At 33.7% G+C, this 72,089-nt stretch overlaps 2 protein-coding genes across 4 annotated transcripts; both read left to right on the forward strand.

Annotated features, from left to right (window-relative positions):
• The first annotated feature begins 29,544 nt into the window (after positions 1-29,544).
• On the forward strand, positions 29,545-36,648 carry LOC139872590 (aladin-like). 3 transcript variants are annotated; one of them, XM_071860501.1, is made up of 15 exons: positions 29,545-29,650; positions 29,780-29,835; positions 29,935-30,081; positions 30,975-31,089; positions 31,203-31,305; positions 31,409-31,582; positions 31,969-32,027; positions 32,122-32,209; positions 32,286-32,361; positions 33,149-33,248; positions 34,566-34,617; positions 34,953-35,090; positions 35,257-35,344; positions 35,731-35,798; positions 36,248-36,648. In XM_071860501.1, the coding sequence occupies exons 1-14, from the start codon at positions 29,593-29,595 to the stop codon at positions 35,791-35,793; spliced, it is 1,317 nt and encodes a 438-aa protein (XP_071716602.1). In that variant the 5' UTR covers positions 29,545-29,592; the 3' UTR covers positions 35,794-35,798; positions 36,248-36,648. The 3 variants fall into 3 exon arrangements, with proteins under 3 accessions (XP_071716602.1, XP_071716604.1, XP_071716603.1); XM_071860503.1 differs by having other exon boundaries at positions 29,555-29,614; XM_071860502.1 differs by having other exon boundaries at positions 29,577-29,679.
• Positions 36,649-41,537: 4,889 nt separating this feature from the next.
• Positions 41,538-51,262, forward strand: LOC139873206 (SCY1-like protein 2 A). The gene is made up of 14 exons (XM_071861137.1): positions 41,538-42,169; positions 43,172-43,276; positions 44,091-44,195; positions 44,496-44,684; positions 44,783-44,909; positions 46,105-46,166; positions 46,295-46,381; positions 46,621-46,707; positions 47,286-47,399; positions 48,749-48,877; positions 49,083-49,145; positions 49,274-49,435; positions 50,085-50,203; positions 50,302-51,262. Exons 1-14 carry the CDS (start codon positions 41,684-41,686, stop codon positions 51,116-51,118), a joined length of 2,652 nt encoding a protein of 883 aa, XP_071717238.1. The 5' UTR covers positions 41,538-41,683; the 3' UTR covers positions 51,119-51,262.
• The last annotated feature ends 20,827 nt before the right edge of the window (positions 51,263-72,089 follow it).

Below are 72,089 nucleotides of genomic sequence, written 5' to 3' on the forward strand. Positions count from 1 at the left end.
CTTTGGCTACTGTTACTTGTTATGGATGTGGGAAACAGGGTCATTATAAGAGCCAGTGCCCGAATCCAGAGAAGAATATCGGACCTGCACGAGGGAGAGCATTTGTTATTAATGCTAGAGAGGCGTGTGAAGACCCGGAGCTTGTTACGGGTACGTTTACCATTAATAACTTATCCGCATCTATTATATTTGATACTGGTGCTGATAGAAGTTACGTGTGTAGAGACTTTCACGTTAAATTGAATTGTTCATCATTACCTCTAGATGCTAAGTACATGATTGAGTTAGCTAATGGTAAACTAATTAAAGCCGATAAAATTTGTCGTGATTGTATAATAAATTTAGCCGGAGAAACGTTTAAAATTGACTTGATACCCGTAGAATTAGGAAGTTTTGATGTAATAGTCGGCATGGACTGGATGTCCAAAGTAGGAGCTGAAGTTGTGTGTGCCAAGAAGGCAATTCGCATTCCTTGTAAGGATAAAATGCCGGTGATGATTTATGGAGAGAAGGGTAACTCAAAGTTAAAACTCATTAGCGGTTTGAAAGCCAAGAAGTGTTTAGAAAAGGGATGTTATGCTATTCTAGCACATGTTAATAAAGTCGAAAAGAAAGAAAAAGAGAAGTGCATCAACGACGTGCCTGTGGCAAGAGATTATCCTGAAGTTTTTCCGGAAGAGTTGCCAGGATTACCTCCATTTAGATCTGTAGAATTTCAAATAGATCTTGTACCAGGAGCTGCACCGGTTGCCCGTGCTCCATATAGACTTGCACCGTCCGAGTTAAAAGAACTTCAGAGTCAGTTAAAAGAATTACTGGATCGTGGATTCATACGACCAAGTACTTCACCGTGGGGAGCTCCAATTTTATTCGTCAAGAAGAAAAACGGATCTTTCTGAATGTGTATAGATTATCGTGAATTAAATAAGTTAACTATCAAAAATCGGTATCCACTACCGAGAATTGACGACTTATTTGATCAACTCCAAAGATCATGTGTGTACTCGAAAATTGACCTAAGATCGGGCTATCATCAATTACGCGTCAAAGAAGAAGATATACCGAAAACTGCTTTTCGGACACGTTACGGTCATTACGAATTTTTGGTCATGCTGTTTGGATTGACGAATGCGCCAGCTGTATTCATGGACCTCATGAATCGAGTTTGTAGTCCATATTTAGATAAGTTTGTTATTGTTTTCATTGATGACATTCTTATCTATTCCAAGAGTGAGCAAGAGCATGAGCAGCATTTAATTTTAATATTAGAGTTGTTGAGAAAAGAACAGCTATACACTAAATTTTCTAAGTGTGCTTTCTGGTTGAAAGAAGTGCAATTTCTTGGCCACGTTGTTAGTAGCAAAGGAATTCAGGTTGATCCAGCAAAAATTGAAGCCATTGAAAAATGGGAGACTCCTAAGACACCAATGCAGATACGCCAATTTTTGGGTTTAGCCGGTTATTATAGAAGGTTTATTCAAGATTTTTCCCGAATAGCTAAGCCGTTGACAGCGTTAACGCAAAAAGGGAAGAAATATGAATGGACTTCTGAGCAGGAGAGTGCATTTCAATTACTGAAAAAGAAGTTGACTACGGCGCCTATTTTATCGTTACCAGAAGGGAACGATGATTTTGAAATATATTGTGACGCTTCGCGACAAGGTTTTGGTTGCGTTCTTATGCAACGGAAGAAAGTTATTGCATACGCATCCCGACAATTAAAGATTCACGAGCGGAATTATACGACGCATGATCTAGAACTGGGAGCAGTCGTGTTTGCATTGAAGATATGGAGACACTACTTGTATGGGGTTAAATGCACTGTGTTTACTGATCATAAAAGCCTTCAACATATTTTTGATCAGAAACAGCTGAACATGAGGCAACGTAGGTGGGTCGAGTTAATAAACGACTATGATTGTGAAATTCGTTATCATCCCGGGAAAGCGAATGTGGTGGCTGACGCTTTAAGCAGAAAGGAACGAGAACCAATTCGAGTACGAGCAATGAACATAAAAATTCGCATGAATCTCAACTCACAAATCAAAGAGGCTCAACGAGAAGCTCTTACTAAAGAAAACATAGGAAATGAAATAATGAAGAAGTATGGGAAACAACTTATTATGCGGGAAGATGGAATTCGATATTTTGCAAACCGTATTTGGGTACCAAAGTTGGGTGGATTAAGGAAATTAATATTGAATGAGGCACATAAGACAAGATACTCGATACATCCTGGAGTTGGAAAGATGTATCAAGATCTTAAGACGCATTATTGGTGGCCTAATTTGAAGACAGACGTTGCAACATATGTTGGGGAATGTTTAACTTGTTCCAAAGTCAAAGCAGAACACCAGAAGCCGTCAGGATTACTTCAACAACCAGAAATCCCAGAATGGAAATGGGACGGTATTACCATGGATTTCATCACGAAGTTACCAAAGACTGCCTGGGGATACGACACCATTTGGGTGATTGTTGATCGTCTCACCAAGTCTGCACATTTCTTGCCTATAAAGGAAACGGATAGAATGGAGAAACTATTACGATTGTATATAAAGGAAGTTGTTTCAAGGCATGGAATACCTATTTCCATTATATCCGATCGTGATAGTAGATTTACATCAAAGTTCTGGCAATCACTACAGGAGGCCCTAGGAACTCGTTTGGATATGAGTACCGCGTATCATCCGCAAATCGATGGACAGAGTGAAAGAACAATTTAGACTCTTGAAGACATGCTCAGGGCATGTGTGATCGATTTTGGAAACGGATGGGATAAGTATTTACCGTTAGCAGAATTCTCGTATAATAATAGTTATCATGCGAGCATTAAAGCTGCACCATTCGAAGCACTGTATGGAAGGAAGTGTAGATCTCCTATCTGTTGGAATGAAGTAGGAGATCGACAATTAACTGGTCCCGAGATCATACATGAAACTACTGAAAAGATAGTACAAATCAAGGAGAGATTGAAAACAGCCCGTAGTCGCCAAAAGAGCTACGCCGATGTTCGAAGGAAACCATTAGAGTTTCAGATCGGGGACATGGTTATGTTAAAGGTGTCACCGTGGAAAGGTGTAATACGCTTTGGAAAAAGGGGTAAACTGAACCCAAGATATGTAGGCCCGTTCAAGATTATCGAACGCATCGGACCGGTAGCTTATCGACTCGAGTTACCGCAACAACTCGCCGGAGTACATAATACATTTCACGTCTCGAACCTTAAAAAGTGTCTTGCAAAGGAAGACCTCACCATTCCTCTAGAAGAAATTCAAGTTGACGAGAAACTACAATTCATAGAAGAACCAATCGAGATCATGGACCGTGAAGTTAAACGGCTCAAGCAGAGCAACATACCGATCGTTAAAGTTCGTTGGAATGCACGAAGAGGTCCCGAGTTTACTTGGGAGCGAAAGGATCAAATGAAACAAAAATACCCGCACTTGTTTCTCGATGACGCAAAATAGGTACAATTTTAAAATTTCGGGACGAAATTTATTTAACGGGTAGGCACTGTAATGACCCGCACTTTTTCGATCAATTTATACTTATAAGATTAATATTTACATAAATTAAACCTTACCAACATGATAAGCAATCCAAATTGTTGAGACTTATGTTTTTGAAATGAGTTTTACACAACGTTTGACCGTCTAGTTTGACCGATGATATCACGAACTATACAATATATGATAATTATATGTTTGTGTATATATATGTATATATACATATTTAACATGATCTAAGGATGTTTTAATACCTCATTTTGTATTAATAACAATAAGTTATAAGTATATTTTGAAACTACTAACTTAAGTTTTCAAAACGATAACCATACGTAACGTTATTTGACATAAATACTTATGACCTATAATGTTTATACATATATCGTATAAGTAATGTATTTAATCACTTTTTAAGGACTTAAATACATAAAACAATATAAGTGTATTCACAAAAGATAGCTATATTTGAATTCTCATTCCATTTTTCACAAAATTTCTATACGTATATCTAGAGTACATGTACTCGTATCATACCTAGCTTCTATACGTATTTACTATTGGTATATACACATCAAATCACCACCAACCAGCCCTTGTTCAATGCCTTATGTATAAGGTAACTACTTTTGTTATCTAGTATGACAATTTCACATGATTAAAAGATTTTTTCACAAAATTACAAACTTATACACCTTTTACATCACCATTTATACTCCATCCATTTTCAATTTTTGATTCATTTTTACCTCAAATCTCTAGCTAAAAACACACACACTTTTAAGAGTCTTAAACTCCATAACCATTCAGCTAATATCCATGAAGATCTAGCCATAAAAACATCACTTAATCACCATAAGAAAACTCTTACAAAAACACTTCAAGAATCCTTCCAAGAACACAAACTTACTTCCAATCTTTCATCCAATTCCATCACCCTTTTTGTTCTAGGTTCTTACTCCTCTTTTACAGCAATCTTGTCCAAGTAACTTGAGGTAGTAACTTTGTTCATAACCTTATTCGATTCATATATATATAGCTATCTTATTTTGTGGTATAAAATTTTAACAACAAGAACATAGTTTGAATGTTTTCAAACTTGTTTGCAAACTAAATAGATCCTTCTAACTTAACTTTTAAAATACTTCAAGACCTGTAATATAACTTAAATATATGCTAATTTAACAAGGTATAATTTGGTTTTTCAAAAAACACCTTAAAAACTGTTTTTACGACGTCGGAGTGTAACCGGGGGCTGTTTTGGGTTGGATAATTAAAAACCATCTTGAACTTTGAATTGGAGGTTTATATTCTGGAAAAATGATATTTCTTATGAATATGATGACACATAAAAATTTTATGATTTAATTCAAAGTATAAGTATTTTTAGAAAAATGGTCATTAAATGATATTTTTGTAACAAAAATGATTAACTTCATAAGTTTCACTAAAGTTTGACCTATGACCTGTGATTTCGAATACAAACTAAGGTATTTACAGTTCATAGTCTTAAAGAGGGACTCGATCCAAGGAAGTGGCAAGTTGAATCAACGAAAACAGAGTTGTAACGAAGAAACTATGACCAAAACGAGATCGGATATCTAAGACTAGTTTAGCTACGAAAATAATTGGAGAAAATTAAATAAATCACATCTTTTTAAAATAACATGATATTTTATATATATGTACTCATAATATAATTTTATATGGTTCAGGATCACCCGTAAACAATACGAGAAGATTAATCATAAGATCCCATGATTGTACGCAACACGTCATTTGACAACACCGGTACTTTATGTACGCAACACGTCATTTGACAACACCGGTACCGTGGGTCAAGATTAATCTCGACCAATACATATACGATGGGGGTTTTTATTTATTTCATTGGGGGTTTATTAAACACCTAAAAATGAACCATTTAAAATTGAATTACTAACATCGGACTGCTAACTACGGACTAAGGAATTATTAAAAGTATTAAAAGTATTATAAGTATATATATGTGACGTTTGTTTAAAAAGAAAAGGTATTGATATATTATATATGGATAGGTTCGTGATATCAATCGGAGACCAAGTCAAAATTACATATCTTCAAGACGAAAGTGAGTATATAGTCCCACTTTTAAACTCTAAATATTTCGGGATGAGAATACATGTATTTTATGTTTTACGATATGGACACAAGTAACTGAAAAATATATTCTACGTTGAGTTGTACCACTGGCATACTTCCCTGTAGCTTGGTAACTGTTATTTACAGCGGTATTGTAAACGCGAATCCTGTTGATAGATCTATCGGGCCTGACAACCCCAACCGGACTGGACGACCAGTATTCAACGGTTGCACAGTACTTCGTTTCGTGACTACACTTGGTACGGTGTAGTAAGATTTCATAATAAAGGGAATATGCGACGTGATTAAATGTTAAGTATGGTTACCAAGTGCTCAACCACTTAGAATATTTTTATTAAAACATTTATATATGAAATCTTGTGGTCTATATATATATTGCTGCCGGCATTAAACCTATATCTCACCAACTTTATGTTGACGTTTTAAACATGTCTATTCTCAGGTGATAATTAGAAGCTTCCGCTGCAACATGTTGAATTTAAACAAGATCTTGAGTATGCATATTTGTGTCAAAAATAAAACTGCATATCGGAGGATTTGTAATGTAAAATATGCTAGAAATCGTATTGTTATCATCACATGTAAAGTTTGTAAGTCTAAGATTATCGCTAAACGATAATCATCTTTTTATTGTCTAAAGCTTGTATTAAAATAAGAGTTATGGTTTGTAATGTAAAATAAATGCAGTTGTTCTTTTAAAAATGTCGCATATAGAGGTCAATACCTCGCAATGAAATCATACGTTATCTAACTCGTTCTTATGGTTAAGGACGGGTTATGACATGTGGTATCAGAGCGGTGGTCTTAGCGAACCAGGTTTGCATTAGTGTGTCTAACTGATAAGTCGTTAGGATACATTAGTAAGTCTGGACTTTGACCGGATCTGATTTAACAACCATTGCTTATCATTGTTGATTAAAATTTATATGTAAATATTATGTAGTACTAATGGGTTAGTTGTTGTGTGATAGATGTCGGGCTCAAAACTTATTATCACATTCAGCGACTCCGAATCAGAATCTTCAGATGGTGTTTCAGTCATTAACCTATCCGATGACGAAAATAATATCTTTGGGGAAGACTCACAAATTTCGGATGAACCAACAATAAAGAACCCGGAAAGTGAACCCGAGGAGGAAAGTGAACCCGAGGAGGAAAGTGAACCAGAGGAGGAAAGTGAACCCGAGGAAGAAATACAAGAAATTACGAAAGACAAGTTCGAACTAGGAAAGAAACGAAAGGCTAATGAATTAGAAAATTCAAATCCTGAGTTTAGTAAGGATTATGTGGCACCAACTCCACTAGACACTACCACCCCTATTCCCGCTATTCCTATTCGTTCTATCCCGGCATCAAGTTCTTCAGCCCCACCGCCAAAATATAGGCAGACAGCTAGGATAAGCGTTAGGCCATTCCTTGAACCTAAACGTCCTAGAAAATAGACCAAACGATGCACTGCCGTATTAAACCATGGGATCATATAATGTTTTGTATAATATTATTAGTGTGGTGTGCTTAATATTCGATGTAAGATAAGCATATGTAAAATAGTGAAGTATGAAATGCAATAATTTTCCATGGTTAAGTATTATTTAGATTGTAGTAATCGGAATCACTAGAGGATTCTGATTTAATGGTTCGTTCCTCAAGAATCTCTGTTTGAATGATTGGTGGTTCCGGAGGAAAATTTAATGGTTCAGGATCTACGAATCGTTCCTGAATATTCTCCGGATTCTCAATTGTGAGGTCGGGTTCAAAAAATGGATTATCGGAAATTTGAACTGGAGTACTTGGTCGACTGGATGACGATTCTAAAGAAAAATCAACGGCGGTAATATTTGCTAAATGTCTTGATCTAGTTACAGGTGGTGAACGTACAAAAGGTGGTGAACTTCTTGCTCGGTGCATTCACTGAATATCCTATTAGTTTTTAAAAGGAAAGAAAAATTATAATAAGTTATCCAATCAATAGACTTTTCTGATTTTGCCCACGTTTCGAATAGCCAAAAGATGCAGCAGAGGGGCAGGATTCGTTTGGTCTCAATATAATTGAGGACTGTTTGGCTCCAATAACCCGGTCCACGTACAAATCCAACTATTACTACGAACCAGAAAATTTTGATGTCTATTAATTTAACCACTTAAAATAAATTTTCGTAATTTTAAGAAATTTAGATAAGAAGTAGAATAAAAATCTATGTCCTAAAACTAGAATAGCGAGAAATAAGAAAGAAAAAGAGTTCGTCGAAAAAGAAAAATGGTTGAAAAATAAAAGGTGACGGAAAAATAAAAGAAACTTATAAAACTTAAAAACACTTGACTAACCTAACCTTATTACTACAACTAACTTAAAATTATAATCGCAAATTGAGATTACTAATTGGATTGATAATTGATACATAGGTAAAAGTCGTCTAAAAATATTAAAGCTTACAGGAAAAACTAAATCCCAAATGGAAATAACTTAAAAAGAAACTAAAACTTAAAAAGGCGTCGCAAAATTCTAAAGTACCTAAATCTTAGTCTAAAGAAAAAGCACTTAAGGAATTCTACGGCAAAGTCTAAAAATCTAGAAATAAAAATAATTATGGCAAAAACTATGACTTAAAATTATAATTACGAACGATACGATTAAAAACAAGAACTAAATAACAAAAAGATAAAAATTATAAAAAGATATAAACTAAAATGATAAAAGTAAATTTTTTTTTTTTAGGCCAACAAATATTTCTTTGCTTTTCTTCTTTTGGTGTTTTCGTGACTTACAGCAACAACACCAACAATTTATTAGCTTTTCACTCGTGGGTCCCACCTGCAACAATTTAGTTCTTGTCCTTTTTGTTCTCTCACGTGATCACACCAAACTAAGTACCAACTTCAATTCAATTTGTTTCTTTCTTTCTTCTTTATGTCAATCGAGCAAAACCACCGAGGGTCCCACGATTTTTTTTTAACTTAAATAAAAAATAGAAAAGCAAACGAACACTCAAGTGTTTAGCTATATTATTAAGAGTAGCTAAAAACGAATTGGTTGTATTTACACTTCGGCACTATTGAGTAATTGTTGATGAATGTGAAGATCGTGTTCTCTAATATATTCAATGATATATTGGTCATGAACTATTTTATTATTAATAATAAAGACAAGGCAAGAAAAAGATTGAAATATAGTTAAACGCAAGTGTTTAAATTTTTTTTAACTTAAAAAAAAATATAGAAAAGCAAACTTTTTAATTATTTTTTTTAATTCAATTACTATTCATTGAATAGTAAATGAAACGAAATTAATTAATTTACTATTCACATGAAAGCGACATGATAGAAATTATTAATTATAAGTTACATAATATACCCCTAAAGTATTTTATAAATACGACTTTTTAAATCAAATTTGATTCGAAATTATATTATTATATTTTACTTGAATTCTTTTTATAAATGAAAAAATGGCTACGATAAATATGGTTGGAGTTTAGTCTCATTTTTATATCCAAAAGGCCAAAACAACACCGCTTCATCTTTTAAAGCTCACCATCGCCGTCACATACTATTATCGATTAATCAACCAAGTAATTATACAATAGCTACTACAAGATATTCCTAAATCATTCAACCTTTTCATCAATTATGTAACTGAAATTGGTTTAAAAATCCTTGATCTTGAAATCCATATATATGTTTACCTTAGCTATTTTTTTTTTTTCAAACTATACTTATCTAAAATTTATATATTTTACAAAATCTAACTAAAAAAACTTAAATATCCCGTGAAGACACAAAAAGTGTCCCAGGAATTACTTTTTTTTATAATTATATTTTTACAAATATAAATTAAAAATACAGCGTTTTAGCGCTTCCCCGGCAGCGGTGCCAAAAATACTTGACGTCAAAGCTAAGGGGTATAAAATACTATTAAATTTTAGCAGGAAATACTATTAAATACAATACAATTTTACACAAGATATTTATTTATTTATAGAATGGATATACTTAAACCTTGCTACAACACTTATAGGCAGTGTACCTAATCGTACAGTAGTGTAGTTTTTAGTAAGTCCGGTTCGTTCCACAGGGAAAGCTAGTGAAGCTTAACGCTATATTTTTAAAACTATATTTGTATAAATATATATATATATATATATATATATATATATATATATATATATATATATATATATATATATATATATATATATAGGTAGTAGTAGTATTATTATTATTATAAAAGGGGGTTTTTACCGTTTAATGACCGGTTTGTCGATTTTAAAACTTAGTCGCAGTTAAAACCTAATGTAAAATATTAAATAAATAAAAGACTTAATTTAAAGCGTAAAGTAAATAACGATAAATAAAAGTGCGATAAAATAAAATTGCGATAATTAAAAAGTACGATAATTAAAAGTGCAATTAAATACAATAACAATAAATAAAAGTGCGATAATTAAAAGTGCAATTAAATATAAAATAAAGGAAATTAAATATGAAATAAAAGAATTATGCTTATTTAAACTTCCGTAATCATGATGTTTGACGTGTTGATTTTAGTTTTATGCCCATGGGTTAATTGTCCTTTGTCCTGGATTATTTAATATGTCCATCTGGTTTTTGTCCATAACAGTCCATCAGTCATAAATATAAAGTGCGAGTGTCCTCGTCAAATTATCCTTATACCCGAAGTCAAATATTCCAACTAATTGGGGACTTAAACTGTAACAAGATTTTAATACTTTGTTTAATAATTACACCAGGATGTCGACTGAGTGTAACCCAAGGTTTTAATACTTTGTTATCAATTATGGCAAGTGTCCTTGTACATAATTTCACCCCTGTTTTAATTATTCTAGTGGCTATTAATCCATTCCCGTGTCCGGTTAAATGAACGATTATTCGTACATATAAATACCCTGCCCATCGTGTCCGATCGAGTGTAAATGGTTATTTATATGGACGCCCAATTGTAAATCTTTATATTAAAATTAACAAACTATCATTTAGTTAAACAAATATAAAGCCCATTAATAGCCCATAGTCTAATTTCCACAAGTGTCGTTCTTTTGTCCAAACCCCAATTATGGTACAAAGCCCAATTACCCAATTTTAGTAATTAGCCCAACATCATGATTACTTCGTTTTAAATAAGCATAATAATAACTTAGCTACGAGACATTAGATTAAAAAGGTTGAACATAACTTACAATGATTAAAAATAGCGTAGCGTTACACGGACAGAATTTCGACTTATACAATCAAAATATTCTCTATCATAATCTTATTATTATTATAATTTAAAATTAAAATTAAAATTATTATTATAATATTTATATTTATATTACGATAGAGAGTATAGATAGATTTTAGGATTGAAAAGAAAAGGTGTACTTATTTCATCGAATTACATGGCCTTTTATAGGCAAATTATAATTTGAAATTTTCACTTATGACCCCTTAACTATGCTCAATTAACAACTTTTTATTATTATTCATATTATGAATTATTTAAATATTATATTATATTCTTGAGCATAGTTGACTTGTACTTTCAGCTCCGTTGCGTCGAGCGTTGAAAGTTGTTTCATGTCTCGATTCCGGATTTTCGAACGTCCTTGCGTACTATTTTATATCGTGTACTTTGCGTTTTATAACTTGTACTCTTGTCATTTTTAGACGTTTCTCATCAATAAATTTGAACCTATTTGATTGTATCTCGTACTTTTGAGCTTTTTGGACCTTTGTGTCTTCAATTCGTCGAATCTGCCTTTTGTCTTCACCTTTTAATATTTAAACGAATATCACTTGTAAATAGAACAATTGCAACTAAAATCTTGTCTTTCTTGAGGAATAATGCTATGAAATATGTGTTCATTTTTAGCATTATCATTTGCAATCTCATGCAAAGTGACCTGTTTTATCACAGTTGAAAAACACATTATCGGAGTCCTTATTGTCAGGGACTCAGTACTGGATTGTTGAGGTTTCAGGCCTTTTGTAGTACGAGGAGCTGGATTAAGTTCTGTTATTGTTGTTTTTGCTGAAGCTGCCAGATGTTCTCCTGAGACTTAGCTATTTGCTAAACATTACGGCAACTTTGACAAGATCTCGATGTTCTTCATCAACATCAGAGTATGTATCTCCATTGGATGACATGGTCTGCTTTGCTTTGAACTGATTGGGGCGACTGGAAGCATCTTTGCTAGAGCTTTTGTTCACATACAGAGCCATTGGGTCATTGGTTCCAGCAGGGTTGGTTTTGAAGTCATGGACAACTTGAACATAAGCTTGGTGGCTCATTAGTTTACCAACAACTTCATGAATGTTTTATTTCTTGGTGTTCTTAGCAGCACGGAAGTTATTTCCATATGGTGTCTAGGTAGCATTCAGCTTTTTCAGGAATTTCATGTTCAGCTCCTGGTTTTCTTTGTTCACTCCCACTTTCTTCAACTCATTGATTACTTCACAGAAGTGTTTGTAGCAATCTTTTAGCGATTCATCAGGTTTCTGGTGATAATCCTCATACAGAGCGAGCGCAATGTCAAGTTTTGTTTGGTCGGATTAGCTGTATCCTTCCTGTTGACGAGTGATTTCATCTAGAAGTTCTTTTCCAGATTTTAAGGAGCTGACGGATTTGTACATGTCATGGGGAAGAGCTTGCGTGATGAATGTCCTTGAGTCAACGTTGGCTTGAGCTCTCTTGGCATCTTCACCCTGTAGTTCATAGTGTTTCAGAGGAACACCAATTTCAGGATGAGGAAAGACCTTTGGGCCATTAAGATAGGAGTCCCAAGGATTCTTGGTTTGATCTCTCTTTCCATAAATGAAGTTGTCGAATCTTCCTTTCCATTCGTCGAACAGTCCCTTGAACAGCATGGGTGGACGAGTATCCGAGCCCACGGCCAAAGTTTCATGACCCGTCCTAATCCATCTGGACGAATATATTACATTTGGTTACATCGCGAGGTATTTGACCTCTATATGATACATTTTACAAACATTGCATTCGTTTTTAAAAGACAAACTTTCATTACATCGAAAGTTGACAGGCATGCATACCATTTCATAATATATCAAACTATTAACGACTTAATAATATTCTTGATGAACTCAATGATTCGAATGCAATGTCTTTTGAAATATGTCATGAATGACTCCAAGTAATATCTCTAAAATGAGCAAATGCACAGCGAAAGATTTCTTTCATACCTGAGAATAAACATGCTTTCAAGTGTCAACCAAATGGTTAGTGAGTTCATTAGTTTATCATAAACAATCATTTCCATAATTTTAATAGACCACAATATTTTCATTTCCATTTCTCATAAATATATGTCCCATGCATAGAGACAAAAATCATTCATATGGATTGAACACCTGGTAACCGACCTTAACAAGATGCATATAGAATATCCCCATCATTCCTGGACTCCCTTCGGACATGATAAAATCGAAGTACTAAAGCAGTTCAAATTCTCTGACTGGGGCTTGTTAGTGCCCATAGATCTATCTTTAGGATTCGCGTCAATTAGGGTGTCTGTTCCCTAATTCTTAGATTACCAGACTAAAAGGGGCATATTCGATTTCGATCATTCAACCATAGAATGTAGTTTCGATTACTTGTGTCTATTTCGTAAAACAATTATAAAAGCGCAAGTATTCTCAGTCCCAAAAATATATATTGCAAAAGCATTTAAAAAGGGAGTAATGAAACTCACGATACAATATTTTGTAGTAAAAATATTCATACGACGATACTGAACAATGCAGGGTTGGCCTCGGATTCACGAACCTATATCATTTATATATATATATATATATATATATATATATATATATATATATATATATATATATATATATATATATATATATATATATATATATATATATATATATATATATATATATATATATATATATATATATATATATATATATATATATATATATATATATATATATATATATATATTAACACATATAATGGTAATCGAACAACTTTATATATTTTTAGTTATGTATTAAGAGTAATATTTATATATAATTTTATTAATACTTATAATCTATTAAAATGCTTATTTGATATATGATTTAATTAACGTTATATCGAGATAAATAATATTATATTAGTTAAAACATAATATTATGTAACATTAGTATATATAAATATATTTTTATATAAATATCTTCTGTTTGCAAAATTAATAATTGTAATAATATTAAGTTAAGGATAATAATAATAATGATAGTAATAATAGTAATAATAATATTAAAAAAGTTACTTTCAATAATGAAAGTTTTAATAAAGAAAACGATAGTTTTTAATGATAATAATTTTAGTAGGAATGATACTTTTAATAATATTAGTAGTTTTTAATAAAAAGATAAGTTTAAATATAATGATAGTTTTAGAAATAATGATGTTTATAATAATAATGATAATAATAATAATAATATTGGTTTTAATCATAATGATAATAATACTTATGATAATAATAATAAAAATTATATTTATGTTAATAATAGTCATAATATTAATGTTAATAATAACAATACTTAGCATAACAATAATAACAGTAATAATACTAATAATATTAATAATGAAAATGATAATAATAACAAATAAACTACCTTTAAAGCTTTTTCTAAAAAAAATGTCCCAGACCGGGCTTGAACCCGAGACCTCTCGCTACACACAAACACCCTCCACCATAGCTCTACCCATTCATTTCTGTTATATTATCTGATTAAAATTTATATAGCGCGTATTTCGGTTTTTCCTTCATCTTCTATCAAAGCAAAACCCACTTACAAGCAGCCCAACATTTAAACCCATTCATATGTTGCAGCCCACAATTAATTCGACCCAGGAGTTTAAAACCCAAAACAGAAATACAGATAGTGGAATATAACAGCTATTAACGATTCTCAGGAAACATAAATCATATATTCATAACACAAACTCGTCATTAATATGGATCATCATCTTCTTTGTCATCCTCTCCCGTTAATCACTGTATCATCTCGATCCTTAACATGATCATCATTCGTTATCTTACAATCATCACCGTCTCACATCATGAAAGGGTTTTCGAGCTTAATTGAATCAGCATACATCATCATCATTTTCGTTACAGTCAACAAGAAAGGAGAGAAAAAAATTAATTTAATTGTTTCATCATCTTCTTTTTGGTTGGACACGAGTGTATACAGCAGTAACAGTAGAGAAAGAAAAAAAATAAGAAATGAATAGCTGTAGCGATGGTCTTTGTTGTTGGGTTTCGAACAGATTTAAATAGGAGTGGCAGATGTGGTTGTTCATAGTAAAATCAGAAATACGTATGCAGTAGCATAAAAACGTAATAAGGGATGGTGTTGGTGTTCATGATCCAAAACAGAAAACAAGCGACCAACAACAGGAATGGTGCATGTTGGGTGTCATTAATAGAAGCAACTCGTTCGTGCAGCTGTAGCAGTTAAAGATGTTCGATAGATATTGGTTTTTTATTCACGAATAAAGAAAACAAAATTTGTAGAGAGAGAGGTGATCGTGGTGGATGATGACAAGTTGGTGTTGCAAAAACATGATCACAAAGGAAAATAAAATAACAGTGATGGTGATTAGGTTAAAGTAGAAGGGAGAGAGAGAGAAAGAAATTGGGGTGGCATGGTGGTGTGTTTAAAAAGTGATGAAGGTGGGTTACGTTTGCAGAGATAGAGAGATGGTGAGGGTTCTTGGTCATAAATAGAACGATACGGTAAGTGGTTCTTGGGTTTGTTTCGGTGATGGTTGTTTGAGTCATGATTAACAATGGTGATGGTTTGATCATGATGGTAATGACGATGGTCTAGCTTGATGAAAGTGGCGGTCTTGAAATGGTGTTCGAAAGAAATAGAGAGATAAATGGTTTTGTGGTGTCCTAAGGAGGTAATTGGTGGTGGGTTTAGGTGGCGGGTTCAAGGGTGGTGTTGGGTGTCGATGGGTTACATGAGTGTTTGGTTCTCGGTCAAAACAGAAACTATTTGTAGCAACATGGTGACCGAAATGGTGAAAGGTTGTGATGGGCAATGATGGTTAGAAAGGGTGGTGATAGGCGATGGAAACAAGAAACACAAAAGAAGTGGGTTATACATGTATGCCTATGTGAATGTCTATATGTGGATATATATATATATATATATATATATATATATATATATATATATATATATATATATATATATATATATATATACACTATATTCTGTAAGAAAGAAAGGAAGGACAAAAAGGAAATAGTAATCTAATTCCTCAATTAGTGCGTGATACTTTATAATAATAAAAACATAAAAAACGTGAATTCAATTTAAAACAGTAAAGCCATCGTTTAATTTGTATTATTTTACCGACAGTTTACACGGACTGGTATATCGTACTCCATTGTGTAACTCAGTGGCGAATAAAAGTGTTCAGAAAAATCTCATATTTTTAAATTAACTGTATTTATTTATTTTGGTCATTATGGTATAAAATTCGATCATTAATTTATTAAATAAAAATTACATCAACTGTCCCTCTCATTTATGGGTGAAATATAAAAAGTGTTAAAACTTAACAAATAGTTCCTAAATACATTTTTAATAAGCCTAAAATTTATAGAACTCATTTTCCTATCACCATTTATTTTAAAATTACATAAGTTTGAATTTAACTTGCTTAATATCAATCGACATATCAAACGAGTATTACAATCATTTAATATTTATTTTTAATATACTTTATTTATATATAGAGATATATTTTAAATAATAATTATTATAATATCCTATTTTTATTTTTATTTACATAAATAAATTTTAGTAACAACAACATACAATATTTAAAATTATGTTTCCAATTATTATTTATATATGTATATATATATATATATATATATATATATATATATATATATATATATATATATATACACCTATCAAGTTACAATTAATTGTTCGTGAATCGTCGGAACTGGTCGAAGGTCAAATGATTTCACAAAATAGTTCAAAAATTTTGAAATTCAATTTAGTAGACTTTGCTTATCATGTCGAAACCATATAAAGAGTAAGTTTAAATTTGGTCGAAAATTTACGGCACGGTTTGCAGTTGCCATCTTAACTAAGAATGGAAACAGAGTGGTGCTAGAGAGTAGAGGTTTAGATGAGATTGTCAAGTTAAGATTTCGAGCAATAAGGGTTAAGGATTTCGAGCAGTGAATTTAGGGTTTTGGTTTAAAACCACCTTTATGGAACAAAGTGGTTTTCGAGCAAAGCCATATTTCAAAAACAAACAAGATTTTTGAGCAGGGATTGATTTTTGAACATGGAAACTGTTGTGTTATGAAAAGGGAAGTTTTTGAGCAGGACAGGTATTCGAGCAAAACCTAGATTTCGAGCAGGCAAGATATTCGAGCATTATTCTAGTTTTCGAGCACGCAAAGTATTCGAGCAGTACCTAGGTTTTCGAGTAAGTAAAGTATTCCAGCACAATCCAACTTCTAGAGCAGTGACTTAGTTTTAGAGCAGTTAAGTATTCGAGTAATAACTTATTTTTCGAGCAGACAAACTAGGGTTTCAAACAAAACCAAGCCTTCAAAACAAGGTGCTTTTCGAGCAAAACCAGGTTTTCTGAACAACCAAGATTTCGAGCACTAAATGATAAAAGTCAAGGTTTTCGAGCAAGTTTTCGAGCAGCCTGGGGTTTTCTTGCAAGGTAAATGACAGTTTTTCAGACACCTTTAAATTTTAGACACTGTTTTCGAGCAAATGTCCAAGATTTCACACTTTTTTCGAGCAAAAGTATCAGATTTTAAACTGTTTTCGAGCAAATGTCTCAAATTTCACACTATTTTCGAGCACTGTTCAGATTATTTACAAAGTATTCGAGCCCTTTTAACTGAGAAGTTGAAGTCTTAATAATTGAATTTTGACTTCTTGATTAAAGACAACCTAGCACGTGAGTTCTTACAAGCAAGTACAAAGCTTTTGCACAAAAGGACAAGTCCTTTATCCTTTATGACATAAATTAAGGGATTATGTCAAGGACATGTCCTTTTCAAGCTTAAAAACTAACGGTTAAATAGGAATTTGGTGGGTATTATCCACTAGCTAAAAGTTTGGAGCCAAAATCTCAGTCAACAAATCAACAAAGTGGGTCACAATTTTAAGATTTTTGAGCAAATCACTTAGGGTTTCATTGTTATCAGTGAAACCTAAGTGGTTTTCGAGCGAGTTTGAACCCAGATGGGGGTTTTCGAGCAGGCTATCTATGACAGAAACACAAGTTTTTCTATTTTGAAGGCTGAATTAAACAAGAATTGATGGCAAACTCTTTATGAATCAAATAGATTTAACATATTTTAAGCATCCTTAACACATATAGAGCAATTTTGTACAAGCAAACTTTTATTAAACCATGTTTTAAGCATCAAACAGTTAAGAAACCAAGCATAGCAGAAGAAACATGTTCTTAATACATGAATATGAACTAAATACAAATTTTAACAGACATCATCATGTATCCCAGCCATTATTAACATATACATCGATTTTAAGAGATAATAACATGTTAATTTACTCCAATAACACTTCTCAAAGTCAACAGATTATAGATAGAGTCAAGTTTTTCACACATAAACCATTTCAAGCATTAACAAACTGCAATTTTCTAGCTTAGATTCAATTTTATTCAAGCAAGATTAACAGATTATATGCATGTAGGTTCGTTGTAGTTGATAAAACATGCAGAAAAATGATAAAAAAGTCGAGTTATCGTGATACCTAAAACGAAGAACACACAACACTTCAAAACACGAATCAATAGGCTTCAATCCTTGGATCTACAAGCAAGATAGCAAATCCCGCTCTGATACCAATTATTTGTCCCTTTAGATGCCTAGCTGATTGGTTTGTTAGTGTTAACGTGGGTTAGAGGTATTAGTTATGATGAACACTAGAGAGAAAGTAAGATAGATGTGAAGGTGTAAATGAGATAACTAGATTCATAAGTTGTGGGGAGGTTGTTTATATATGACAACCTCCCTAGTTACAAAAGTTACACTACTTAACCATGGTAATAAAGTTAAATACAATACATTACAATAATAAAACCCTACCCACTAAACTATTGCATAAATTAATGTCAACAGAATGTACAACCGACCATCTGAATCACATATGCACTCAGAAAAAACAGTTAGATTTTCGGCGATAGTTATGACAGTGAAACACGTTGGTGGACAACAGCGTCAATGGAAAACTCGTTAGAATATGCTTATCATGCCACAAAATCAAACGGTATGATTTCCTGAACCTCTAATTTATATATGAAAGTCACTAATCGATCTAAAAAACTATAAAATGACGTATTTGTTGAATTTTGTGCGGAAACCTTCAAACATTCATTATATTTAAAGAAGATTGCCAAAGATGAAAATCTAAATAAGTTGTAAGTTTTTGCGATAAAACCAACAATGAAGTATGTTGACATAAATGCCAACTAAAAACCATGACAAGATATTATTTATAAGAATCCGAATGCAAATTATAGTTTTGTAAATCTGCTACACCATATTCAGACCTCTAAACACCAGCGGAAGCAAACAATCAATTATCACCTGAGAATAAAATATGCGAGAAAAATGTCAACAATAATGTTGGTGGGTTATATGTTTAGTATAACGAATTGTATAAAATTAGACCACAAGATATTATTTTTAGAAACATATAAAAGATATTATTCCATTTTCCTTGAGAACTTGGTAACTTAACTTAACTCATATGTATTTACCCCTAGCTATATAAATATACACGGAAACATGTGTATATTCGTCGAAGTACTATGCATCCGTTGAAAACTAGCACGACAAGCACGGGTGGGGCGGTCAGGCCAGAAAGATCTATCAATAGGATTCGCGCCTACAACATTGAGTTGTAGCTCAACTGGTAGTGGTCTGCCTCTCTTAGCGAGAGGTTAGGAGTTCGCCTCCGATGGGCTGCAACATTGCACTCAATGTTATCCCTCGACCTGAAGTATCTACCCAGGTCACCTTTTGCTTAATGTGGGGGCAACGGGGAGGGGGTTTTAACGGCTATGCCCTCGAATTGGTCTGGGTTTTCTCCAGGACAGTAGTTGGGGCGGGTTATGCAACTACGGGAGATGAACGGGTGGGTGATCCCAAACTGATTTAAAAAAAAAGGATTTGCGCCTACCCCGATGTCAGAAACTAGTAGTTAGAAGTTACCAAATTAGTAAATATTTCTGTTTCAGCTCATAATGAATAATTTAAGCACGTGTGTCACATGTAAGTAAAAGTATATATTCTCATCCCAAAAGATTGAAAGATTTAAATTAAAGGTGAGACTATAACTCACCTTAGATTACACAGAAGATATATCACGCGTACACGAATAATTAATAGATCCAAGATGATCTTGACTCCAAACTAATTACGAAAGTAAGTAAATAAAAGTCTAACTTATATCAGGTCAATGCATGATAATCCTAGTGCTTGATGTGGATTTAGAATTAGGTAACAAAAGATTTGATTAAGTTAAAGTATTAAGTATACTTTCTATTTTTAGTAAGACTCTATTTTAGGAAAGTTTATATTTATAGTAAGTTTCCATTTTTAGAAAGTTTCTATTTTTGTAAAGTTTTCATGTCGGGAAAGTTTTCTTATTTAGAAAGTCAACTTAAGTCAATCGAAAGTGAAACGAGAAAGTCAACCGAAAAGTGAACCAAAAGTCAACTCCAGTCAACTTTGATTTTGAATGTAAGTTAATTTTAATATGATACATAATAAAATTTAATTTTTTACATTATAATTTTAATTAAATTAAATTAATTTAATTAATTTATCATAAATTAAATGATATAATAAATATAACATAAGTATTTAATTAATAATTAAATACTAATTATATTATAAGCATTTTTTAATTAGCATTGAAATCTTAATTATATTATATGTTTTTTAAATAAATCATTATATCATAAGTATTTAAATGAATTTTTAAATTCTATAAGTATTTAATAATTAAATTTTTTCATAAGTATTTATTAATTAAATAATAATTATTTTATATCATAAGTATTTTATTAATTATTATTAGCATAAGTATTTATTAATAATAATTATATGATTTATGTCATAAGTATTAATTATAGTAAAAAATTAAATTATAACATAAGTATTAATTAAAGATATAATAAATAAATATCATAAGTATTATTTAATAATAATTATTTTTTATAACTTAAGTATTTTTTTATAACACAAGTTTTTATGTAACGATTTCATTAATTCATATCTTGTTATCCGTACGCCAGATTTTAACGAGCCTTATATAATTTTTCGTCTAAACGAAAATCCCGACATGTTGATCAAGTCAAGAACAGCACAAATCAGACACAAATCCCGAGGTGACCTGTTGTAGTTATATTAATTTTTGATTTTTAATTCTTACTTAAATTGACCATATCTTTTTAACCGTTCAACGGTTTTTAACGAATCTTATATACTTTTGAGTCCATAAAATGATACCGACACCATGTTCTCATCAAATCAGCCCATAAGGGGCACGATTTTCAAGGCCATAGCAGATGTATTTTTAATAATATAATTAAGTTTTGGTAATATAATTAATTTTATCAAAACTTAAATCGTTCACATTTTTTTGATCAGTTCATCCGTTTAACATGAATCTTACATGAAAATTGTACTACTCAATGAAAGAAATTCAATGAGCTACAAATATATGTCAAGAAAATGTGGCACGGTTCCCGAAATCCCTGTTTTAACAGCTGATCGAAATATGTAAAGCCGAAAAATTCGATTTTTAACATGTTTAATTCATCCAACTTTCACCACAACAATAATCAAACATTATAACTAAACATACAAGATATATAACATATAAATAATTAATAATTGAAAAGTTAGGGTTTATGAAAAATTACCTAACAAGAAAAGTAGAAAGATATAAATGATGATTGGATCGAGAGGAACATGAATCTATAAACCAACTTGAATGGTGATCAACAATTATGTAGATGAGATCCAAAATTGATGATGATGGTGAAGGTTGAAAGTGGCGGCCAAAATCCCCAAGAAGAGAGGAGAGAAACTTTATCTTGTGTGTTTTTGTTAAATAAGAGATTATCCCAAATCAAGTTAGATAATATCAAATAATAGGAAGGAAAAGCTTTTTGGTGGGATACGCCCGTAAGGGTCGGCCGAAATACTCATTAAGAGTATTATATATATTTTTTTAAATTATCTTTAATAGTATTTGATTTTATCTCAAACTCCTAATTTGAACACGAGCTAGATTTAATTAAAAGGAAAATAGACAAACCTTGGGCCCTTGAGCCATGGTTTAGCCGAACTGGGCTTAGATGAGCCCACTCATCAAATTTTGGTTTTATAATTTTGCCCGAACGATTAAACGAACGCGATCTGATAAATATAACGTTACGCGATTTAAACACGCGAGAAGGATAAAGATCCACGAAATAAAATATGGGAATATTTTATTGATGCATACGACATTGGAATATCGTATTAAAATAATTCGGATTTGGAAATCACGAAAATATAATCGTTGGTTTAGAAACCGAGACGATTTATCGAATTTTAATTGTTATACGCTAGAACGTAATAACACTTAAATAAACATTTTCATTTAACAAATAATATTGCAATATATTTATATTATTAGATTATATTTAATCATATAGAAATGACATGGCAAAGATACCAATTTAACGAAAGTGAAATCTTTAACGGGAAAAGATACCGAATAAAATAGGGTCGTTACAAATTTAAATATATTCTGTATATAATATATACCTAGTACCTATATATACATAGTGTTGACTATTATCTCAAATATATTTAAAAATTAAGTTATATGATTTATAAATATTTTTTTCTATTTACAAATATGTTGTTGATAAAGAAAAGTATTTTTCATTATACATGTAAGTTAGTTTCAAAGGTTATGAGTATATATTTTACGGATATATATCGACAAGCTCCCCATGCAATACTTACTCTCTTTTAAGTCAATCTTATTCAGATTTCCAACGTTAAAGTGGATACAATATCGAACAAGTGGAAATTACGAAAAATATATATACTAATTGGGAGAACTTTACTTGAAAAATACAAGAACTTTGAGGTGTGTATTGCCAAGTGAAGCTAACCCTATTTAAACTATTCTTACTTCAAAATGGATGGCTAAGATTAATCTAAATCAATGGTAATGATCAAAGTGCTAGAAAGTTCAAGTATATACATGGTTCTGGATATACATTTAAAGTTTTCACACCTTTCCAAGGAGGAACCAAGGAGAGTGTTCTGAGAACTTCCATAGGGCTCTTGAACTTTCCAGGATTTTGATTGAAATCTCAATATTGGGTTACAAACTTAGTTAACTTAGTGGCTAGTGAAACTCTCCCTAACCAAAGTTCACCTCGTGGTGCCATTTATGTGTGAAATACAACTTTTAAATTTATAAACAAAACAAACCACTAATTATTATCACACATTACATACAACTAGTACCGATTAATGTAGGAATAGGGAGTAGGTTAGTCAAGTTCATTTCACAAAGTAAAGGTAATTTAATAGATTAGTTAGTAATGATTAAGCTATGTATTTGGGGGGTTTTTAATAATAAGGATTTTAAATTAATAAAGTAAAGACATATAATGAAAGTAATATTCATGTGGATCGTCAACCCGTAGCTTCGGACTAATCTTTGAAAACAGGTTTAAATGACTTCTATTTTAGCTCACTATTTTACTCACTAAGTCAGACCAACTAGTAAGAGAAATAATGAAAACAAGATCTAGTTAATAAATATGACCTAAAAGGGTTACTTGACTAGGTTAATCAAATCGTTATATTATTTACCGGTAAGTATACAAAAATGCATAGTTCATTATAGGCTTCAAGACTTAGTTTTACACTAGAAAATCTATTATTGTCGGTTGGTTCACGTTTAATAATATTCACACTATATAGGTTTACATAATAACAATACAAGTAGAGGTAAGTTTTTGAATTAATTGGGTTCCTCAACCCTACCTTTGACCTAGATATACCTTTCTATCACAACCCTCTAGATAGTATGTGGTTCCTTAATTAGGCATAAGAATGCTAAACTATACAAGTGTCAAACTCTTTTAAGTTGTTTTAATCCTAACTAGGGTTCATATTATCCCAAGTGAACAGTATCAAGATTAGCCCTTAATCGAGTTAAGGAAGGCATATAAATAAAAGAAAGCAGAAAAAGAAATTAAAGACATAAAGTAAACAAAAGACATTAATTTAAAAAAAGCTATAAATGAAAGCAATAAAAGAAATCAGAAAAAAATTAAATAAAATACTCAAATTAACCAAAAAAAGAAAGAAAAGAAGGTGTTAGGGTGTTAATCCTAACTGGAAAAGAAATGAAAAACTTAAACTAAAAATTTTAAACTAAAAACTCAAAATCAAAAACTTTGAAGGGTTTGAAAAACAGATTGAAAAGTTGAACATTCGTGTGTCAAATAATGAAAACAAGCCCTCTATTTATAGTGAAAAAACCCTAAAAATTTTCTCAAATCGCAAAATAGCCAACAATTTTGGTGTTAAACCTACATTACCTGTGACCACATAATCTTCTGGTACCTTCAAAATGAAATTTTTATATCTGTTTAATACAGACGTTTAGATTTTGACTCACCTCTCTCGGAGTCTGTATGAAGGAGTTATGTCCCAAACGGTGAAAACACGCAAATTTCTTAACCTTCAAGTAATAAACGGGTGATGACCAGGATAGCTAGCCGGTGATTCTTCCTTGCTTCTCGAATATCCCTATGACGTGTCAAATCCTTCAATTGGTGGTATCCGACAACTTCTTCATCTTTGGATTTCTTCCCGCTGGTGGCTATTGACATAGCCTGCGGTAAATTGGATAGTCAGTGGCTCCTTCATGCATCTTCACATCTCTTGAATCTTCAACTCGGTCGGCGACTAAATGGATAGTCGGCGGCTATTTGGTCGGATCAACAACTTTTGTTTTTTCTTGCACTTTCATCCTTTAACTTCCAACTTTTGATCATTTTAGCACCAATTTCCACCTTTTCACCTACAAACTCTTATAAACCACTTCAAACACATAATATTTTAAAAGTTCACGCAAATAAAATTAGCTTAAATGGGGAAGATACCACCTTAAAAAGGTTTGTAAAACAAGTATAAATGAGGCGGTATCAACCATCTTCATGATTCTTCGTGATCTAGTCCACGAACAACCCCAACAATTCTTCAGCCTACCAGATTGCTTCATTATCGAGTAAGTTATGCCACTTAACTAGGTATTCTTTATAGCTTAGCATACCTCATCTTTGCTTTGATCGATGTAATAAGATATTTTCAAACTAACGATCGAACGAATTCGCAATTACCATTGGTGCTCGTGTGGACACTCCCCATTCTAAATCTTTCTAGTCTCCAAAATAAGGATTTAAAAAATTTAGTGAAAGACTGGATGGATCTTTAACTTGGGTAGTAACTGATCTCGTTAAGGTACATTTTCAATACGTAAAGGTACATTCTCATTGGGTAGTAACTGATTTCGTTAAGGTACATCTTCCTAAATGTTTTAAATTGTTGGGGGTAAAGAATTCATCGTTACTTGATCCCCCAAACTTTAACTTAACTACTCATCTTTTTTTTTTTCGCCCGCTTCTTGATCGCCTTAACTAATTAATGATGCTCGTGCTAAGTGAGCTTGTTCGTGCCATTCCTTCATTGTCTCATAAGCTATTGGTTGTTTCCATCATATGAAGCGACTAGGGCATTATAACTTAGAATTCAAGGTTGGCGCCATGTCATCAACTCAATGGGCACTATCATATTAATTCGTAAATAAATTAATAAAATAATAACAAATTGGCTTAACTAATGAGAGTTTGACAAGTAAGCTAATTACCGTTAGTTTTAGATTTATATATTGATGTACTGATCCATATATGATGTAATTTTGAATTGATAAATTAATTTATTAACTTTTAGTTTTATTTTAACATTCTTATATTAATCGTATAGAGTAAACGAGTTGGGGTGCCCTCGCTTTGTGGTGGAGAAACGTTAGGTAATTCGATTGAGAAACATGAGAGAAAAATAGAAGCAAATGACATAAATTGAAATTGATAAAAAAAAAACTCAAAGTTTAAAAAAAGGAAAAAGACAAAATAATAACATAACAATAACAATTATATTAATAATAGCAACAATAACAATGATTATAGTTTATTGTTTTTTGGGGATAAAACAACAACAATAACTATAGTTAATTTCCAATAATTAAAAAATAATGTGGTTAATTTGTAATAAGTGAAAAAATTAAACAATAATATTTATGGTTGATTTGTAATATATGAGAAGTTTTGTGATTGATTTGTAATAAGTGATAAAGTAAGTATTCACCATTTTTGTCTTTTAGTTCCTTTGTCTGAGAGAAAGAACCCAAATGCCCCATAAAAAAGTGAGACGTACATCAACGATTCTTATAAGTCATTTACAAAACTTGAAAATTTTATATATATATATATATTGAAAGGATCCCTAGAGAACTAGAGTATGTAGAGAACTCATAGATTGAACTTCAATCTATGTGGAGATTGAGCTTCAATCTATGAAAAAAAATACAATCTGCAAAAAAAAAACAGCGAATCTGCACAGAAAAAAAAGTGAATCTGCAAAAAAAAAAAAAAAAAAAACTGCAAAAAAAGGTCAATCTGCACGCAGATTTACTCAATCTGCACAAAAAAAAGTCAAATCTGCACAGAAAAAAGTCGATCTGCAAAAAAAAAAAAAACGCAGATTGACTCAATCTGCATAAAAAAACTGGAAAAAATCGTCAATCTTGACTGAATCTGCAAAAAAAAAAAATCTGAACAGAAAAAAAAAATCTGCAAAAAAATAAAAAAAAATATGTGAATCTGCACGCAGATTTAGTGAATCTGCACGAGTTCCATGTGTTCTCTACTACCATGAGTTCTCCATGGATCCTCACCATATATATATATATATATATATATATATATATATATATATATATATATATATATATATATATATATAGTGGTAGGATCAAGAGGGAAGTAACCAATCGGGGGAAGCAATTTTTTTTTTTTGGTTTTTTGAAAAAACTTTGTTCACGAATATTATAGATTGGATGAAAATAAGAACATTTAGAAAAGACACTTCGTGATAAATGTTATTATTTTGGAGGAAAAACGCTCGAAGAAGTAATATATAACAATTATCGTGTTTTTCGAGCGTATGTTGAGGTTTTAGACATTAGGGTTTAGATATTAGGGTTTATAGGGTTTAGATATTAGGGTTTAGAAATTTAGGGTTTAGGGTTTAGATTTAGGATTTAGATCGAGTTTTTAACACGAACGGTTTAGAGTTCAGGGTTTAGGGTTTAGGGTTTGGTGTTTTGGGTTTATGGAATAAACCCAAAACACCAAACCCTAAACCCTAAACTCTAAATCGGGCTAAATTTTACTTCACAAAACATGAAGAAAAAAAATGTTAACATTCTTCACGAACAATATTATCTTGAATGTTATTTTTGTCGATCGTTTTACCGCCAAAATAATAACATTCATCACGAAGTGTCTTTTCTAAATGTTCTTATTTTCATCCAATCTATAATGTTCGTGAAAAAAGTTTTTTCAAAAATCGAAAAAAAAAATTTGCTTCCCCCGATTGGTTACTTCCCCATTAATCCTGCCCCTATATATATATATATATATATATATATATATATATTAATAATCACAATTAAATGATTGGTTATAAAAAGTATAAAGTTACGTGAATGATTTGTACTAAGTGAAAAAGTTAAACACTTAATAATGTGAAAAAAATATGTGATTGATTTGTAATAACTAGACATAATAGTGATAATAATAATAATGATGATGATGATGATGATGATGACGACGACGACGATGATGATGATGATGATGATAATAATAATAATAATAATTAATAATAATAAAGTAATTATTAAAATTTAAAAAGTTATGTAGTTAATTTGTAATAAGTGATAATTTTTGTAATTGATTTGTAGAAAATGAAATTTTTCGTGTATTTGTAAAACTTGAAATGTTAATTATTGATACACTTTGTGTTTTAGATAATAGTTAACTTACACAAATGGTCCATATGATTTACAACAAATAATGTATATTGATATCGATGATCTGTATATATTAGTAATTACACTGGTCGTCCCTGAATTTTTATATAACGCACAACGAGTGTCCCTCCATTTTCATTAGTTAACTCTTAACATATGTGATAGACATGAGGATAACTTGGATAAATTCATCATATATTTCTCCACACCATCAACCTACCTATTTTTATCACCTTTCTCGAAAAATCACAATGCATTCGATCCTACACTTTTTTGTGCACGAAGTATTAATGAGAAAACATGAATGCCAATTTTCTAGTTACGTAAATTGAATTAAAAAGCATCACAAAATTTTGTTTCCCTTTTCTATTAAAAAAACATTTTCCTATGAACATCAACGAAAGGATCCTAAAACAATATTCTATTTAAGAATTTGAATGAATGATTTAAGTAAAGATTCCGAACATTTGCAAAAAATATAGATTGAGCTAAAATGATAGATTAAGCTTAATAAGAAATCATCTATGCATGAACAATATTTTGGTAACCTATAATTCTTACAATAACCTTAACTCTAAAAATTTCACGGAACTAATACTTATAAAAATTTGTAAACAATTCATGACTTACCAAATAACTCACGACTTACCAAACTGAAAACAATAAAGTAGATAAATAAAACTGAAAAAGATAAAAAATCATTTATGCAAAAAATATAGATTGAGTTTAAATGATAGATTAAGTTTAATTGTAAATCATTTATGCAGGAACAATATTTTCGTAACCTATAATCCTTACAATAACCATAAATCTAAAAAATTCACGGAACTAATGCGTATAAAAATTTTCAAACAACTCATGACTTACCAAACTGAAAACAATAAAGTAGAGAAATAAAAAGTGTATCGAGAATAACTGACGTTAATGCTCATCTGTTTATTTTAGTCGGATTGAGAAAAGTTAGTCTTTGAAGAAGGATGACATGAAATATGCAGATTGATGTTGTGGGTAAGAAAATGTATCTACCATTCACACATTATAACAATTAAAGAAATTATTTAATAGATGTTAAGAGAAGGACTATCAATGTGCATTACATAGAAAGTAAAGGACGATCTGCGTAATTACTGATAGATATGGATCATTGGTATAATTTGATGTAAACCATAGGTACAAAGGGTTGTCGTTAACATATATTAAATTATTGTATTCTAGTCACTTTCTAACCCGTGATTATTAAATTGTACAATAATATATAGCATGTGCAAAATCCTTTTTCTACATTAAAAAATATTTCGTACCAAACATACCATCGATAGACAGTCCAGTGGTCGACACCCTTAATTCTTGCAAGAGGTATCATATTCGAATCCTATATATGAAGAATATTTTGTGGTGGCGAGTGATGGGTTGGAACCAACCAGCGAGTAATTCTGCTGGCCTGCGTACATCAGAGTACGAGGTCGGCTTACTCGCCTCGCCGAGTAGCCCGAACAGGAAAAACCTTCTACTTACTCTATTTTGTACCAAACATGTAACAAAAACAGCATTGTAATTAAAAAAATGAACTTAATCAATAGTAAAGGGGTCATTTGTGTACCTTAATAAAAAAACAAGGTGAACATCCAAATAAAGTACAGTAGCTGAAAAGGGGGGAAATTAAGAACCTGCTGCTGCTACAACAAGCCCTACTTTCACTCTCGCAAAATCAAAAACCTTGAAAATAATGCCTTCATTTCCACAGCCAGGTTCAGTCACTGTATGCGAAATCAACAGAAACTTGAGTATATCATCTCTATCGTTACTTTTATATGTAATGTAAATGTAAATGTAATAATGCGTATTTAAATTAAAATCACTGAAGTTAATCGCTAATATTCATTTTTTATTTTTTATTTTTAATAAATCTTCAGTTACCGCTGAAAGTCTATCAGATGATCAAGCAAAGGAAACTTACGGAAAAATCATCGTAAGTTATTTATTCATTTTTTTACATATATTTTATTACATTTATTAGTATTAATTAATTAATTAATTAGAGATTGTTGTTTGTTCCTTTAAAATCTAGGGAGCAGTATTCAGTCCGATTTCGTATCAGGCTGAGTATCCGGCGCCCATAAGTCCGGATAGAGGCGTAGAACCGCCTGTGAGTGGCTTACGGAAGTTACTTAAAGCGGTATCTTATGGTCCACTTAAAAGCCTTGGTCATACTGATGTAAGTCTGTTGTAAGTATTCATGTAGAGTAGTTTATTTATTGATTTGGTGGAATTATGGCTTTTTTGTTTGTGTGATTTCATTAAGATAGTGTTTGAAGCAGTGGCAGGATTTTTTTTTCACTGGGGGTGAATTTTTTGTATTAAAACTTAGCAAATTTTTTTGGGCAAAATATGAAGGTTTTTGGACAAACATGGAGGTTTTTGAGCAAAATTTGAAGGTTTTTGGGCAAAATTTGATGGGTTTTGGACAACATTTGAAGGTTTTAGGGCAAAATATGTAGGTCTTGGGGCAAAAAAAATCCACTTGGGGAAAAGTCGAAAAATCCGAAATTTTTACACTGAAAATTGCAAATCCACTGGGGGCGGGTGCCCCCCTTGCCCCTACATAAAATCGCCCCTGGTTTGAAGTGTAGGTTTGTTGTGCTTGTTAGAATGATGAATTGATGCATGAATCAATTATGATTCTATTTGAGCTATGAAGTGATACGTGTTTTCGTGTTAGCTTATTTTGAATTAGGGTATCCTCTGATTCTGTTTCAAAGTTTAAAATGAAGTTCTTAATGGTCCTAATTGAATATGTAAATGTGAAAAGATGACCGTGAGGAAATACTTATTGCCTACGTGAAGCGAAGATAAAATTGTACTACACATAAAAAGAATGATAAAGAATATATGTCTGAAGTGTTGATAAATTGGTACTCTTGTCCTGTTTACGTTTTTTTGTAGAATTATATCTCAGTGATACGTGTTACAGTATGTGAAATAATTGCTCCAGCTACGGTGTTGATAAATTTTGATTCTCATATAGATTGGTACTTTTGATCATAAGAATGGTCATATGAAGAAGTTGTTAGAGGCTTAATTTTGTTCCGGCTACGTAATCTTTTGCAGGTGAAACTATTGCCGAATGTTGATCTCAGATGCCTTAGTTGGCACCAGAAAAAAGATATTTTGGCATTTGTGTCTGCACCGAACCAAATAACCATTCGTGATTATGGAGATTCAGGTGAGATACATATTGAAATAAGCAAACATTTTCCCCATGCTGTTTTTTTCAGATCTTGTCTTCATATTTCATGTATCTTTTTTTTTGTTATGCGATGCTTTAATGTTTATTAGGGGAGGGTAAGGATCTCTGTATTCTGTCGAATGAACTTCAAAGGGACGTTAAACTCTTGGAATGGAGGCCGAATGCTGGAAAGACCCTATCAGTAGCCTGCAAGTTAGTATCTTTAACCTTCATACCTTTCACTGAGTTAATATCTGATTCTTATGTGGCAGTTAAAATATTGTGCAAGTTTATAATTTTCTGCTCATACAAACAGGGGAGGAGTATGCATTTGGGCTGCTTCATATCCAGGCAATACTGCATGCGTGAGACCCGGGGTTAACTCTGGCAGCCTCTCTAGAGGTTCTGGTGTTAGGTGGTCTCTGGTGGATTTTCTTCGAAGCCAACAAGATGAACAAATAAGTGCACTATCATGGAGTCCAGATGGAAGATATCCTAATCTGCCTATTTTTTCAAGTAGACTTGTTTGTTAGCCCAGTGGTGGTTGGGGCCTGAGTTCCTTGCAAGAGTTCTCAGGTTCGAATCCTGTCTAGGACGAATCTTTAGTGATGGCCAGGGATGGGTTGGAAACAATCAGGGTTACTCCCTTGCTGGACTGCGTACATTAGAGTATCGGGTCGCATTACTCGCCCTCCTGGGTAGCCCGAACAGACCTACTTGTTTGTTAAAATAAGAATTTGCGGGTACTACATGTTAATTTATTTATGAAATCTTATCTTACATTGAGATTGTTTCGAGAACTTGAATTTCATGTTGTCATTCAACATGACCATTTTTGTACACTCTCCCATACTACTTTCCTTGACCTATATGCACATATGTAGCAACTGCCTCATATGAGGGCTCATCATTCACAATCTGGGATGTTGCTAAAGGTATGCATTTGATAGTGTGATAAATAAAGTTGTACTTCTTATTTTACTCATATAAGCTCGAGGGAATTTTTAAATTCTTCCTCTTAATTTACAGGAGAGGGTACACCCATTCGACGAGGATTAGGGAGCATATCGCTGCTTAAGTGGTCTCCTACTGGAGATTATTTCTTTGCTGCAAAGTTGTAATGTCCTATCTCATAATCTGTTCTCTCTATTCATCTTTAAGACATATTAAACCTTGATAGTATTCCTATGCAGTGATGGAACATTCTATCTGTGGGAGACAAACACATGGACGTCAGAACCATGGTCTTCAACAAGTGGTTTTGTTACGGTTAGCAATTAGTATTTCCTTTCTTTTCTTAATATAAATCAATATTGTTCTGTTGCATGTAGATATGTCATATAACATATTAACATCATCGTACCACATGGTAGGTTTGAGGTTAATTAAGTATTGTTTTTCATATTACTTTAACTTCTTTAAGTATGTATGTTAGTTGCTACTTGAACCCGTGACTTACTGATATCTTTCACTGGTGAGGGTTATAATTTGGTTTGCTTTTACTTAGATTATCAGTAAGTACATGGTTAGTATTTTCTTGAGGTCAAGCAGTTTTTTTGACAACTCAAAAGGGAATATCTGAGCACTTTGATAGTGGTTGTTTCATTGGGAAATGAATATTGTCATGTAAGGTATATTAGATATCTAATTTTTCATGGTCTGGAAATAAATATAATAAATATAGTGTATATATAAATTAAATTGAATCATTCACTGTCCCTTTTGGTATGTGCTTAGTCCTCTGTGGTCATTGAGCGTTAGAAGGCCATGCAACCATCTAGTTCTGCTTAATGCTTGACAAACAATCTGGATATTGATTACTGAATTATATACATAACTAATCATCGATTACGCAATCTTCTCTAAAATCAATACCTATCGTTACATTGGCCTTCACCTGCCATTTATTTGATTATAAAGATCAATTATTTTAATTTCTACATGTAGCTTGTTTCATTATGAATGATAGGGGTTATCTCCCTGTTGATATTTGAAAGGATTATATAGAGGCAATGCCACATTATTCTAAACATGTGTTATGATCTCTGAAATACAGGGAGCAGCATGGGATCCTGATGGGCGTATGATTGTTATTGCTTTTTCTGAATCATTAACATTAGGGTCTATTCACTTTGCTACAAAGCCTCCATCACTTGGTATGTGTTCTTAAGTTTCTTTTTGCTCTACTCTACTTGTATGCAAAGCGGCATTTGTATGGTTGTATATGTGGTTGTGTTTGTCTAAACTTGCAAGGTATTCTATAAAATGTAATACTTTCTAATATGTCAATAATCGAAGGCACTAGGTATTAGGTTTTGTTTTCTGTTGTTAGAGTTAGGGATTATAAGTTCATTCGATGGTAGCTTAGCGGCGTGGGACATGCAACAACATAAATGCAGAGGTCATGTGTTCAATTCCGATCTCAATGTTCTTTTAACAATTATGTTGACCATGGGATTGGTCGGTGGGGTGTCATCAAAGGGTCAGTTTTACCCTTTTAGAGTAAGGGATTATATATTATAGATTATGTATAATATGCATACACTAAGTTGTTTGTGTTTAGTTTGCTTTAGCTCTATGAGTTGAAGTGTTTGTTGACTTTTTGGATCCCTAAAAAGATTTTGGTAGTGGTTATTAATCATAGAGTTAATGAGGTTTTCTAGCTACTCTGGCTTGTGAACTATAAGAATGTTATGGTCAAGTCACTCTAAAGTAGTCCGAAACTAAATGGTCAATCTGTACACTGATAAGTTAACCAATGAATTAAGGAGTCATAGTCCAACTAAAATGACAAATCATTGTTAGTGAGTCGATTTGATTGGTTGTTGGCCATGAAGACGCACACAAAAAGGCTCTTTTAAACACCTATTACTGAAGTAAACTTACACAAATTATCTGAGTCCTAGTAAACTTCCCAGATAATCTCAAGTAAGATATCTGAGAATTACAACAGCCCTAGAAGTTTTGAATTCTAATGATTAAACCTCTAAAACGTTTAGACTTTCTTTTTTGGAAAAGCTCTAATATGTGTACTATTGTTTGTATTTTGTCACATTTAAGTTTACAAGCTTTTGGCAAGTGTGAACAACTCCTATAATTCCAATATCTTTATAATCCGCAGAATGAGGTCTAAAGCGTGTTAAATCTAGCAAAAACTCATTGCCCAAGACTATATGTAACCCTTAGATCAAGTTAAATGTTATGATACTGTGAATAACTCACAAGTCTCCCAACATTTTAAGAAAGTACTAAATATCCTTGGATGATCATATATACAGAAGCATTACCAATTATTGTGCGTTTATTCTCGAATTGCGTGTCCAAAAATCTAACTTGTTAAAAATGTTGGTCAATTTTTTTGTTTGTACTTCGGTACTTGTTAAGAAGCAACTTTGTTAAGTCGCTGTTTCTATGTCACCATTCTTATGAGTCTGGATTTCATGTTTACCATTTTTCATGGCTATTTTCTTCAGATGCACACCTGTTACCTGTTGAGTTGCCGGAGTTGAAATCTTTAACCAATAGGTAAAGACATAAGAGTTGTTTTCTGGTAATTTATTTTGAGCGTTTATTTTCTTCGTTTTATATAGTCTCAAACGAGCCTACTTCTGTTGCTACGAATGTATCATGCAACCAAGTTGCTTTTCTTTCTATATATATGTCCAAAATGTGTAATTCACAGATTTTACAGTTGCTAATGTAAAATGTTGATTTATTGCTGCTGGTTACTTGGTCTATCTTTCTCTTTATTAGTTTGAATAAAATGCAAACTTTTTTATGTCAAATATCTGTATCTATAAAAGATAATTGATGTAACAACTGAGTAACAATTAGTCTATTTTTCTTCCTTGATATCGCAGTGGAGGTATTGAGAAGATAGCATGGGATGCTTCTGGAGAGCGTTTGGCTGTCTCTTACAAAGATGGAAATGAGTTGTACAAGGGTCTAATCGCGATTTATGATATCAAAAGGGCTACACTCATTACTCCATCATTAATGTTAGTAAATTTTACTGTATAAATAGTTATGATGTATATATTAATATGCTATTATAATTATAATTTGGCCTGGATTTTATGAGTTTCATTGAGTAGACATGCTTTAAAGTAAAGTGAAAGAAATCTCTTTGTAGCTTCAGCTGATATTGAATTCTCTGTTATTCAGTGGCTTCATTAGAGGGCCTGGAGATGACTCAAAGCCTTTAACATTCTCGTTCCACGACAAGTACAAACAGGGGCCACTGTTATCCGTTGTAAGTATTTTATCACCTTTATATTCATAGCTGACTTGTTTGTGTTATGGCCATCGAGAAAAAGAAAGTATGTAGTATTGTCTAGATTACAAGCAATCCACTTTTATTTCTCACTGATATTGTATATAATGGGTGTCAAATGCATGTGAAATTGATTATGTTAGAAGGGTTAAATAGCTAATTTTTATATAATCTTAGATAATCAGTTTTGTTGCAGCATGTATGAAATTGACTTTTTGACCCCCCAAGTAAATTGAGAATCAGAAGCAAAATTGTTAGATACATGCATGAATACCTATAACCTACGCAGACTTATTTCAGTATTGTTATTTGTTACAACTTATAATGATAGAGTACGAAGATTTATCAACTTTATATGTATGCAGTGTTGGAGCACTGGAATTTGCATCACATACCCCCTCGTGATTCGTTCACATCTACTTGCTTAGTTCAGGTATTTACTTAATTATACTCTGTCTGGTTTCATAGCTTATGTTTGGTAGTACAAGGGATGATCATTCAATACATACAGTGTCAGTTTTGGGTCAATATATCTCGAATGGGTCGAATGACATAAAATGGGCATAAACAGGAACGAGCTAAGTGAGTTGAAAGTCACCAAAAGTGATTTGATGTTTTAAACCTTTTTATCCTAATATTCAAAGATTTAAATTAATAGTGTAATGTAAATTTAAAATTGTTTTTTTTAATAAGTTTACAAGGATATTAGTGAAATGCTACCTTGTTTGTGAACGTTGTTTAACACATCAGTTTATACGACATTTAAAAATAAAAATTATGGATACTGGGTCGACCCAATCTTACCGGGCTTATTTGAACTCGTATGCCAATCTGGTAGACCCCACTCTGATGATAATTATATCTTCTACATACTTGTTACAGTGTATTGTATATGCTCACTGCCTACCCCTCTGTCAAACTTCATATGCTGTTCTCAAGTGCCTCTACATAAATGTCAGAATTTTCGGTTACAAAATTCGGAATTTGTTTAGACTAAAAATTATAGTAGGATTCTTGATTTTCTTCAAGAGTAGAAGATATAAAAAGTGATCTTGAAAGGATGGCAATTTTGTTCCTGATTTAGCGACATTTGTTCAATGTGCTTCTCAGATTCCAGTCTTGGAGACTTGAAATCCGTATTAATATCGTTATGTAAAGATTTTTTATATAAATAGTTATTTGGAATTCTGTGGCTGCGTTTTTAAATCATATGTAATATGTAATGTGACGCCGCCCATCTGGTGTCAGATGCGGATTATTATGGTGTTTTGTGCTGGAAGTTTTAAGGTATTTGTATTTAGCAGTAGTAGTTGATTCAAGGTTTTAAAACCTAGCTCTAGTGTTGAACCGGATGGTTGACCAAATCAGCGGGTTGACCGGTTCAACCGATTTGTGGGCAAAACTCTCTGGGCCTGACCGGTTGAACGCCTAATTTGCTCGAGATTTAAAATATTGGTTAGTTACAGTCAAATAAGCCTTAAGCCTTATGGTTAACGATGGAGAAAATATATATTAGATATAAGCTTGCATCCGGTTGAATCGTCTTCAATAAAATCAACGTCTACACACGTTATTCTCGTAATCAAACAGGTTCACTAAACTATAGACTAGGGGTATAATTTAAGGGATTCGACTTTTGATAACTTGAAACTTTTTGCTATAAACTATACACTAGTATTGTCAAATGATCCTTTTCTGCTTGACTTGACTCAAGTTCGTTATCAATTGTGGATTTACGGAATTGTTCTTACATGAGCACTGACAGTTAAGAAGTGTCGAAACGTACAATCAAACCATTCTGCATCTTTCGGAACAACACATATTACCGAGGAAGAAAACACGAAGGCGGCTGCAGCTGCTGTTGCTGCAAAGCTTGCTGCTTACGTCTGTTCTCTCTTCTCTAGTTGCAGAAGAAGCCGCCTCAATCAGTAACGGTTTTAATTCATCTGGTTTATCCATATTTCCTCCAGAAAAAAGACCCAAACTAGAAACACCAGATGTAACCAATTCTGATGCTGTTAGTTCACGTTATTGAACTACGTATCCATAGCCGCCAATTCCACCATCATCGATTGGCGGCATAAGTTCTCCGCCGAACCAATTCGTTAACCCTTCTTCTGGTTTAAGGATGGGTGGTATCCCATATGGGTATGGTGCAAGTGGTCTACCACCACCGCCACCGCCGCTGTCTTTGCGGTCACATATCGTAATGAATGCGATGATGCCGACCCATCAACCACCTCAGCAACCGCAGCAGCAGCAAAGTGGAAATGGCGGGTATTACAGACCGCTAGGTGTCAGATTTTTTGGGCAAACCCATCAGCCTACACCACCGCCTGTTCCCCGGTAATGAACTGATATGTTGCTTTGTATATTAACAAGATCCAGATCGGCCCGCGCGATGCGGCGGGGCTTTTCGGGTTGCATACTCATATCTAATGTAGCGTTATGTATTTACAAGAGCAAAAACGTGGTGCTGCGGGTGCGTTATATATGAAAGATATGCCGATATATTTAGCGTTTTTTAAAAAGTGTCCGTTTCGAGTATAGCCAGTTGTTTTTTGTTCGTAAAATTATTTCGAGTTGAACTGTGATGTCGGAAAAAATTAACTCGCGTCGACCCGTTAAAAATTTGGGCGGAGTTTCTGTATGTTTCTTTAATAAAATGATAATAATAATTTTACGTTTTATACCCCTGAGAAATTTACATTTTAAACCCTGAAAGGGGGGCTGAAGTGAAAATTTGGTGGTGTTGTCGGTTTGATAACGTGGGGAGTGTCAAATGACCAAAGTTTGGTTCTGCTAAAAGTTGGTGGTGGTGTCGTTTTGATAACGTGGGGAGTGTCAAATGACCAAAGTTTGGCCTCTGCTTTTAGTGGTATAAGGATTAATATAAGGATTAATATTTAATAATAGGAACCTAAACATGAATGAGCCTGTAGTTCATTTTATCCAACTTACCTGTACTTTGAAGGTAACCATAATCTGTTAAATTTCAGTTGAGGTATAACTAACAGCAAGTAAATCAAGCAAGTCAACTGTGGGTTATAAGGTTGTATACTTGTATGTATTACCTTTCATAAATTTGTTTATTACTTGCATATTGGTTGTAGTATATGTTTTCCCATTGTTGTGTTAATGATGTCATATATTTTTATTTTTTTTCCTGTTTTACAAAACCAACCTCCTCTGAAATCACTTTTGACACAAATATTTTACTTATGGATTTCATGTTTATAATTTTCTCGGCATACTTTGCCTCTTTCAAACTGCAACACCTTATGCTAGTATTGTCATTGGCTATAGCTTTTAAACATAAACTTCATACTAGAACTTTAAGCTTATAAAAACAACCGATTTTCATAGAAAGGGTCAAGATTGGATTAATATAGAGAAATGTAAATACATGTAATGACATATATAGTAATTAATAATAATTGTTATTATTACACGTGAAATTAGTAGTAACATGGTTTCTAGTCAGTCATCTTCGAATCTCACTATGACTGAATCTCACAACATAGTGGATTACTTTTATTGTTCTAAGGTAACAAACTCATAATGTCGTTTGAGATTTCTTTTAGCAAAATATATATAACGTTCCCATTACTCGATATTATTCTTGTTTTTTTAACGGCCAAAGAATTAATGTATTAATCAAACACATAGAAAGTCATAAGTTCCAATTAGAAACTAAATGACCCATATGTTTAATCCAACGATAAGAAAGTAATCTAATTACATAAAAAAGACTACTAATATTACAAAATGATTATTAAAGACTACACCGTTTCGATATCGCCAAACTGCCCATAATGTTGTACACACAATGGCCGTGATCCGATGCTTAGATGAGGTGGTTAAACGTACCCCTTTGACCCAAATGTATCCCCCATGAAATCAATGGTAAGTTGCAATCGAGCCATAACCGCACCTTATGCCACAAATCAGTCGCCAACAAACATTCAAAAAAGATATGCTCCCCAGTTTCAAAATCATTATTGCACAACGGACATACAATAATAGAGTTAATCACTATCGGATAGATTCCAACGGATAGGAAGAGAGTCCAGTCTAAGTCGCCATAAGAAGATATTGACTTTCCGCAGTAAGAACTTGAACCAAATAGTATTCACATGAGATGACGGGAGGAGTGTTCGATCAATATCCTCTCGTGTGGCTTTAACAGTGTAACCACTGTCCGGATTTAATTTACATACCCATCGATCATCATAGTCATACAGTTGATACAAGTTTAAGCATGTACGAAGATCCATTAGCATCTCTTCGTTCCGGCTACCGATCGACCCCCTTGACCACCAAAATATCCATTCGCCATTGATACATTTATCAACAATACGATCATCTTTACCCATATCTAAGTGATAGAGACGATTAAATCGAGAGGCTAAAGACGAGTTCTCACACCAAATGTCATGCCAAAACTAGTATTTCTTCCGTTGCCAATTTCCATTCTAAATAAGTCCGTAGAAAAAAGACCATCATTAGTTGCTTTAATGCAAGCAGCCATAATGTTGCTCCAAGTACAAGTGTATGAACCTATACGATTATGGGACTGAGGGCCATGTATCGATTTAATTAACTTCACCCAATAATCATCCGGTTTTGTAATAATCGCCACCTCCATTTGTTAAGCAAAGCTAAATTGATACCTTTTAAGCTACCCACATTAAGACCGCATTTTTCAAGCGAATTCAGGACTTTATCCCACTTCACCCACATTTTTCAAGCTACCCACATACTACCGCCCCCAGGTGACGAGGACCCGACATTGAGGTGCCAAACCTTCTCATCAATGTGAGGGGGAAGATCAACCCGTTATCCGGAGACTAACTTTTATCCGTCAAGCGATGACCCTTTCACTTCGCACCGTCAAATCACTAAGGTCGACTTTCATCCTTGCTCCAGGAGTGAGTCTTGTTGTCAAGCTCCCTTTGCCTCTGCACGCGAGGGCCAACCTCTGTCGATATTGAGCTGTTTTTATTGTATGTATATTGGTTGATTATATTGATGTATCTTACAATAATTTGCTCTCGTAACTTTTAACATTTAACTATACATAACCAAATTAATTACCGGTTGTTCCAATGATTATCGTAATCGTAATATCTTAGACTGAACTTCTTGACTGACATATAAGAATATATATCAACAATAAGATTGAAAAAGTAGTTCAAACTAAGCTGTACATATCGTGATGGGACTAACACTTATAAAATACACATACAAAACATACTCACTTCGTTTTATACAAGAAAATCACCCTAAAACAAAACCTCAGAAATTCACCTTGTTAATGATAAGTTTTTAAGTAGCAACAAAGTCCACGGTGCACCATAGTAATAGTATTATCACGAATTGAAAGTTACAGAATTAAACACGGACTACGTGTTTATGATGACTTTTACACATTACAAATACAAAAATTAAAAACTAAGGAACATCACGAATTGAACGTGCATGTAAATTACACATGTCAGGACTAAAAACCGAGAAATTCATAGCATGATGACAAACTAGCCTGTAAACATCTTTGTGTTTTTAGTCCAATGGTAATGATTCATACATCTTTGTTAGATGTTGGGAATTCGATTTTCCGGGGTGGTTACATTGCACACAAGGATATTTCATTGATATTGAAATCCACCAAGGCCACATTTCGAACATCACGTTGCGGGGGTAGCGGGGAGGAGTTTTTTTTACCGGTCATGCAATCAGATTGGTCGATTTTTTTCCAGGACAGCAGTTAGGGGCGGATTATGTAATTGTGGGAGATGATCGCGTGGGTGATTTAATCATCCCATAGGTGATTCCAAACTGTTTTTAAAAAAAAGCTTGTTTGTAAAATTCTTTGTAATTGTAGAATTTTATTCCGAACAATCATTAAATTCATTTAATTAAAAATAAATTATTAAGAAGTACTAATTATTTAATTATTTTAATATTAATTAATATTAATATATTAATATTAATATTAATAGTAATAGTAATAGTAATAGTAATAGTTAAGTTATTACGGAGTAATTATTAGTTAGTTATTAATTACTAATATTAATTAATTTTTCCGTATTACTGTATTAATTTATTTAATTAATTAATTATTAATTATTAATTAAAATTAGAAAAGGAAAAGAAAAATACATAGCATAAAAGCTCAGCCCCATTTCGCCGGCCTCCCGGCCAAACCGAATTTGATCGGAGCAACAAATTTCCAAATAAAAACAAATAATCAAAACTAAACTCTCCAATTCAGATCCGATTCAATTTAATCTCCGATCAAATTCAATCAATTCAATCATGTCTCTCAATATGAAAACATTAACCCAAGCATTCGCAAAAACCGCTGCCGTGATCGAAAAAACCGTTCAAGACGTCACCGGACCCAGACCTTTACAAGACTACGAACTTCTGGATCAGATCGGTTCGGCCGGACCGGGCCTGATATGGAAACTGTACTCAGCCAAGGCTCGTGGTGGTTCGACCATGATCTCGCACCAGTATCCTACCGTTTGCGTTTGGGTGATTGATAAGAAACAGGTATCAGAAGCTAGGGTTAGGGCTGGATTATCGAAATCGGTTGAGGATTCATTTTATGAGATAATTAGAAGTGATGCGGCTAGGTTGGTTAGATTGAGACATCCTGGTGTGGTTCATGTGATTCAAGGTTTAGATGAGAATAAAAATGCTATGGCTATGGTTACTGAACCTTTGTTTGCTTCTGTTGCTAATGCTATTGGGATATTGGATAATGTTGCTAAAGTGCCTAAAGAGCTGCAAGGAATAGTAAGTGCTTTAATGATCTTCTTTCATGTTGTAGTTTAACATGTTGTAGTTTAAGTTATGTAGTTTTGATAGATGATTTTATATGCCAATTGTGTAAGAGGACATTATAGAACTACTACTGAAAAGAAATTTTTGACTTGTAAGTATTTTGTAAGATGCAAATGAGTTGAGCAAATTGTTTGAGCTCAAGCCTAAAATTGAACTTGAGCTTTAATTTGGTTATTGATAATTTTTATAATGCAAAAACTTGAGGTTTTTGAACCGAGGTTAAACCCTATTGAATCATTCTCAAGCTTGCATTATGAAGGCTTGACTCGTTTGCAGGCCTAGTATGTTGGTGTAACTGTTAGGTCATCAGCAAGGCCACAATTGATTGATAAACTTAATGTGTTAGCAGTTACTAATCCTATGGTATGACTCTACTTATTCGAAAACAAAGTTATTAAGCGGATAGAGTGGGAGTGGATTCGTTGTTGTAAAGATCTGTAAACAAAGTTGGCGTGATTATAATATTGAGGTTTAGCTATTGATTGTGCTTTACTTCGGTACAGTTGATTGTGACCATTAGTTACTTAGAATGCAGGGTTGTAACTTGAAACCAATTCGTACTGTTTGATGCGCCAATCAAAAGGATAGTTAATATTAATTGTAGATTTTCGTGAGTGGACTTCCATAGGATTTACAATATGTATTCAAATATTTAAAATATAATTTAAGATTGGATAATGATGTTTGGTGAATTCGAGATTAACGTGAACATGCACTGCAACAATTGTGAATACCTAGTGCAGCATGCTCATGAATGTGGATAACAGCTTTCTATTAATCATAGTTGGCTATTTCTATGGCTATTCATGATACATGCATGATCTAGGATAAACTGCCCAACTGCTTAAACGGATGATATAAAGTTGATAAAAAATGATTTTTGATAAAGAATGTTGTTTATACTTTCTGCACACTGCTAAACGCCTTGTTACTCTTTTTAATTTGCTGTTGCAGGAAATGGGTTTGTTGGAGGTAAAGCATGGTTTACTTCAGGTTGCAGAGTCGTTGGACTTTCTTCACAATAATGCCCACCTCATTCATCGTGCCATTTCTCCTGAGGTATGGACCAGCATATTCGAATAACATTTTCAGTTAAAGATACTGTTGTTTTCTTTATTTTGTTTGATAGACCTATGTTTAATATATCAGAGAAAAGGTTTATGAGCAATCAAAACAGATTTATGGGGACTACACTTTCCCCTTTTTACTCTGAAATATTATCATATTCTTGAACTTTGAATATCATTGAGCTGACTGAAGGCCTTTATTTTGCCATTTCACATTTCAACTTTCACATATTGTATGAGATGCAATACATGCACATTGAAATACTTTTGTAATACTAGATGTTCAAACACAATATGGCTTTATAATAGTAAACTTGAAATTTAGGCTCTATATCCAGATTCGGAAAGTGAAATGAAAATTGGTAAAAAAAAAATTGTGAAATTGGAAACATGAGGCTTACTTTTTCTCTACCTTGATTTTTGATTAATATAGTGATTTGAATTGTTATGTTATTCACTAGTGTAGCCTAGCATTGTCATTTGCTGTAAGTTTTGGAATAGGTCTCAAGTACTTTGTATGTTCAATAAAACAGATTCTACCTTCCACTTCATTCAAATCAACTATGTTTAGATAGATCGGTATGTTAATTAAATCTGTGAGCTATGTGCTTAGTGGTGCTATTTACATATGTTCCTCAATGAACAAAATGACGTATCTTATTTCTCTTTGTTCATAGATTACAATAGTTCTTCTCAGTTAACTATGCTTAGTGAGGTCTTTTTCATTGATCATAAAAGTCAATGTAAGACTTTTAATACAGGTAGATGGACATATTATTACATGGTTTCTTCATTGGATATTTCAGGCTGTTCTCATCAACTCAAGTGGAGCTTGGAAGCTTGGTGGATTCAGTTTCACAATATCAGCAGATCAGTCATCTACTAATTCTGTGCAGCCATTTCATTATTCTGTGAGTCATAACATCTTTAGGAATTGTAAAACATTATGATTCTCCTCAAATGCTTATTCGTATGCCACAGGAAACAAAATTTTTTTTGGCCTTATGGTCATTAAACATGTAATCATGCCATTATTAAATGGTGCATGTTATCATAAACAGTTATGTGGTATATAGCTAATGAGTTAAGTAGTATATAGGTTATATTGCCTTGGTTTTTATAAATGTTATTGGCTGTTGTCCATTAAATATTATTAACTGCTAACATGATCATTGTTTAGAACTATGTTTCACATTATACTGTTTTATCAGGAATATGATGTTGAAGATTCAATGCTGCCTCTTCAGCCATCTCTGAACTACACTGCTCCAGAGTTAGTCCGGACCAAGGCCTCTTCATCTGGATGTGGATGTTCTTCTGATATATTTAGCTTTGCATGCCTCGCATTCCATTTGATTGCTAAAAAGCCTTTGTTCGACTGCCACAATAACTTGAAAATGGTATTAGCTCCCATCCACAACTTACAATAATATTCTAACACATTTCATATTTCAATCGATTTTAAAAGAAGTTAAATAGTGGGCTAACTTCTTTGCAGTACATGAATACTTTGACATACTTGTCCAACGAGGCTTTTTCATCAATTCCCCATGAACTTGTTGCTGACTTGAAAAGAATGCTTTCTGCCAATGAGGCTTCAAGACCAACAGCTTTGGATTTTACAGGTAGACATGTGTACATTCTAACATTGTTAATAACAATCCAGTATGGACTTAAAATTATTTACATAACATGTTAGGATAGCTTTTGACATTGTGAATCAAATTATATCTTTCAAGATGCATGTTTAAGCTTTCTTTGTTTCGATCAAGATAGCATCTTTATGGAGCAAACAAGTGATAAATAATGTTAGTGCCTCTCGGTGTACACAACAGCATATTTTCTACTCGTGATTTTTAATTATTCCCTGAATGTCTCTAGTCTTGATACGGTTCCCATGCGAAAGGAAAAGCATATAATTACACAACCTGAATTGGTGTTGGATACAAATCAAGCTATGGTTGTGATCCCTGCTATGTCTCATTTTGAGGAGTTGTTTGGTGACCCTAAATTCAACCAAGGGTACACCGTACACCTTAATTAAATGGGTTGCTTAGGCCATTACCATTCCTATTTTACTTGCTTTCAATAATCAGATCACATGTTTTATGTTTGTATAATTGTATTGGATATGCAACATATATGTGTGATTGTAGTAGTTTTAATTAAAATGAAGCTTAGAATCAATGCCAATTAAGTATGAAAGGAAAGAAGATCTCTACAAATCAACAAACTGGGAAGAGACAAAATGGAGCAAAAGTGGTCCCAAGTGGTCCTAAGTGATTTAGTATGTTTGTTAGGGAACAACTTTCTTGCATTTTATGGTTGTTAGGGAACAACTCTCACAATTATAGCTTCTGTTTTATTGTTTCTAGAGAATAGAAGGTTCTAGAGCTAAGACTCATCTATATAAGAGAGGTTGCTATAATGTGAAAGGCAGATTTCGATGAATATGAATTTTATGGAGTTCAAGCTCTATTCACCTTAAATCTTCATTTTCCATTATAGGTCTTTTGATCTTGCTGGTTCGAAGTGTTTCCTTTATCTTTAATCTTAGTGGATTAACATCCTTTATAGACTAAATTGGTCGATTCTTCTATGTATTTCCTGTTTTATTTGTTAAAGTCAGTAAGTTCCAATTTCTGTTTTTGTGGTGTTCTTGTATTAGTTCAAGAAAGCAGGTCAGCTTCTTTACAATCCGTTTTTCAATTGATTTCGCATCAAGTCCTTTTGGTATTAAATAGTAAAAATTTACATGAACTTGAAAATGACATGTTCTTGGCTTCATAATCTCAAAATCTTCCGTTTTTCACTTTTCAGGTTCGCCCTTCTTTCGTGATGATACTAGGTTGCGAGCACTTCGCTTCTTGGACCATATGCTTGTACGTGCTTGGGATTAATATTATTTATTACTCCTATTAGATAATGAATTAAGTGCTATCCTTTTAATTCAATGCCCCTAAGGAGTGTACGAATGTTTCCGTTATGCCGACTATTTTGTTGATTTCAGGAACGAGATAACATGCAGAAGTCAGAGTTTCTAAAAGCATTATTGGACATGTGGAAGGATTTTGATGCTCGTGTTTTACGATATAAGGTTTTTGTTTGGGCTGATTATGGACTTTGGAATAATATACATCATGTTATATAAATGGTTATAACAAGTAACAGTTGCATGTATCTGCCTACTTTAACAAATTAGATTAATGTGGATTTTATCTTTCCAAATGTAGCGACTTTAAATTTAATTTTTTTAGGAGTTGTATGTAATAAGCTAGAGTTTAGTAAATGTAATTGACTTAAAATTTGTAATTGAATGTTACATTGCCTGTGTAGGTTCTTCCACCTCTCTGTGCAGAGCTTCGGAATATGGTTTTGCAACCAATGATTCTTCCCATGGTTTTAAAGATAGCCGACTCACAGGTATCATAACAAGTCACAAACGAAAATTTTCATTTTCTCTCATATAAATGCATTGAAAGCATGAATAGATCATTGTAACTACATTCACAATAGACTATTCGTTACCGCAAGCAGATAGATGACTAGTAGCCATTACTCAAATATTAGACCATATTATGTTCAAAACGCCCATATTGAGAAAAATTTTCATTTTGTTTATCTTTATATAACCATAACCAAATACTAAATACTAAATACATAAATACTATATAATGTTAACCTTGGATTATGCCAGTTGCTTTAGAGACACATCTTAACTAATGTTTAGTGATAAATGTATTTCTTTGTATCACTTGCTTAAAAAATATTTATGTTTATAGGCTATAAATTGTTTCCTTTTTCATATATTACCGAATAACTTTATAAATTCTTTAGTGTTGTATGGTTTTCTGCTGATGCAGCCTATTTTATGCTGATAATTTGTTTGCTCATTACTAATTACTATTATTTTTAATTATCTGAATAACAACAAAACCCTTTGGCATCTTTGGGTTATGTCTGTCTATCTTGTTTTTTTTAATGCATCTCAATGTTTGCAGGATAAAATAGACTTCGAGGCATCAACATTGCCTGCTCTTGTTCCTGTTCTAAGCACCGCTGCAGGTGAGACGCTACTCCTACTTGTGAAGCATGCCGAGCTAATTGTCAACAAGGTAACCTTTTGCATCTACCTTTGAAGTGAGTTTTGTCAATTCTTGTAAATCATTTTGACATCAAATCTTGTAAATTCTTGTAAATGTAATTTTGGGCAAGGTATTCACATTCAGTTTTTCTCGATCGGTACTTAGTTTTTTTTCGATCATTAACTTCTTGTAAATTTATTTAATACTCCGTCCATCCCAAAATTACTATCTAGCATTGACTTTTTGAGTCTTTCTTGTACAACTTTGACTTTAAATATATTTGTTTGTGTTATATATCATTTGATGAAAGTAATATCAATGAAAACACATCTTAAAACCGAACCCATTCATATAACTTTCATCAAATATTATATAACACAATTAAAAATACTTTTAAGTCAAAATTTAAAAAGAAAGACTTTGAAAAGTCAAACGGGGCAGTAATTATGGATGGAGTATCTGTCAAGGATTATGTGAGATTGTCTCGGGCGGGGGAGTACCCGACCACAATTTTTACATGCAATTAATCTATGGCTTTCGACATAAAATGTACTATCAACCACATTCGCAAACTTATTGTTAGGGTTATCAAAAGTGGAAATTATGCTGCCAGACGGGAAACGTTTGCGTAATCCATAAAAAACTGAACTGCCTCATAGTCTTTCATTTCTCCACAAGGTGTTATGTTTGCTAAAACTCACATTAAAGGGACTTGTAGACATAATTAAAGACTTTGTGACACTCTTGTTTTTTATGGATTGCGCAAACTTTTTCTGTTTGGCCACATAGTTTCCACTTTTGTTGACCCGAACCATAAGTTTGCGAATGTGGTTGATAAACATTTTCTGTAGTAAGCCAAAGATCAAGTGCATGTAAGATAGATTTAGTGTAGCACCCCCCAGCCCGAGACAATCTCACATAATCCTTGAGTAGGTATTATAATAAATTTACAGGAAGTTAATGATCGAGAAAAACCAAAGAATGTGAATATCTTGCCCAAAATTACGTTTACAAGAATTGATGTTAAAATGATTTGAAGTGAGTTTTACCTTATACTCCTATAGTGAAGAACTTTTAAATAATTTGAGGTGGGTTTTGCCATTGCCAGGTTTTTCTCACATAATTTGACCAAACTCTCGTCCCATTTACAAGACTTGACCAAAAAATATATTCATCACACAAGTAGTTTTGCCTGTCATGGCAGTATGGCTCAGTAGAAAGACTATGCTTCACTTGAATAAAATGTGGAATAAAAGCAGTTCAATCAAATACTTATATATTGATAAAAATGTGTGTATCATGCCTATATAAAGAAAGTTGAGTATTAGAATTTCAGGTTATGGCTTGCTGACTGTATCTTCTGGTGTGTATGATGACAGGCCAGTCAGGAACACTTGGTTTCTCATGTGTTGCCCATGCTTGTGCGAGCCTATGATGATACTGATGTTCGTATGCAAGAGGAAGTACTGAAAAAAACTGTTTCTCTTGCTACAAAACTTGATTCTCAGGTAATTTGCTTAATATCAAGTAATTACTCGTTCTTATAGATTTTTTTTATAGAGGAATATTAGTTTCTTCTGTATACAGCTAGAACCTATTTGCTCAATAATCATAACCTCATTTGTTGAACCTGTAAAAATGTAGTTTGTTTACTTGTATTGGATTATGTTTGTTAAACTTATGCTAACATCAGGTATTATCACTGAAATCCAGCTAGTACGACAATCCATTTTACCACGTGTTCATGGCTTGGCACTTAAGACGACAGTTGCTGCGGTATGTCATCTTTCTTAACATCATACATATATATAGCTAGCCTTGATGTCTGTATGCTACCGTAAATGTAGATGATATAAGATGTAAAGTGCATGTTTAAATAGCTATCGTATTGCAATCTATGGCAGGTGAGAGTGAACGCTTTGTTATGTTTAGGCGATATGATTACGATACTTGATAAGCCAGCTATTTTGGAGATCCTTCAAACGATTCACCGTTGCACTGCTGTTGATCATTCTGCTCCAACTCTTATGTGCACTCTTGGGGTAGCAAATTCCATTTTAAAGCAGGTGATACATTTATTATGAAACTTATATCATCATGCTAGTCACAATTCTTAGAGGTGACATTATGATCGGGGCAGGCTATGTAACGAATCAAAATGGGTAACTTCTATGTGCAAGTTGTAATGGGTCAAGTTGGACTGGGCTGACCCACCAACACTTGTTGTCCATTTCTTGAAATCATCAAGTAGTTGTCTTTACTCTAAAATTTGTAACCATATTACTAAAATAGTTATCATCTTCTTTAAATAGAACACTTTAGAAAATTGTAAACATGTATATAGTGTTGCATAACTCCGAATTACTAGGCGATTACTCGGTTTTGCAGCTCGGGGAGTACTCAGCAAGTACTTGGTCAAACTCGGTCAAAACTTGGGATCACTCGGAAAATCAGTCAAAATTGGTTAAAACTCGTCCAAAATTGGTCAAAGTCAAACTTACTCAACATCCGAGTACTCCCTAAAAAGTCCCGACCGAGTAATCCCCTAGTAGCGAGTTTTGCAACCTTGATGTATATGCACCTTAGGCAACCTGTTCAATCGAAAAAAGTTATATTTGATTTGTATAACTAGTTATCTATAATAAGACATGAATGACTTGATTTAAGACTTTTGGGAAATTGAAACATCTAACAGCTTCGTTCAACTGAATGTAGCATGGAGTAGACTTTGTGGTCGAACATGTTCTTCCATTACTTGTGCCTCTTCTCCTTGCACAACAATTGAACATTCAACAGTTTGCCAAGTACATGTCATTTGTTAAGGGCGTTCTCAGGTACATCTCTTCTTATTTCACTATTATTTCAAAATACAATCTTATAAACGACAAGTAAAATAGTAAAAAAAACATGTTTATTTTTTGTTCAATTACAGGAAAGTTGAAGATAAAAAAGGTGTAACAATGAATGATACAGGACTTGACATGAAATCTTTTCCTATAACCGATGGAAGTTTAGTGCCACAACCTATGAAGAAAAACGTTCCAACCGTTTCACCCTCTGTAAATAGTAATTCCACCTGGGATCAAGATTGGGTCACAACAAAAACCTCGTCTACCGAGCCTAAACCATTAGCAAACACACCACCAATTGTCCAAAATAATTCAAACAACCCGCAATTCCCTATTATGTCTACTCCATCCATACAACAAACAACGTGTCCAGCAGCTGACTTCGAGTGGCCCCCACCATCATCTTCCAGTCAAGTAGCTGATACAAAGTCAAACTTTGATGATTTGGATCCGTTTGCAAACTGGCCTTTGGCTGCATCTGGTACCAATGGTACGGTAACTGGGTCCATAAAGAAAAATTCTACGTCAAATATAGGTACAGAACTTAAACCTTCCAACTGGGCCAATAACAATTCGAGTATAGGCCCAGAACTTCAGCCCAATAATAGTACCAGCTGGGCCAACAACTTTGGATATCCAAGTAGTACTAGTCTTAACGGTGGAGTTGTTTCCCAAAACTCTCTCGGGTCCATGAAAAACAACCAGAGTGCATCAACTGGTCCTAAGGCTACAGACCTTGGTTCCATATTTGCATCGACTAAGACCCAGCAGGCACCAAGGTTGGCTCCACCTCCACAGAATGCTGTTGGTAGAGGGCGAGGAAATAGAAATCAAGGGCAAAACCGTCAAACCCGTCCAAAACCATCGTCTGAGCAGCCACCACTACTGGACTTGCTATAGTTTGTAAACCTCATTCTAAGCAGATTTTATGTGTGCCTTCAAAGTCAGACTTTGTTGCGCATGAATATGCCTGCCTGTTCATATATTTTGTGATCCATGATCTCCACGTTTTCAAGATATCTTTTTATTCAATAGTTTCTCATATTTCTAGTCCTTTTTTGATACTTATCTTTTACTGTTTGATATCATTAATTAATAGTGTTATATATTTCATTTTGTGTTGTTTGTATCAGTACATTAACTAGTTTAGTTACGGAAAATTAAAATTTTTTATTCAAAATGTAAAAGTTTATGAATTTTCGAGTTTCAACAGAGATTTTTGTCCAAGTATGTTTCATACTGATACAACTGACTTCTATTGTTTTATAAAATCATGAGGATGTGCTGTTTCTTCTTTGTTAAATGTACTGCTATACATTGTAGAACTTGTTTTGAAAATATAGTGCTATTTATGATTGTTTTGAAAAGCAAGACTTAAAAGTTGTAGTCATGGGATTTAACTTGAGTCTGCACTATAAATTTTCAAGTTACAATCACAAGGCTAACCCTTATGTTTAAACCCTATCTGTGGTAGACATAAATTTTCCCGATTAAAATACTAATACTAAAGTTAATCATAAAGATAATGACTTAAATTAAAAGATAATGACCTCCAAGTCTAATTTTCTCCTATTTTGTATATCATTCTTCCTTAAAAAACATTTGTCCTAAAATTTCCATTCAAATTCAAATAAGATAGCATGTCTGGTTTAAACTTAAACAAATCAATTACAAAGTCCTTGTTGACTTTCCAGATAAGTTTGCATTGACCGGTCCTCTTCTTCGACTTGTCACCAAAGACTTTATAGTCTGTAGTGTTGAACTCGAACTTCTGTTTGATCTCATCATTTATGATCATAATCATCGTGCCAACTTTATTACCAACTAAATTGAGTGGTTCAATATCTTTACCGGTTTCAGTGAATGGAACTGCATAGTGCATATCATAGAAGTTGCTTCAAATCTTGTTATGGAAGGATGTACGATTAGTCCCTCAAACTACATTGCACATGAACCATTGCAGGATTGCCTCAGTGGTAACTGTAAATGTTCAAGAAAGATTAAAATAGCAATACTCTATTGCTAAAGATTAAAATAACAAGACTTTGTTACTAAGTAGATTAGAATAAATAATGGAAGTGTAGAATAGAAATAATTAGAAGATTGAGTGTATTATTTGAAGATTTGTTATCTTTTACAACTCTTGATTACAACTCCTATTTATAGACTACATAAAACTTTCTTAACCTCTAAAAAAACTTAAGAGGTAAGTATCATAAACATCGATAATTTCTGAACAACTAAGGATACTAAAATATCTATGTATCTTTAATGGATAAGAATACTTAATAGTTAAGTATCCTTAATGGATAAGAATACTTAATAGCTAAGTTTCCTTAATGGCTAAGAATACTTAATAGCTAAGAAAACTTAATAGCTAAGTTTTCTTACTAACTAAGTTTACATATCATAAGACAAATGTCTAATAACAATCTTAGATACACTAACACTCCTCCTTAAGATTGTTGTTGGACATCATAAGTCGAGTCTTCAATTGATCTAGCTTCATTCCCGTGAGAGACTTTGTAAGCATATCTGCCAATTGATCTTCGGAGGTGCAATACTTCAGCTTGACTTCTCCATTCTTCTCGGCTTCTCGAATAGCATGATATTTGACATTGTTGTGTTTCATTCTTCCGTGTTGCACCGGATTCTCTGCTATAGCAATAGCAGACTTGTTATCACAATAGATAACTGTTGGACTTTCTTGAGTCAGAACCAAGTTGGACAACAGTTTTCTTATCCAAACATCATGATTAACAGCAGCCACAATTGCAATGTATTCTGCCTCGGCAGTAGATTGTGCGACAATGATTTTCTTCTTTGAGTTCCAACAAAATGCACTTGAAATCCTCCTGAAATTATGATTCATAAAATGAGCATCGATCTTAGAATACCAAGCCCTTGGTGCTTGTTTTAGACCAACTACTTCAAAACCTTGAGGTTGCTTTACATAAATCTTCTCCTCAAGTTGAGCATTTAAAAATGCAGATTTCCCATCAAGATGATGAATTTTTAAATTGCGTTGAGCAGCTACAACTAACAATATCTTGATCACATCATGACGAACAACTGGAGCGAAAGTCTCTCTAAAATCCACACCGGCAATTATAGAATACCCTTTCACTACCAATCTTGCTTTGTGTTTATGAACTGAACTATCAAGTTGAAACTTAGTTCTAAACACCCATTTGACACCTATTGCATTCTTACCCTTCGGCAAATCAACAAGCTTCCATGTTTCATTTTTCTTAATCATTTCAAGTTCTGCTTTCATGGCTTCATTCCATTCATCATGTTTGGAAGCTTCAATATAGCTTTCGGGCTCCATAACAACGTGATTACAAGACTCGTATACATCTGCAATTTTTCTGGTTCTCAAAACTTCGGTTTCAGTTGTGTCTTCGACCTCAAATTTTGGATCATCATAATGAGATTCATTTTGGAGACATGAAATAGAAGCTTCATGCCTTTTAACTTCTTTCATATTCCAATCCCAATAGTCTCCTTCATCAACAGTGACATCTCTACTTTTGTAATCGACTTGCGATGCCATGAATAAGTGTTTTCTTCAGAGACATTTGCCAACTGATGCTCTTTTGTTTGGCATTGATTTTTCTTTGTTCTACAATATTTCTCAATATATCCAAACTTTTTGCAAAAATTGCACTTAAAGTTTGGTTTATCTTTGAACCAACAATCAACTTCTTTATGATTTGTATTTCGACAAACTTTACAGGGAGGGTAAGTACCTTTGTAATTTCCTTTCTTGTACGTGTTTTGGCTTGAATTATCTGCCTTGTTATCTTTGAAAGACGCTTGAAAAGCACCTTCGACCTTTTCTTCAGATCTCATAGAGACCCTCTGTTCTTGTGCTTGAAGCTTACTGGTTAGTTCACAAACCATAAGCATACTAACATCACAAGATTCTTCTATTGCGGAAATTTTGGCTTCAAACTTTTGAGAAACACTTATCATTATTTTCTCCACCACTTTCTGGTCTGAAATCTTATCACCATGAAGTCAAATTTGATTAACAACATCCATTATTCACGATGAATAATCTTTCACGAGTTCATCATCGTTCATTTTCAACAATTCAAACTCTCGTCTGAGAGTCAATAATCTGACAGCTTTTACTCTATCAGAACCTTCATAGGTATCTTGGATTTTATCCCACACAGCTTTTGGTGTGTCCAAGTCCATTATTGAGGTGAAAATTTGATCAGCAAGTCCTGAATGTAAACAGGTAAGTGCCTTGTCTTTCTTCAGCAACTCTTCTTCATAAATTTTTAATTGAGCAACAGTTGGGTTTGCTCTGAGTGCTGGAGTGAAACAACCCAACCCGTACGGAGTACGATAATTTTTTTTTATATAATACACATTTACGCGCCAATTAAATATGTAACCCATTCCACACGATTCGTCAAAACATACTACGAGTTTAATGTTTACAAAAGGCACAAAGGCCATTAACGAATGTGATACAAGTTTGACCAACAACAAATGATAGTTTATAATCCAAACGACACTCGAGCATGGTTTGGGGCTAAACTACCCAAAACATTCGGTCACTTCAAAAGCCAACACCAAAAGCACCCCCGACAACATAAGCGGGAGACCACTAGTCCAAACGTATGCCCTTAACCTTGTCCAAGCTGGAACCTATAAAAATGGTAAACAACGAGAGGGTAAGCAATGCTTAGTGAGTGCAACAATTATACATACATATATATAACCCATCTATTTGCAATCACAATTACCAAATACCTCGTACGAACATGTAATTCACATAGCAAGTCAATCATACCCGAAATACCAACAAGTCGTACATTGACACCAAATCTCCATAGCATATTCTCAACACCATATATATATATATATATATATATATATATATATATATATATATATATATATATATATATATATATATATATATATATATATATATATATATATATATATATATATATATATATATATATATATATATATATATATATATTATGCTAAACAATCACAACACAATATGGTTAACCATAACGCTGTGGTGCTACCGGCACGTGGTCCACACCATACGCATTTGAGTCTCACTCTTTTATAGTGCTACCGGCACATGGTTCACACTTTGACGCTACCGGCACGTGGTTCACGCCTCATTTTATAGTGCTACCGGCACGTGGTTCACACTCGATGCTACCGGCACGTGGTTCACATCCTATATCCGTCCCATACATGTTATGGCACTACCGACACATGGTTCATACCATAACATTCACAAATAAACACGCCATATACATGAACGTATAATTATTCCACTCACCTTATCACAAGGATGATGATTTAGCACTTTCGAGCTTCAACGCAATGTACCTAAATCATTAAGTGCACATTCAATTTCACAACTAGTGAAATTAACCATAATACACCCACTTGAGCATTTAATGACCCAATTTGCATTAAATGACCCAACTACTCACAACCGCCCATAAATGGCCAAGATTCGCCTTTGATTACTAAGACGAGTGAATTAAAGTCTATTAACTTCAATTTACACAAAACTTGGGGTAATCCATACCCCTTTCATCACATTAGGTCAACTAGAACGTTTTGACCCATTTTAACTCACTTTCAAGTCAAACCTACCCATTTATACATCTTTCACAAATCTTAAAGTGCATTAGTGACTAACAACACCAATTGACACTTACAACCTCAAATCACAAGGCCAAAACCCTAGATTATGGCTATTAGGGTTTCATTACAACAACATAACCCAAACTCACCCATTTTACCCTCAAATGGGTCATACAAATCCCTAGTAACCCAAACCCTAGTCATTAACCAATTAAAACTCAAAACTTAGAGTTAGAACTTACCGAGACTATCCACGCGTAGCTAGAGATACAAGGAACAACTTTACTCCTCGCTCCTAGGTTTGATTCACAATTCTCCAACTCCAAATCTCAAGATCAAACTAAGTGGGTTTTGTGTTTTGGGAGAGAAATAGGAAAGAAAATAGAAAAGGAAAATGAAATAAATGAGTATGTGGTTGAGAGTTAAAGCTCCCATCAGATCCACATATGAATTTACCATTTTACCCCTTAAAATCCCTTAAATTGAGCTAGAACCCGAATCTGTCCAGCAGAATTGCCCCGGCGAGGCCCAAATGTCGCGGCACGACATATCGAAGGAAAATGAACCCTTCTTAACTCAACTTCTGTTCCTGATTTGCTTGCTTTGTCGCGGCGCGGACCCATTTGTCGCGGCGCGGCCTAAGGCACGATCTGGTCAGTTCGACCATCTTAAATACGAAAATCGTTTTACACAACATTAAATTTGTTCAAGCTTCCAATACACGTCTAACTCTAATATCTAAGTCTCACAAGACTTAACACTAACCGAAGCTCCTTTAAGACTTATTTACGCACACATTAATAAGTATATATATATATATATATATATATATATATATATATATATATATACTGGAAAACGGGATGTTACAACTCTCCCCCACTTGAATCGGAGCACGTCCTCGCGATCCAAGCCGCATGACAAGAAGGAAGATAAACCAACACAAACTCTTCAGGCTCCCAAGTAAACTCGGAACCCTTACTATGACGCCATTGAACTTTAAAAGTCCTAACCTCTTTATGTCTCAACATTTTGACCTTCTCATCAAGTATGGCAATCGGTTCCTCGATGTACTCTAACTTATTATTTAGCTCAATCTCGTCTAATGGCACCCAAGACGAATCATCCGCAAGACACTTACGGAGATGGGAAACATGAAATGTATTATGGATCCCCGCAAGCTCTTCGGGTAATTCCAAACGATACGCGACTTCACCAACACGAGCTAAAACCTTAAATGGCCCAATAAACCGAGGAGCTAACTTTCCCCGTTTTCAGAACCGAATAATACCTTTCCATGGCGAAACCTTAAGCATCACCATATCACCTTCTTGAAATTCGATCGTTCGTCTACGCTTGTCGGCATACGACTTTTGCCTATCTTGAGCCTTTTTCAAATGCTCTCGAATCACATCAATCTTGCTATTCGTTTCTAACACCAAATCGGTACTCCCGATTTCCTTTTGTCCCACTTCACCCCAACAAATTGGGGTTCGACATCTACGCCCATAAAGCATCTCATAAGGTGGCATTCCAATACTAGTATGATAACTATTATTGTACGAGAATTCCACCAAAGGTAAGTGCTCGTCCCAGCTACCCCCGAAATCGATAATACACGCTCGTAACATGTCTTCCAAAGTTTGATTCGTACGTTCGGTTTGACCGTCCGTTTGAGGATGATACGCCATGCTCAATTTCAATTGCGTAACCATGTCTTCGTGAAACTTTTCCCAAAACCGAGATGTAAAACGAGTATCTCGATCCGAAACAATTGATATAGGAACACCGTGTCGAGAGATGACTTCCTTGATAAACAACTTAGCCAACGTCTCCGACGATATCGCTTCCTTAATGGGAAGAAACAAAGCACTTTTCGTCAATCGATCAACTATAACCCAAATCGAATCACATTGGGTCCTCGCCGTTTTTGGTAACTTTGTGATGAAATCCATGGTAATGTGCTCCCATTTCCATTTTAGAATTTCTAACGGTTGTAACTTACCATACGACTTTTGGTGCTCGGCCTTAACTTGCAAACACGTGACGCATTGATCAACATACTTCACAACATCACGTTTCATGCCCGGCCACCAATAATCCTTCCTTAAGTCAAGATATATTTTTGTTGCGCCCGGATGAATGGAATACTTTGACTTATGTGCTTCATCAAGTAGCACTTGTCGATAATCCCCCCATCTTAGGCACCCACACTCTTCCTTGAAAAGACAACAAACCCCGCGAGCCCATAGTAATGAACTCCGATTGTCCCACAATTCGTTCCGCATGCTTGTTGTGAACGTAAGCCTCTATTTGAATCACGTCGAGTTTTTCAAGAAAATCGTTAGTAATAATCATACGTAACAATCCCAATCGTAACGCCGGGTGATGACTCTTTCGACTAAACGCATCCGCGACCACATTCGCCTTGCCCGGATGATAAAGTATCTCACAATCATAGTCTTTTACCACATCCATCCACCTACGTTGACGATAATTCAAATCTCGTTGATTAAAGAGGTGTTTCAAACTCTTATGATCCGAATAAATCATACACTTGACACCATACAAGTAATGGCGCCAAATTTTCAACGCATGCACAACCGCCGCCAACTCAAGATCATGAGTCAGATATCTCGTCTCGTGTTCCTTTAACTGTCGAGAGGCATAAGCGATGACTTTACCTCTTTGCATTAGAACACACCCGAGTCCATTTAACGAGGCATCACAATAAACCGTCATGTCTTCCACCCCTTCCGGCAAAACTAACACCGGAGCTTGACATAACTTCTCTTTTAACAATTTAAAAGCAATTTCTTGCTCGTTCTCCCAAACAAACCTCACGTTCTTCCTTGTCAATTTCGTCAATGAAGAAGTGATCTTAGAAAAGTCTTGGATAAACCGACGATAATAACCGGCCAATCCGAGAAAACTTCGGACCTCCGTAGGCGTAGTCGGTTGTCTCCAACTCTTCACCGTCTCTATCTTCCCCGGATCTACTTGAATACCATCTTTGTTCACAATGTGGCCAAGGAATTGAACCTCCCTTAGCCAAAATTCACATTTGGAGAACTTGGCATACAACTTCTCCTTTCGTAATGTCTTCAAAACCTCCCGCAAATGACGTTCATGTTCGTTCATACTTTTCGAGTAGACTAGTATGTCGTCAATGAACACAATCACCTGACTTGTCCAACATAGGTTGGCACACTCGGTTCATGAGATCCATGAATGCCGCCGGTGCATTCGTAAGACCAAAAGGCATAACTACGAACTCAAAATGCCCATAACGCGTTCGAAAAGCCGTTTTCTCAATATCTTCCTCACTGACCCGCATTTGATGATAGCCGGACCGTAGATCTATCTTAGAGAAATACGTCGCACCTTGGAGTTGGTCAAACAAATCGTCAATCCGAGGCAATGGATAACGATTCTTGATCGTCATTTTATTCAACTCCCGGTAATCGATGCACATCCGCATACTACCATCCTTCTTTTTCACGAATAAAACCGGAGCGCCCCATGGCGAAGCACTCGGTCGAATAAAACCCTTCTCAAGCAACTCTTGGGTTTGATTTAACAACTCTTGCATTTCCGTTGGTGCTAAACGATAAGGAGTTTTAGCAATGGGAGTAGCTCCCGGAACCAACTCAATGCGAAATTCAACTTGTCTTTCCGCCGGAACACCCGGTAACTCGTCCGAAAAAACGTCTTCGAATTCACTAACCACCGGAATTTCACGAATAGGTGGTGGCTCGTCACGAGTATCGACAACATGGGCAAGAAAAGCCATGTCACCACTAACAAGAAAATGACGTGCCCGCGCAAAAGAACATATCGGCACAAGTCTTATTCGTTTATCACCATGAATAATTAACTCTCCCCCACTTGGGGTCTTCACACGTATAAATTTCTCATGGCATGCAATATCGGCTCTATTTCGATCGAGCCAATCCATACCAACAACGATATCAAAATCTCCCAAAGTCATCGGGATAAGATCAATCTTAAAGTTCTCGGCACTAAAAACAACGTCACAATTCTTACACACATCGACCACTAGCACCGTCTTGCCGGCCGCTATTTCGAATTCTACCGGACGACTTAACTTAGCTAACGGCCTATCAAGTTTAGGCACAAATTTTGGAGATACAAACGACAAATTTGCACCGCTATCAAATAAAATCCTTGCCGGATTAGAGTTAACCATGAAAGTACCTGAGACAACATCGTGGGATTGCTTGGATTCGTCATTCGTCATCAAATAGTTTCGACCCCTAGCCGTGCCCGCCGTTCTCTCCAATTTCTTAACATGATCATTATTCAACTCGGGACATTCCGTCTTCTTGTGCCCTTCCTTACCACAACTATAGCAAGTAAATTTGTTTGGGCCATTGGTACAATTACGGGCCATGTGTCCCCTTTGTTTACAATTAAAACACGTAGGCCCGAAACCCCCGGAAGCACCCTTCTTCACACTATTTACGCTTTCGGAGCCTTTGTTATTCTTTTAATTTGAAAAGTTCGAATGACTCGAACCTTCAAATTTTCTCTTTGAAAAAGTGAAATCGCTTTTTCTTGGAACCTCCTGCTCAAAACCCCGAGCCAACTCGTATAGCTCTTCAAAAGTCTTAGCCATCCCCCGACTAATCTTGCCCTTGAACTCGTCGTTCAAAGTACGGTAGAAATCTTTCATTAGCTTGTGATCGTCACCAACATATTCCGGGCAAAAACGAGTCTTTGCCAAAAAGGTAGACTTGAGAGTAACCAAGTCCATCGGAACTTGTTGCAAATGATGCAACTCGTCCCGGATTCTATCAAGGTCGGAAGAAGTTCAGTATTCTTGGAAGAATTCCTTTTTAAACTCCTCCCATGTCAAGCTCATACATTGCTCTTCACCATATAAATTGATTTTATCGTCCCACCACAACTTGCCTTCTTCACGTAACATGCTAGACCCATATCTCGTCTTCTTCTCGGGAGGACACTCCGCGGTACGGAACGCTCCCTCGATATAGGAAATCCAACAAGTGCTTTTCAATGGATCCCTCACCCCATTAAACATCGGAGGTTGAGTATCCTTGAAATTCTTGTAGTGGAAGTCCCGTCTTCCTTCACCTCCTTCACCACGAGGATAAATGTTTCTAGCATCAAGGGCCTCTTCGATAGTGGCCTTCATTCGTTCATTTATCAACTCGGTCACTTGCCCATCGACCGAATCTTGGAAGACCTTTCGGACGTCCGTAAGAAAATCCGCTTTTAACTTTTTAAAGACGGCCTCAACCTTAGCCGAAAATTCGACGTCCTCACTTGTACTTCCGTTATCATGATCGGGTCTGTTTCTCGTCTTCATTCTATAAAACGGAAAGGGTTAAATCATGAACGAAAGGTGATAATGCTAAAAACGAACATATATTTCATAGCATTATTCCTCAAGAAAGACAAGCTTTTAGTTGCAATTGTTCTATTTACAAGTGATATTCGTTTAAATAATAAAAGGTGAAGACAAAAGACAGATTCGACGAATTGAAGACGCAAACGACCAAAAAGCTCAAAAGTACAAAAGACAATCAAAGAGGTTCCAATTATTGATAAGAAACGTCTCGAAATTACAAGAGTACAAGATTCAAAACGCAAAGTACAAGATATTAAATTGTACGCAAGGACGTTCGAAAATCCGGAACCGGGACCAGAGTCAACTCTCAACGCTCGACGCAACGGACTAAAAATTACAAGTTAACTATGTATATAAATATAATATAATATATAATTAATTATATTAATTATATATATATTATATATATATTATAAACCGTCGGTAAACAAAGAGCCAAACTCCTCTGAGCTGTAAAAGCAAACTCCGCGACTCGCGGAGTTTGAAGGCCAAAAAGGCCGCGAGTCGCGGAGCCCCAAAAGTCGACTTTTCCTATAAAAGCAACCGAATTCTGATCGCAATTCATCATCTTTTTCTTCTTCTCCTCATACGTAAAATATATATATATATATTTATAATTTATATTTTAATTTTAATTATAATTCTAATAATAAGGGTATGTTAGCGAATGTTGTAAGGGTGTAAGTCGAAATTCTGTCCGTGTAACGCTACGCTATTTTTAATCATTGTAAGTTATGTTCAACCTTTTTACATTAATGTCTCGTAGCTAAGTTATTATTATGCTTATTTAAAACGAAGTAATCATGATGTTGGACTAATTACTAAAATTGGGTAATTGGGCTTTGTACCATAATTGGGGTTTGGACAAAGGAACGACACTTGTGGAAATTAGACTATGGGCTATTAATGGGCTTTATATTTGTTTAACTAAATGATAGTTTGTTAATGTTAATATAAAGATTTACAATTGGGCGTCCCTATAAATTACCATATACACTCGATCGGACACGATGGGCGGGGTATTTATATGTACGAATAATCGTTCATTTAACCGGACACGGGAATGGATTAATAGCCACTAGAATAATTAAAACAGGGGTGAAATTATGTACAAAGAACACTTGGTATAATTGATAACAAAATATTAAAACCTTGGGTTACACTCAGTCGACATCCTGGTGTAATTATTAAACAAAGTATTAAAATCTTGTTACAGTTTAAATCCCCAATTAGTTGGAATATTTAACTTCGGGTATAAGGATAATTTGACGATGACACTCGCACTTTATATTTATGACTGATGGACTGTTATGGACAAAAACCAGACGGACATATTAAATAATCCAGGACAAAGGACAATTAACCCATGGGCATAAAACTAAAATCAACACGTCAAACATCATGATTACGGAAGTTTAAATAAGCATAATTCTTTTATTTCATATTTAATTTCCTTTATTTTATATTTAATTGCACTTCTAATTATCGCACTTTTATTTATTGTTATTTAATCGCACTTTTAATTATCGTACTTTTTAATTATCGCAATTTTATTTTATCGCACTTTTATTGCAATTTCATTATCGTTATTTATTTTACGCTTTAAATTAAGTCTTTTATTTATTTAATATTTTACATTAGGTTTTAACTGCGACTAAAGTTTTAAAATCGACAAACCGGTCATTAAACGGTAAAAACCCCCCTTTATAATAATAATATTACTTATATATATATTTGTATTTTTATAAAAGTAAACTAATATAGCGTTAAGCTTTGTTTAAAGATTTTCCCTGTGGAACGAACCGGACTTACTAAAAACTACACTACTGTACGATTAGGTACACTGCCTATAAGTGTTGTAGCAAGGTTTAAGTATATCCATTCTCTAAATAAATAAATATCTTGTGTAAAATTGTATCGTATTTAATAGTATTTCGCACTAAAAATAATACTATTTTGTATACACCCCGCTGCACATCAAGTATTTTTGTCGCCGCTGTCGGGGATCTCTCTTAAAAGCCGGAAGCGCAACGCTAATATATAAAAAAAAAAAAAAGATTTTTAGTTTACTTTTATTAAAATTCGTTTTTGTAAAAAAAAAAACGTTTTAAATATTCGAAAATATAAAAAGAAAAACAAAAATATAAATATTTATAGGAGTTTGATAAATATTTAAGTTTTATATAGTTTCTTTATTTTTATAAAAACATAAGTTTTATTTAAGTATTTTGTTTTTAATTAAAAACATATAAATATAAAAAAAATATATATATAAATTTAGTTTTAAGATTTTTATTTATAAAATTATAAAGTGATTCTATTTTTATTTAAGTTTTAAATATAAAGTTTTATTAATACACATATTTAAAAACAGAAAATAAAATAAATAAATAAAGAAAAAACGCGTTGAAATTAAACCTGTCAGTTGAAATTCTGAACCCCGCGACTCGCGGGGTTTGATGCATTAAATACCGCAACTCGCGGAGGTATTCTGACACGCGACAGAAGCCCTAATCAGGCATTAATTACGGAGTTATTATTATTATTATTTATTAATTAAAACCCTAATTATGTTTTTAATTTTTAATTAGTTTTTAGTTTTTATTATTATTTTGTATATTTTGTTTAAATTAGTTTAATTAATTTATAAAATTAGTAGTTTTAATAAATACATAATATAAAAATAATATTTTTATAAAAATTGTACTTTTTACAACTTTTTGTATATTTTTATATTTTGTCCCTTTTTAATCGTTGTAGCGTAATATTTGTATTTTTTCGCTCATATTTAATTTTAAACTTAGTTTTTGCCATAGTCATTTTTACTCCTAGATTTTTAGGCTTTGCCGTAAAATTCCTTAAGTACTTTTTCTTTAGACTAAGATTTAGGTACTTTAGAAATTTGCGACGCCTTTTTAAGTTTTAGTTTCTTTTTAAGTTATTTCCATTTGGGATTTAGTTTTTCTTGTAAGCTTTAATATTTTTAGACGACTTTTTACCTATGTATCAATTATCATTCCAATTAGTAATTTCAATTTGCGATTATAATTTTAAGTTAGTTGTAGTAATAAGGTTAGGTTAGTCAAGTATTTTTAAGTTTTTATAAGTTTCTTTTATTTTTCCGTCACCTTTTATTTTTTCAACCATTTTTCTTTTTCTACCTTTTTCGACGAACTCTTTTTCTTTCTTATTTATCGCTATTCTAGTTTTAGGACATAGATTTTTATTCTACTTCTTATCTAAATTTCTTAAAATTATGAAAATTTATTTTGAGTGGTTAAATTGATAGACATCAAAATTTTCTGGTTCGTAGTAATAGTTGGATTTGTACGTGGACCGGGTTATTGGAGCCAAACAGTCCTCAATTATATTGAGACCAAACGAATCCTGCCCCTCTGCTGCATCTTTTGGCTATTCGAAACGTGAGCAAAATCAGAAAAGTCTATTGATTGGATAACTTATTATAATTTTTCTTTCCTTTTTAAAACTAATATGATATTCAGTGAATGCACCGAGCAAGACGTTCACCACCTTTTGTACGTTCACCACCTGTAACTAGATCAAGACATTTAGCAAATATAACCGCCGTTGATTTTTCTTTAGAATCGTCATCCAGTCGACCAAGTACTTCAGTTCAAATTTCCGATAATCCATTTTTTGAACCCAACCTCACAATTGAGAATCCAGAGAATATTCAGGAACGGTTCGTAGATCCTGAACCACTAAACTTTCCTCCGGAACCACCAATCATTCAAACAGAGATTGTTGAGGAACGAACCATTAAATCAGAATCCTCTAGTGATACCGATTCAACAAATTCAAATATGGAGAATCTGGAACCTTTAAGTATGGAAGACCGAATGAGAGCTAAACGCACTGGCCAAGGTCACGCAATTACTCATCCAGACATTAATGCGCCAGATTATGAAATCAAAGGACAAATTCTACACATGGTGACTAATCAATGCCAATTTAGTGGTGCGCCGAAGGAAGATCCAAATGAACATCTACGTACCTTTAATAGGATCTGCACACTATTTAAAATCCGAGAAGTGGAGGATGAACAGATATATCTCATGTTATTTCCCTGGACTTTAAAGGGAGAAGCCAAAGATTGGTTGGAATCGTTACCTGAAGGGGCGATTGATACATGGGACGTTTTAGTTGAAAAATTTCTTAAACAATTCTTTCCTGCATCTAAAGCCGTAAGACTTCAAGCAGAACTTGTTACGTTTACACAGAAACCAAATGAAACTCTATATGAGGCGTGGACAAGATATGGAAAGTTGTTAAGAGGATGTCCGCAACATGGTTTAGACACCTGTCAAATAGTACAAATATTCTACCAAGGATGCGACATCACTACAAGAAAAGACATAGATATAGCAGCTGGTGGTTCTATTATGAAGAAAACCGAAACTGATGCTTACAAAATTATTGATAATACTGCTTCCCACTCACATGAGTGGCACCAAGAAAAAGATATCATTAGATCATCTAAAGCAGCTAGAGCCGATTCTAGCCATGACTTAGATTCCATTTCCGCAAAGATAGATGCTGTGGAGAGACGAATGGAAAAGATGACTAAAGATATTCACTCAATACGAATTAGTTGTGAGCAGTGTGGAGGACCACATTTGACAAAAGATTGTCTCAGTATTGAATTAACAATGGAACAAAGAGAGAATATTTCATACATAAACCAAAGGCCTGGAAATAATTATCAGAATAATTATCAACCGCCAAGACCGATTTACAATCAAAACCAGAATTATAACAGAAATATTCCATACAACAACCAACAAGGTCCTAGCAATCAACAAGTATCCAATAATAATTACAATCAGCAAAGACCGAATTTTCAAAACAAACCACCACAACAAACCGATGATAAAAAGCCGAATTTAGAAGATATGATGACGAAGCTAGTTGAAACTCAAACGCAGTTTTTCACATCTCAGAAACAAACCAATGAACAAAATGCTCAAGCATTTAGAAATCAACAAGCTTCTATTCAAAATCTGGAACAAGAAGTGAGTAACCTAGCAAGGTTAATAGGTGAAAGAAAACTGGGAAGTCTACCTAGTGATACAAATGCTAACCCCCGGAGTGAAACAGCTAAAGCCATTACCACAAGAAGTGGTACAACACTTAAACCACCTGAAATACCTGTAACTTCTGATGAAGCCATTCCTACTCCACAAGAACCACAACCTGATCAAGATAAGGAAAAAGAACCGGTAGTTGAAAAGGTTAATGAAGATAACACAGTTAAGAATAAACCTTATGTTAAACCATACCAACCACCACTTCCTTACCCGAGTAAAATGAAGAAAGAGAAACTTGAAGCCTAGCAATCCAAATTCTTGGATATGTTTAAACAGATAAATGTAAATCTTCCTTTCATTGATGTAATTTCAGGAATGCCTAGATATGCTAAATTCTTGAAAGATCTAATTTCAAATAGAAAGAAAATGGAAGAACTCTCGGCTGTTACTATGAATGCTAATTGTTCAGCAGTGCTGTTGAATAAGATACCAGAAAAATTATCTGATCCAGGAAGTTTCACAATTCCATGTTTTCTGGGTAGTCTTAGTTCAATAGAAGCATTGGCATACTTAGGTGCTAGTATAAATCTAATGCCGTATTCACTATACACTAAACTAGACCTTGGAGAATTGAAACCAACAAGAATAAGCATACAACTAGCCGATAGATCAATAAAATATCCTAGAGGGATAATGGAGAACATGCTAGTTAAAGTTGGTACTTTAGTATTTCCAGTAGATTTTGTTGTTTTGGACATGGAAGAAGATTCTCAAGTTCTTCTCATATTAGGAAGACCATTCTTAAACACGGCTAAAGCAATGATAGACGTGTTCGGTAAGAAACTGACCCTAAGTATAGAGGATGAGAGTGTTACCTTTTCAGTTGATAGAGCAATGCAACAACCACAATCTGCAGATGATACATGTTATTATATTCAAACTACAGATGCACATGCAGAATTATTAGAAGAATTTCCAGAATTACAAGGAACAGGAGAATGTTCTTTAGGAGAAGGTAATGAACCAATTGATGAAGCTGAAATGTTAGCTACACTTATAGCTAATGGATATGAACCAACAACAGAAGAAATTCAAATGCTAAAAGAAGAAGACAGATATCGATATAAATCATCGATAGAAGAACCTCCGAAATTAGAGTTAAAGCCACTTCCAAACCATTTGGAATACGCTTATTTACATGGTGAATCTGAATTACCTGTAATAATATCGTCTTCTCTTACTGAAAATGAGAAATCACAACTCATTTCTGTGTTGAAAGCTCATAAACCAGCCATTGCATGAAAGATTCATGATATTAAAGGAATAAGTCCTTCGTATTGCACACATAAAATCCTTATGGAAGAAGGTCATAAAACGTATGTGCAACGCCAACGAAGACTAAATCCTAATATGCAAGATGTAGTTAAGAAAGAGATTATTAAACTGCTAGATGCAGGTTTGATATATCTAATTTCTAATAGTCCATGGGTAAGCCCAGTTCAATGCGTGCCTAAGAAGGGTGGCATGACTGTCATTACAAATGAGAAAAATGAGCTTATTCCTACTAGAACTGTAACAGGATGGCGTGTGTGTATTGATTATAGAAAATTAAATGACGCCACCAGAAAAGATCACTTTCCCTTACCTTTTATAGATCAAATGTTGGAAAGATTAGCCGGAAATAGTTACTATTGTTTTCTAGATGGATTTTCCGGATATTTTCAAATTCCAATAGCACCCGAAGATCAAGAGAAAACCACATTCACGTGCCCTTATGGTACTTTTGCTTACAAACGCATGCCATTTGGACTTTGTAACGCCCCTGCAACCTTTCAAAGGTGTATGATGGCGATTTTTCACGACATGATAGAAGAATGCATGGAAGTATTCATGGATGACTTTTCAGTCTTCGGTGATACATTTAAATCATGTCTAGTTAATCTGTAACGAATGCTAATTAGATGTGAACAATCAAATCTAGTTCTTAATTGGGAGAAATTCCATTTCATGGTTAAAGAAGGCATCGTTCTTGGACATAAAATTTCAAAAGAAGGAATTGAAGTGGATAGAGCTAAAGTAGATGTAATTGCAAAACTTCCACATCCCACCAATGTTAGAGGAGTTAGGAGTTTTCTAGGGCATGCCGGTTTTTACCGACGTTTCATAAAAGATTTTTCTAAAATTGCCACTCCTATGAATAAACTCCTAGAAAAGGATGCTCCATTCATCTTTTCAGATGAGTGTATCAAATCTTTTAATATTCTTAAAGAGAAACTCACTAATGCGCCGATCATGATAACACCAAATTGGAATCTACCATTTGAACTAATGTGCGATGCAAGTGATTTTGCAATGGGAGCCGTTTTAGGACAAAGGATTGAAAAACGATTTCAACCTATATATTATGCTAGTAAGATGTTACAAGGAGCACAAATGAACTATACAACTACTGAAAAAGAACTCCTTGCTATTGTATTTGCTTTTGACAAATTTCGATCATATCTCGTTCTAGCAAAAACGGTGGTCTATACCGACCATTCTGCTCTTAAATACCTATTTTCAAAACAAGATGCTAAACCAAGATTAATCCGTTGGATCTTACTCTTACAAGAGTTTGATATTGAAATCCGAGATAAAAGAGGAGCAGAAAATCTCGCCGCTGATCATCTTTCTCGTCTTGAAAATCCCGAATTAGAAGTTCTAAATGAATCGGCCATACAAGACAACTTTCCTGATGAATATCTATTGAAGATAGATTATAATGAAATCCCATGGTTTGCAGACTATGCAAACTACTTAGTTTGTGGATTCCTAGAAAAAGGATTATCGTACCAAAGACGAAAGAAATTCTTCTGTGATATAAAACACTATTTTTGGGAAGATCCACATCTGTTTAAAAGTTGTCCCGATGGAATAATACGCCGATGTGTATTTGGAGATGAAGCTAGTAAAATTTTAAACCATTGTCACACAGGACCAATAGGAGGGCATTATGGGCCTCAACTAACAGCAAGAAAAGTTTATGATGCTGGATTCTATTGGCCAACAATTTACAAAGACGCACACTTTCTTTGCAAATCCTGTGATGCATGTCAAAGGGCCGGAAAAATAAGTCAACGTGATGAAATGCCACAAAATGTCATCCAAGTATGTGAAGTATTTGACATTTGGGGTATTGACTTTATGGGTCCATTTCCAAAATCTCATAATAATCTATATATACTCGTAGCCATTGATTATGTATCTAAATGGGCGGAAGCACAAGCTCTCCCAACTAACGATGCACGAGTTGTAGTCAACTTTTTAAAACGTCTTTTTGCAAGGTTTGGAACACCGAAAGCTTTAATAAGTGATCGGGGTACTCATTTCTGTAATAATCAACTTGAGAAAGTTCTTAAAAGATATGGAGTAACTCATAAAATCTCTACTGCATATCATCCACAAATAAGTGGACAAGTTGAAAATACCAACCGAGCTTTAAAACGTATTCTAGAGAAAACCGTAGGATCAAATCCGAAGGAATGGTCCATTAAATTGGAGGATGCACTCTGGGCTTTTAGAACAGCCTACAAAACTCCAATTGGAACCACACCTTTTAGACTTGTTTATGGAAAAGCATGTCATCTTCCAGTAGAAATTGAACACAAAGCATTTTGGGCTTTGAAAACATGTAATCTTGATTTACATGAAGCCGGACGTCTACGATTAAGTCAACTAAACGAATTAGAAGAATTAAGACATGAAGCATACGATAATTCGTTAATCTATAAAGAAAGAACGAAGAAATGGCATGATAAAAGAATCAGAAGTTCAAAAGAATTTAAAGAAGGAGACAGAGTTCTTCTTTTCAATTCACGATTCAAGCTATTTCCTGGAAAATTGAAATCAAGATGGTCTGGACCATTCATAGTCAAAAGAGTTTTCCCATACGGAACGATAGAATTGATAAATTCAAATGGGATTGAATTTAAAGTTAATAGTCACAGAGTTAAACATTACATACATGGTCCAATGGAAGTCGACAACGAAGTTAATCACAATTTCGACACCACAGCTAACTAAGTGTGGGGAGAATCAAGTCTTTAAAGGATAATATGTATTTCTGTTAGAGTTAAATTGTCTGTTTTCATGTAGTGTTAGAGTTAAATTGTCTGTTTTCATGTAGTTCTCGAAAATGGAACCCGAATGGTCTTTCCCTAGCAGACCCTAAAGAACTAGTCTTCTCCTCCCCATTCTGAATTTTTATTTTTTTAGGTTTTTACAAAATGAAGACTGCCTGTGAACTAAACCATGGTCTAATGCTACACGCTTTGATCACTAAACGTAATAATGACATACTACCGAGTGAAATAGTATCAGTAATCAAAGAAAGAATGGACGGAGTTAGAAAAGAATCCAGATGCGAAGATAATAAGTTACAATTTGGTAAAGGAAAATCAAAATCCGCAGCGAAAAGAAGAGCACGACACTTAGAAAGATGTCACAAATGCGGAAAATGGTCACATGGAGGTAAATGTTCAAATAATCAAACATATTCAAATACCGAATTTGTTACTTTATGCAGAGACGGACCGTTCATATGTTTAGAAGAAAAGACACTGAATGCTCGAGGTTACGCCTATGTAGCCATGGAAAACCAATTAAACCGACTATCTTATGAATGGGATAGATCATATAACTAAGAAATCTATTTCACAGGTATGTCTGTACAGTTTTTATTTTTATTTTTATTTTTAACCTTTTGATAATAAACGCTAATTTGTTCGCTAAAAAGTATTAAATTGGTATTGAATAAAATTAGGTTTGGCGACCGAAATTATTGATATCATTCAAAAATTTATTACATCACTGCGAAATTTAACGTTTATTCTTAAGGTATAAATATCTTTAATCAATCAACCCAAAATATTTCAAAAATTCGTCATGAGTTAAATTAGGTTTTGGAACCGAAATTACTTTACCGAAAAGAGGGGCGCATATTTTTGATAATATTTGATTGATTAAAGTGGGATAAAAAGCCAAAAAGATTTTTAATTTTATTTTTACCATGTTTTTATAATTAATATTTAAATCTTAAATTAATATTGTAAACTTTGTAAAAACAATATATTTAAAATTGTAAATATTTGAAAAATTAATATAAGTTTGGTATGAATTTATAATATGAATTTTTAAATTAAGTTTGGTGTGAATTTTTAATTTTTAAAATATGATTTTTTAATTTTATGCATTTAAAATTTTAAGTTTGGTGTGAATTTTTAATATTAATTTTGAATTTTATATTTAAGTTGTGTGAATTTAAAAACAAAAATTTACTTTATCTCATTAAGTTAAAAATATGATTTTTAAAATTCGTCGTAAGTTGAAGAGTAGGTCTTTGAACCGAAATTGCTTTACCCGAGGGAGGGACGAGAACTTTTATTATCATTATTTTTAATCTTATTGAATTAAAGTATGTCAAAAACATTAAAAAACCAAAAATCTTAGCTTTTAAAACAATCGCTACAAAAAGACAAATTTTAATGTTTTGTCGAGGGACGGACTAGGACATCGATCCGAAACGACCTCGTCCTAAATAACAAAGGAAACAAAATTTTAAAATTAAGTACTTAATTGTTTTATAAGTTAATGATTAAAAAAAAAAAAAAATATCAAACTCCGCGACTCGCGGAGTTTGGAGGTTTAATCCCCGCGAGTCGCGGAGGGACCAATTTACAGAAAAAAATAAAACGTAAAAACACAGATCAGTGCACTTCACAAAAACGAAAACCTGCGAAAAACTGCTCGA

This window comes from Rutidosis leptorrhynchoides, chromosome 10, assembly GCF_046630445.1.
Source record: "Rutidosis leptorrhynchoides isolate AG116_Rl617_1_P2 chromosome 10, CSIRO_AGI_Rlap_v1, whole genome shotgun sequence".
NCBI lineage: Eukaryota > Viridiplantae > Streptophyta > Magnoliopsida > Asterales > Asteraceae > Rutidosis > Rutidosis leptorrhynchoides.

Coding starts and splice junctions, on each gene's coding strand:
- LOC139872590 (XM_071860501.1), top strand. CDS start 29,593: ATGCCTTCATTTCCACAGCCAGGTTCAGTCACTGTATGCGAAATCAAC. Junction 32,210..32,285: donor TATTTCTTTGCTGCAAAGTT/GTAATGTCCTAT, acceptor ATTCCTATGCAG/TGATGGAACATTCTATCTGT. Junction 32,362..33,148: donor CAACAAGTGGTTTTGTTACG/GTTAGCAATTAG, acceptor TCTGAAATACAG/GGAGCAGCATGGGATCCTGA.
- LOC139873206 (XM_071861137.1), top strand. CDS start 41,684: ATGTCTCTCAATATGAAAACATTAACCCAAGCATTCGCAAAAACCGCT. Junction 47,400..48,748: donor CCGAGCTAATTGTCAACAAG/GTAACCTTTTGC, acceptor GTATGATGACAG/GCCAGTCAGGAACACTTGGT. Junction 49,436..50,084: donor CAAATTCCATTTTAAAGCAG/GTGATACATTTA, acceptor AACTGAATGTAG/CATGGAGTAGACTTTGTGGT.